This window comes from Corythoichthys intestinalis, chromosome 16, assembly GCF_030265065.1.
Source record: "Corythoichthys intestinalis isolate RoL2023-P3 chromosome 16, ASM3026506v1, whole genome shotgun sequence".
In the NCBI taxonomy this organism is placed as follows: Eukaryota; Metazoa; Chordata; class Actinopteri; order Syngnathiformes; family Syngnathidae; genus Corythoichthys; species Corythoichthys intestinalis.
This window is the reverse complement of record NC_080410.1, coordinates 19632541-19704629: the sequence shown is the minus strand read 5'-3', so window position 1 is coordinate 19704629 and position 72089 is coordinate 19632541. Positions and strand designations below refer to the sequence as shown.

Below are 72089 nucleotides of genomic sequence, written 5' to 3'. Positions count from 1 at the left end.
ACTTTATTTTTCATTCAAACCGTTTTCTTTGATTGAAGTAATCCTTTTTGTGTTCAAGCCATACTAGGGGTAGGACATTTGTGTCAAAATCATTCAATCGCAATAAAAGTTGCTTTAATCAAAAAACTATTTTTAATCAAAGAAAAAAATCATTTGCATTTTATATTTTTTGAAAATATATTTTTTTTATTAGAAATATATATTTTTTTATTGAAGTATCACTTTTTTTGAAAAGCAAAAAGTTTTAAACTTTTTTTTTTTTCAAAGTGGAAAAAGTTTTGAACACACTTTTTTTTTGAAGTGGGAAAAGTTTTGAAGGCACTTTTTTTCGATTTAATCATTTTGACACAAAGATTCAACTTCAACGCTAGTTCCGGTGTGTTTGAGTGGCAGCTGATTGCGCCAATGGCATAAAAGTATGAAGCAAGAATAATGGCCACCAGGTCTCCATCCAGCCATCGGAGTCTCCTGGAGTCCAAGCCGAATATAGGGCACTGGTACGGGGGTGTAACATCGGCATTTCACCGGAGTACCCGCAACGGCCTGTTGCCCTGTCGCGGCACACTGGTCGGACCCCGATATCACCCCCCAGGCGCGGAGGCCGGCTGTCGAGTGGATGGTCCGCGAATGACACGACACTCATTCAAAGTTGAAGTGACGGGGCTCCAAGCGTGGACGCCGGCGACTCGCCGGTAGTCCACTCTCTTACTGGGCAGGCTAGTGTCGGGCCACTCGCCGACCACTCTTGTACCGGCGCGTCGCATACACTCCGGTTGGAACCGATTGCCAACCGTCACGTCAGGGCAGCGGGTGAAGTTCGCCGTGTTGAATCACATTAAGCAGCAGGGCACCGTACTCCGGTATGCCGATGTTACACCCCCGTACCAGTGCCCTATATTCGGCTTGGACTCCAGGAGACTCCGATGGCTGGATGGAGACCTGGTGGCCATTATTCTTGCTTCATACTTTTATGCCATTGGCGCAATCAGCTGCCACTCAAACACACCGGAACTAGCGTTGAAGTTGAATCTTTGTGTCAAAATGATTCAATCGAAAAAAAGTGCCTTCAAAACTTTTCCCACTTCAAAAAAAAAGTGTGTTCAAAACTTTTTCCACTTTGAAAAAAAAAAAGTTTTAAACTTTTTGCTTTTCAAAAAAACTGATACTTCAATAAAAAATATATATATTTCAAATAAAAAAAAAATATTTTCAAAAAATATATATTTCTGCAAATTACTTTTTTCTTTGATTAAAAATAGTTTTTTGATTAAAGCTTTTATTGCGATTGAATGATTTTGACACAAATGTCCTACCCCTAGTATGGCTTGAACACAAAAAGGATTGCTTCAATCAAAGAAAACGGTTTGAGTGAAAAATAAAGTGTTCAAATGCGAATTTCTGAGTCTCAAATATTTTTTCACATTCAAACCTTTTTTTCTACGATTGAATTTTTAAAAATTTTGGATTGAAGTGATTTTTCTTTTGAAAATATTTTTTTTTGTTTGAAGCGACTTAATTTTTGATTGAATAATAAAGACACAAATGTCCTAGCCAAAATGTGGTCCAAACGCAAAATGACATGACTTCAATCAAAAATGGTGTTTCAATTAAAAAATACTTGACTTAAATCAAAAAAAAAAATTTCAATCAAAGAAAAATAGTTTTCAAATATATTTTTTTGAGTTTCAAATTTATTTTTGCATTCAAACACATTTTTTTTGATTGAAGAGACGTTTTCTTTGATTGAAAATATATATTTTGATTGAAGCAACTTTTTATTTGATTGAAGCAACTTTTTTTTTGATTGAATAATAAAGACACAAATCTAGCTCCATAGTTAGTCATTTCAAAAGGATGAAAAGAGCCACATGATTGGACGTCTATCATCGTCAATGGCACTGAACAAGTTCATCCTTACCATACCACCTTGGTTTGACTGCATGAGTCATGATTAACTCAACCCCCACAAGTATACTGTACACATGTGTACACAGTGGTCCCCCATTAATCATCAAATCAAATAGTTAGCTGCTGTTTTGTTAATGGCCTCCATGCTTTGTGGCGACATCCTTTAGAAAATGGGGAGCACCTACTCCGCCCGGCGTACCACACACGTTCACACACAAGGACCGTTATCACAACTTGTCATCGAAAACTCATATCCTGACATTGTCCCAAAGGAAAGCTAACCTCCCAGCTGCAGATATAAATGTGTTGAAGTTGTCCACTCCCTCACAAGACACAAGTAGCACCAAGCAGAACTGCACTTAAAGAGGCACTGAAGTCATTTTCCAATACTGTCACTGATTTGTGCAGAAGATCGAAATTGGAGTGTGCCCAGGTTATGTGAATATGTGGTTTTTTAAAAATCTGATTGCACTCACTTTTAGAAGGACATTTTCTCTGTGACCAATAGGTTTTAAAATTGGTCACAGTGTTTCTTATTATGGAAGTACCTGTCCACTTCATTCTTCCTCCATACCCACGGGAGCGCCGAGAAGCCTGGACAAGCTCACCTCGAGTTGGCCACTCCCTGGTTCTAAAGTAACGGAGCTGAACCAAGTGTACAGTATATAAATAAAACAGTATTTGAATCTATGCTGGCACATTTGCCTGCTTTTTAGAACAATACTTGTGTTGTGCGACCAGTTCCTCTCAGTCACTTTTTTTTCTGCGACTTTCAAGCCCTGCTTTTGTTTGCCCTCTTGCTGGCCGAAAAGCACTTCAGTCAACTTGCTCACCGGTGAAAATTGGCCTCATCTCCTGGTTCTCAATCGGCTTTTTTTTTTTTTCTTCCATCCACTCCGTTGACATCCATCGCCTTTGATGAAATACGCCTTAGTGTGCACATGGAACCCCGCTGGAACGGGACTGTCAAGTGAATGACTATTTCTTTTGTATACTTTTGAAATAGCAAAGCTTGGTGTCATCGAAGCACAATTGTAGACACCCATGTGTCAAAGGCTACGTCAACACCGGGACGGATAATGGCCTTAAGCGTGTAATTAGTTACCTCTAATCTGTGTAAATTCTTTTTTTTTTTTTTTTTTTTTTTTTTTTTTTTTTTTTAAACCTGTCCTGTTCAGCTGTTTGACACAGAGAATGGAAGTCTAAGTGCCCGGATTCTGAACAGTTTTAATGTTTCACATTGAGAGTCTGACATACTCCCATTGTGATCATTCAAAATACCTTTTTATTATGACAAAGCAGCGAACAGGAAGGGATTATGGGGGGACAGAAGAAAAGAAATACAAGAGAAGAAAGAAAAGAAACACATACACAAACAACAACAAGAAATACATTGAACATCTAAACTAGTTACTAATATGCTGGTGCTATCGTCAGCGAGATGTATTTCCGGTTGACACCATGTGGGGGCCTATTGGCCAGTGAAAGAGGAGAATGGGGGTGGGGGTGTCTATAAGACTATAAACTAAGTGATTGAAAGGGGTAGAGTGTACACAAATCAGTTCTGTGATCTAGAACCCAGTAATCGTGTGAATCTCTTATGAGTGAAAGCCCGTTGGCGACCAACCCTACGCCGCCACATCGCCAATCCCGGCACCGGAACCCCCAACCCGAGCATGCCCTACCACATCCAGCAGCACGCAAGCCCCACCGGGCGCGCGACAGCCACGCAGACGGGCGGAGAGACCGCGCGGGCACCAACCCAGGGCCACGGCCCACACCCAGCCAGCCCGGGGAGGGAGGGCGGGCGGGGGGGCGGGGGGATCCATGCGCAGCCCATCCCTCCTCCAACCGCCCAGCAAAGGAGCCACCGTCACCCCCCCCCGGGACCCAGGGTGGTCCCCCGGGCCACCCGCGCGCCCATCAACCGGCCTTCAGGGATGGCAGGAGGGGACGCATCACCAACCCCACGCCTACACCCACCCCCGCCCGCCCACCCGGACCACGAGCCACAGCCCCCCAACCGGCACGGCACGCCACGGGACCCCCAGCGGCCCACCAAGCCCCAGGCAAGGCAGGGCCCCCCGCCGGTGCAGGCGACACCCCGCTGATACTCCGGCGCCCAGCCAGCGACCCGCGACGGAGCGCAGGGCGGACGCCCAGCCAGAGAAGAGAGGGGAAGGCGGAGGCAGGAGAACGCCCAGGGACTGCCATGGGGCGACGCAAGATCGGAGACCCGACCCCCCACCCCACTCCCGCGGCCGGCAGCCGAGGCAGAGGGGAGGCCACACCCCGGGAGCCACGCCATATAGAAAAAGTGTGGGACCCACCTACCACCCTATTACTGTGGCTGCCAGGTTCCCGACTGGCAGCCATCACCCAGCACCGTGATGGGGGTGTGAGGGGAGGGTAGTGCAATGTATGCATTAAAATAGGAGAGCTTGGCTTGGGGCAGTGGGACCGCAGCATGGAGTTTCTGTCCAGCCGCCCGTCCCACCGCCCTTTGCCAGAGCTCTCCTGTGGAGTATGATGTGTGTGGTGCATTTAAAAAGGTGCAGGGATGGCGGGGCCTGTGGTGAGGAGGCAGCCGTGAGGCCCCCCCCCCCCCAGCAGGTCCCAACCATCCCACAACCTTGGTGTGTGGTGCATTAAAAACAGGGGGGAGTCGGGCTGGGACTGTAAAGCCCCGTCCTAACTCTCCCCGGAGAAATGTATGAGCATGTAAGTGCCAGGGTGAAAAATATTTACAGTGCCGAAGTGAGAAGTGCGTGAGTTAAGAGGCAGGCTCCCGCGGGCGTGGCCCCGTCCACCAGAACCACCGGCCCCAGGGCGGAAGAAGCGTCAGGGCCCCGATCAATCCCCGCCCCAGAACACCCACGGCGCCTCCGCGACCGCCCACCCCCCTCCCACCCACCGAGCACCCACCCCGCACCCCGAGCAGGCGCCACACCAAGCGCCGGCGACCAGGGGGCGTCCACCCCACCGGCAAGGGACAACAAGCCTCACCCTAGGCCCCGCGGGCCCCAAGAGGCCCCGCTAACGACCCCGCCGGCCGGGGGGCAGCCGCGGCCGCCGCGGCCCAGGGAGGCAGACAGGGCCGGAAACAGACCAAGGGGAGAGAAGCGCACCCCCCACAACCCACCCCCGGGCCAAGAGGGGCGCGCGGTATGGCACCAGAGGGCACCTCCCCGGCACCCGGTACAGGGAGACGCGGCTCCGGCCGGGCGGACCTGGGAGGGAACCATGGCTGCCGCATACACCCCCCGGCCCCCACCCCAACCCCAACCCCACCCCGGCCGGCCGGGGAAGGGCCGCGGCCCCGGACCGGCACCCGCACGGCCCCCCCACCCGCCCACGACACCAGCGCGCGCCCGACGGGACCCCCCGCACAGCCAGACGCAACCGGACAAGCCCCGGCCGAAAATCCCGGGGGCCAAGACCGGCGGCGGGACGGCCCAGGGCAGGACGCCAACAAACTCCACCTGTAAAGCTGATAGAAGAAGAGGTTTATCAAACACCATTAGATGTATGCCAAGGACCAGTGAAGTGTATTATTTACGCATAGTTCCTTAATTGTTCCAAGTCTGATAAGTAATATATAGGGTGTTCCAAAAAAAGTTACATATGATCCCCAGCAGCTGGAAACCAAATTGTCCATGAGTATCCTTGTAAAATAAGCCCATTGACCGACTAAACTGTGAAGGAAGAAAAATTATTTATTACATGCTGTTGGGAGTGTATAAAACAATTCGGATTTAAACATGTCCAGTTTCCAGCTGCAGAAGGATGCATACAACTTCCCTGGACACCCCGCATACATCCATTTATGTATACAATTTTATTATTTTTGTGGCATTCCTTCGCAGGTGAGAGAGAATCCTTAGTCTATGTTCATCATTCTTGCGACCGTTTCCCACTGTTGTTCGTATTTGTCCATTTTATTTGTCTGTTTGGCAGATATTTTCTCTAATGTTATATATTCAATGATTAGATTTAGCCATTGGTTAATGCTAATGTTTTGTTTGTTTTTCCAATTCAACAATATTGTTTTTTTGGCTATCGTTAGACTTGCTAGTAGTGGACGGGTTTGATGGATAGAGATATTCACTGTATTCAGATCGCCAAGCAGACAAAGAGTTGGAGACAATGGAATCCTGCAGTTCAATAGGAAAGAGAGTTTCTTCGTTATCTGTGCCCAGAAATCTTGTATTGGTTTACATTGCCAAAGAGCATGAAAGTATGTATCTGAAATATCTTCGTTGCAGCTTATACATTTATCGGATTGGGAGAACCCCATTTTGTGCATTTTAGATTGAGTAATATGCCATCTGTGCAGTATTTTGAACTGTATAAGCTGAAGGTTCTTATTCTTTGTCATTATAAATGCATTTTTACAGATGTTGGACCAATAGTTATTATCTAATGTTACCGAAAGTTCGTTATTCCATTTTTCGATTGGTAGGCAAGTAGAGTTGTTACATGAGAGGGCTTTATATACTTTTGAAAGTATTTTTTTTTGTTGAGGATGTATATTTATTATTTTATTTACGAAAGGTGGTGGGTCTAACGTACCCGTTAGTGATGGAAATTTGCTTCTGATGGCTGCCCTGATTTTATTGTATTGAAGGAAATTGACCCCTTTGATCTGGAAATCTTGTACTATTTTTTCATATGACATGAATGTATTATCTTTAAACAAATGCTGTAACTGGTTTATTCCCGTATCATCCCATGTGCTGAAATAAATAGGAATTTTATTAACTACAAAGTCTGGGTTGTGCCAGATTGGTGAGAATTTACACGGGGCTTGTTGTGATTGCGTAATTTCCATACCTCTCCACCAGGCTTTCAAGGTACATGCTATCATTGGGTTTTTGAAGCAGCTATGGTGCTTAATACTAGAGCTAATAAAGGGGAGGTTTGCCAATTGTATTTGGTTGCAGTCTGTTTGCTCTAATTCTAGCCATGACTGTTGTTCAGTGTTAAGATATAACCACCTAATAAGATATTGTATTTGATTTGCTATATAATAGTGTTGGAAATTAGGGGCCTCTAGACCCCCCTCTGGTTTATTTCTTTGCAATTTGGCAAGGCTAATTCGGTTTTTCTTGTTTTTAAAGTAGAATTTTGTGACGGCTGAGTCTAGGTCTTGAAACCATTTTTGAGTGGGTTTAAAGGGGATCATTGAGAACAAATAGTTTATTTGTGGTAATACTTTCATTTTGACTGTTGCTATCCGGCCCAAAAGTGAGATGGGTAGATTATTCCAGTGTGTCAAATCTTCACATATTTTTGCTAGGAGGGATGTATGGTTTAGTTTAATTAATTCTGTAAGTTTTGGTGAAATGTTGATTCCAAGATACTTTATATTCCCTATTGGAATATTGTGATTTTGATTTGCAGGATTCCATGAGTTTGTTGATAAGGGCATTATAATTGATTTTGACCAATTTATAGCATAATCTGATATTTGTGAAAATGTCTTTATTAGTTCAAAAGTCTCATGTAGGGAGGATTCTGGTTTTTCTAGATATAGAAGTATATCGTCTGCGTATAAGTTAATTTTGTGTTCCGATGTGTGCGAGCAGATCCCTTTGATATTAGCGTTTTGTCTTATTGCAATTGCTAATGGTTCAATAAATAGAGCAAATAATAGGGGTGAGAGTGGACAGCCTTGTCGAGTTCCTCTTTGAAGACAGAAACTTTGTGAGATGACCCCGTTTGTGTTTACAGTGGCTTTTGGGGCGTTGTAGAATATTTTTATCCAGCGGATAAATGGCTCACCGAAGCCAAATTTTTCCAAAACTTTGAAGAGAAAAATCCAGTTGACTTTGTCAAATGCTTTTTCTGCGTCCAAAGAGAGGATAATTGCTTTCTGTTTATAATTCTGTGCAATATTAATAAGATTTAACACGCGTCTTATATTGTTTGTAGAGTTACGTCCTTTAATAAAGCCGGTCTGGTCTTTATGAATTATAGTGGGAAGAGTTTGTTCTAATCTAGTAGCTAAAGCCTTTGCAATAATTTTAATATCTGTATTCATTAAGGATATTGGTCTATAGTTTGCTGGTTGGGTTAGGTCTTTCCCTTCTTTTGGCAGTAGTTTGATTACTGCAGTGTTCATATTGTCTCTAATTTGACCCTTTGCACTGATTTCTTGGACCATTCTATAGAAAAGTGGTGCCAGCATATTCCAAAAGTGTTTAAAATATGATGTCGAGAACCCGTCGGGCCCCGGTGCGCGACCTGTTGGCATGTCCTTTACGGCATTCCATAATTCAGCGAGGGTAAGTGGGGTATCTAGCAATTGTTGGCTTTCCAAAGTTATTTGGGGGATGTCAAGATTGTTAACGAATAGGTCAATGTCTTCATTATGATCAATTGTCACCGAGTATAAGTTTTTGTAGTAGCTATAGAAAGTTTCGTTAATTTTTTCTGGTGATTGTGTTATTACGCCGGCTGAATCTTGTATTGTTGTAATTAATGTTTTTTCTTTGTTACGTTCGAGTTGGTTTGCTAAATATTTCCCGGATTTGTTATTATGCTCAAAGTTGGTATATCGTAGTTGTTGTAACAGAAACTGAGTTTTTTTAGACAGAATACTATTGAGCCGTTCTTTGGCGCTGAAAAGTTCTTTTGTGGTATTGTCTGTGGGATTATTGGCGAATTCCTCCGTTAGTTGTTTGATTTTTATTTCTAATTCGTTTTCCAACTTCTGTTCTTGTTTTTTTTAATATGATGAATATGAGATAATCTTGCCTCGAATTACGCATTTTCCTGTTTCCCAAAGCAATGATGGTGAGATGTTTGGGGAATCGTTAAGTTCCATAAAGTCTTTCCATTCTTTCTTAACGAATGTATCAAATGCTGGGTCATCTAATAAGGAATCATTACAGCGCCAGGTTGCGTGGGGTGTCGTGCGGGAGTCAATTTTAAGGGCTAAAGAAATTGGTGCATGATCACTGATGATTATTGGATGTATTCTTGGCGAAATATTATTAATAGCGGAATTATTCGCTAGAAAAAAATCTATTCTTGAACATGAACCATGGGCTAGGGATTGAAAGGTATATTCCCTTTTTGTTAAATGTTTTGCTCTCCAGACGTCACTTAAGCCGAAATCGTCCATATATTTCCTAATGGTTCTTGCGGTTTGTGACTGTTTAGTGAGTTTAAAATTGGAGCTATCTATACTTGGATCAAGAGTTGTGTTAAAGTCCCCTCCTATAATAATTGTTGAGCTCTCTGACATGTCACTCAGTTTACCAAAGATATTGTGGAAGAACTGTGTGTCCTCGTTGTTTGGGGCATATATGTTCACTAATGTGAACAGTTTATTACTTATGGTGGCTTGTACTATTATGAATCTACCTTCCGGGTCTGCAATTGCACTATTTAATGTGAACGAGATTCTTTTATTTATTAATATTGATACTCCTCTTTGTCTGCTGTTATAGCTGGCTGAATACATCAAGTTAAAATTTGAGTGTTTAAAATATTTCTCTTCGGATTTGGCTAGATGTGACTCTTGCATAAAGAAGAGGTCTGCCTTTAATTTGGTGATGTATTCCATAATTTTAGTTCTCTTTGCCTGCGATCGGAAGCCATTCACATTAAATGAAACAAAATTTATATACGTCATATGCGGATATTTATAAGTATCTTAAGGAAAGTAATGATCTCAGGATGTGTGTTATAATATTCGGTCCTGAATGTCAACAACCATTCACATTCATTAGAAGCCATACGAGTATGTAATAAATCAAATTCTAATAAAACTGAGTGCAATTTTTTGTAAACCTCTTGGCATAATTCGCACAACATTAAGACGTTGTTAGAAGGATTAAATACATGAGTAGCATCAACACAAAACATTACAATTTTAAAGTGTGTACTTAGTGTGTGTTTGAAAACAGCGGTGTGGAAAAGGTGAGACAAATAACCCAGAAAAAGAAGAAAAGATATGAGCGCCAGTATAGAAATGTGTAGTGTGAGACATGAGTGACTCTTCTAGACTAAGTGATTATCATGCAACCCTGATCTGTACGTGTGCATTGTTGAAATCAAATCTACTTAATACGGCATTGTGTACATATTGGAAGTGTTTAGGAAGTACAGACAAAGTGATTATCATGCAATCCTAATCTACACATGTGCCTTGCTCAAGCAAAAGACAACTTAATTCGGCATTATATACGAACTGGAAGTGTTTCGAAGGTACAGACAAAATAGTTATCATGCAGCCCTATTCTACATATGTGCCTTAATCAACCCAAAACAATTTAATTCAGCATTATATGCATACTGGAAGTGTTTAGGAATAGCAGACTAAGTATTAAGCCTCCCTAATCTATACATATGTCTTGCTTAAATCAAGACAGCTACATTCAGCATTGTATGCATAAAAGAAATATTTAGGCATTACTTATCGGTCAGAATAGCCATGGGGTGAGCACTTTGTCTCGGTATAGTTGACCATCAATGAAAAGTTTGTCAAACGTGATAATTGCACGTTTGCCCTCTGCTCTGGACCGCTTCAGAATTGGATAGAGGATTTTCCGTCTTTCGATGATCTCGCGCGGGAAATGATCATTCATGCCGAATCTTGTTCCTTGTAATTCTCTTCCTTTGGATTTCACCAGTACTTTCTGCTGGTAGAACTCGAACTTGGCGATTATTGGACGCGGACCGCTTCCTCTTGGCTTCCCAAGACGGTGTACCCTCGCAAACTTGATCGAATCCACCATTTCCTTGGGCAGCTTGAGAGATGTTGCCATAAATGACTTAACGAGGGCTTCTGGTTTCTCTACTGTTTTTTCTTCGATGCCAGAGAAAATTAAATTGTCCCTCATGCTCCTTGATTGAAGGTCCAAAATAGATTCTTTCATTATCTTATTCTCTTTTTTCAGGGATTCTAATAGACCTGTCGTCGACTCGAAGGCGCCTTTAAGGATATCGTTTTGCGACTTGAGATATACTACCTCCTGCTGAGTAAACACGAGGCTTTCTTTTAACTCTTTAATCTCGGCTTGAAGGATTTCTAATGCTATCGATATTTTCTTATCGATTGATCCAATTCCCTCGCTAAGTGACTTTGTGTATTCGGGTGGGCTTGCTAACAACAGATCTTCGGTCGATGTAGCCGAATCAATAGAATCTGCCTTTTTACGCTTCGCCGGGAGATCACTGCGTTGACTGGATGTTGCCATGGCGTTTCCTTGATGTGTGGCGGAGTCGGAGAAAAAAGGTAAATCACGATCGTGTATAATTTTTGGGAAAAATTAGTTGAAGTCTTCTTGAGCAAAGTTACTTGCTAGCCTAGCCAGTTGATTGCGTCATGCGTCTACGGAGTCTCGCGAGAGTAACGACGTCACAGCATACTGCTCCCCCAACGGGAACGGGACTGTCAAGTGAATGACTATTTCTTTTGTATACTTTTGAAATAGCAAAGCTTGGTGTCATCGAAGCACAATTGTAGACACCCATGTGTCAAAGGCTACGTCAACACCGGGACGGATAATGGCCTTAAGCGTGTAATTAGTTACCTCTAATCTGTGTAAATTCTTGCACGGAGTAGATAGCCGGCTAATATTACCCGCCACTTAATATAGACTAGTGTCTCCGTATAACAATCGGATACAAAGGAAGTGACGTCATGAGTGTGCCATCGCTGCTTTTAGTGCTGCATGATGGTTTTGCAAACAAGGGAGGCGGACAATCAAGACGTGGCAATTCTGCTCCTCTTTTCTTTTCCACAGCCATTGTTTAGTTATCCTATAGAGCAGGGGTGGGCAAGCTATTCCACAAAGGGACGCAGTGGGTGCGGGTTTTTGTTCAAACCCATTATGAGGACAGCCTTTCACAAATCTGGTTTCATACAATCAGTTGATTGCAGTCAGGTGCTTCTTGTTTCCGTTGAAACATCATTGGTCAAACTGTCTGTGCTGAATCAGTTGGTACAAAGACCAGGACCCACTGCGGCCCTCGAGGACCGGTTTGCCCACCGCTGGTATAGAACATGTGTTAGGAACCTATATATCGCAGTCATTTTTGGCTCTCATGATGAGCGCATCTGCCTCTCCGCCATTCCGTAATTTTTTTAATGGGGTACCGGCCGGCTCGTTCGACATGAACGATGAGCTGATAATGCATTCACACATTTTTCTTGAACCTTCAAACGTACGTCGCAATAATATGCTTCAATTCAGTGCCCATTGGTGGTCCTCCCATCACGGATTACACGGAGATGAGCTTTACAGAGCTCGTCTCACGCGTTAAATCTCTCAGCAGTGCGCAACTCGGCGACTGCTCGTAAAAGCTGAGTGTTCCCTCCCTTCCTTCACTCTCGCTCCCGCATGATACGTTAAAAAACAGTGATCACAAAACGGAGTTCCCGACCCCTGGTCTAGAAGGTGTAGTAATTTTGAAATTTCCAGCCGGCGAGTAATGAGTTTCCGGTTCAGAGGTAAACCGCGCCGATGATGACGTGACACATGAGGCTGCTCTTTTCTACGCATGCGTTGTTTGCGCAAATGCAGCCGTACCTTGCATAAGCGGGGGGCCTTAAACGCACAATAAATGTAGTGGGGACAGGTATAAAAAAAGTGGCTAAATACCTTAGAGAAAATTGTCTTAGTGTATACGTAGCCAAAGTCACCAAACGCGTTGCCAAAGCCCAAGGTCTCCTACCGACACGTCCACTCCACTGACTGACAAGGATGCACCAAGGACCCAAATGCTCGATAGTTGTGCTCAAACAGAGTGTTTATTCTCCAATTAGTAGAGTTCAAAAAAGGTTAACAAAAATTCACAGCAACAGCTGGACATCAATCAACCAAAATTCACAGCAACAGCTGGACATCAATAAACTGAGTTACTTCTTCAAGAAACAAAAAGGCATGGGTTCAAAAACATGAATCGTGATCAAAAAAGGGCTTACACAAGGATGTGGCATAGGACGTGGCAGGATAGCAGACAAACCGACACAGAGCAAGGTTGAAGCAGGCTATTTATACAGAGGGTCACAGGTGGACATGATCAGCCTGATTGGCAAGAGCAGGAAGTAAAGTTAGCCCAAGGAGGCACGCAACTACCAAAATAAAAGAATCTGACATGAACTGACAAAAAACATTAACAAGATGTCCGGGACGTGACACTGACGGCCAATCAAAGCAGAGTTGAAATATATACAATTAGGTTCAGTCAGCTGCATATTAACTAACTGGCTGCCAATAACGGTGCAAGACATCCAATCCATTTTGACTGGGTGGAGCGAATGAACATTCACTTAGCACCGTCAATGGCACTGAAACATGGGCATTTACAACCAGGAAAATAAACTTAGGCTCTTAGGCCAATACAATGTTGAACATGCACTACCTCATACACACAGTGGGGCAAATAAGTATTTAGTCAACCACCAATTGTGCAAGTTCTCCTACTTGAAAAGATTAGAGAGGCCTGTAAATGTCAACATGGGTAAACCTCAACCATGAGAGACAGAATGTGGAAAAAAAAACAGAAAATCACATTGTTTGATTTTTTAAAAGAATTTATATCCAAATTAGAGTGGAAAATAAGTATTTGGTCACCTACAAACAAGATTTGTGGCTGTCAAAGAGGTCTAACTTCTTCTCACGAGGTCTAACGAGGCTCCACTCGTTTCCTGTATTAATGGCACCTGTTTTAACTCATTATCGGTATAAAAGACACCTGTCCACAATCTCAGTCAGTCACACTCCAAACACCACTATGGCCAAGACCAAAGAGCTGTCGAAGGACACCAGAGACAAAATTGTAGACCTGGCTGGGAAGACTGAATCTGCAGGTAAAACGCTTGGTGTACAAAAATCAATTGTGGGAGCAATTATTAGAAAATGGAAGACATACAAGACCACTGATAATCTCCCTCGATCTGGGGCTCCATGCAAGATCTCACCCCGTGGCATCAGAATGATAACAAGAACGGTGAGCAAAAATCCCAGAAGCACACGGGGGGACGTAGTGAATGACCTACAGAGAGCTGGGACCACAGTAACAAGGGCTACTATCAGTAACACGATGCGCCACCAGGGACTCAAATCCTGCACTGCCAGACGTGTCCCCCTGATGAAGAAATTACACGTCCAGGCCCGTCTGCTGTTCGCTATTGAGCATTTGGATGATCCAGAAGAGGACTCGGAGAATGTGTTATGGTCAGATGAAACCAAAATGGAACTTTTTGGTAGAAACACAGGTTCTCGTGTTTGGAGGAGAAAGAATACTGAATTGCATCCGAAAAACACCATACCCACTGTGAAGCATGGGGGTGGAAGCATCATGCTTAGGGGCTGTTTTTCTGCAAAGGGACCAGGACGACTCATCTGTGTAAAGGAAACAATGAATGGGGCCATGTATCGAGAGATTTTGAGTGAAAATCTCCTTCCATTAGCAAGGGCATTGAAGATGTGACGTGGCTGGGTCTTTCAACATGACAATGATCCCAAACACACAGCCAGGGCAACAAAGGAGTGGCTTCGTAAGAAGCATTTCAAGGTCCTGAAGTGGCCGAGCCAGTCTCCAGATCTTAACCCCATAGAAAATCTTTGGAGGGAGTTGAAAGTCCGTGTTGCCCAACAACAGCCCCAAAACATCACTGTTTTAGAGGAGATCTGCATGGAGGAATGGGCCAAAATACCAGCAACAGTGTGTGAAAAGCTTGTGAAGAGTTACAGAAAACGTTTGGCCTCCGTTATTGCCAACAAAGGGTACATAACAAAGTATTGAGATGAACTTTTGGTATTGACCAAATACTTATTTTATTTGCAAATAAATTCTTTAAAAATCAAACAATGTGATTTTCTGGGGGGTTTTTTCACATTCTGTCTCTCATGGTTGAGGTTTACCCATGTTGACAATTACAGGCCTCTCTAATATTTTGAAGTGGGAGAACTTGCACAATTAATGGTTGACTAAATACTTATTTGCCCCACTGTGTATATGATAGAACATTATGTCCTCCTTAGCACTTTTCCCAACCTGTTTAACCTTTAAGCGCTTACTACTTAATTTCAACTTTTTAGGATACAGCTGTTGCCTTCTGTAGGAAGGTGGTTGGGTAGAGGGAGGGGGACAGAGGGTTTATTTGAATAGGCATAATGCCATTTCTAAGGAAACTTTCCTCATCACCAGTGGCAACAAAAACTGTGTGTTCTCATGCTATGTGTGTTTGCACCTTCTATTTTACCTCTGCTGGCATACCACATACACTGCAGATTGTGACAGGAATGTCAGAAACATGAAATTACATCAGAAATCCTCAGTGGGGCTGGGGGAGAAGAACACAGAAGACATCTGGTCATCTAACGTATATTTTATTTTAGGACACACAACAGAGCAGTGCACTTCCTGATAAGATAAGTGAAGTGAAAGGCTATCAGCTTTTCTGTGCTTTGTCTTAACATGGCAGGATTGACTATATCCTCACTCTCAGAGTGAATTTGTTGATCATCTAAAAAACAAATTGTCTCTGATTGACAGTAGTAGGGCAGCAACTAACGATAATTTTTTATAATCGATTAATCGGCTGATTAATTAAGCAATTAATCGGTTAAATGTCACTTTTTTCAATTAGATTCTCAAATTAACTTGAAGTTGTTTCAGGCATGTTATAAGTAACAATGAAGACAAAATGGATGACCATTTCCTTCAGAAATAATATTTTATTACAGCTTCCTGACTTAACTGTAGTCTATAACTGTACCGTTTTAAGAACATAAAACTTGTTAGAGTTTTAAATAAAGGTTCTGAGTATGAAACATATAAAGAATTTCTCAGTACACAAATCAGGCAAAAGTCCTGTTCATAACAGAAGTGCTGCTGATTGACATTTTTTTGTGTGGGCAAAACGCTGATATAAATTGTGTTAATGACTCATTTATTTTCTTTAACCTCACTAAACAACAAAATCCAATAAGAAGGAGGCAGACTGCAATAAATCAGTTTTCTTTATCGAACAGTCGTACATAAATAAAATCTAAATTCAATTTCAAAGCACACTTTCTTGTAAAAAGCATGTTTATTTCATAATACACGCGGTATTTTATGCTCCTGAATGAAATGGACCGCTTGGATGTGTGTGGAAGTGATCGCTATATTTATTTACCAGTAGTTTCTTGAATCCCGCGCCATGAAAATGAGTGACTTCCGGCAACAGTCTCGAGTTAACAAAGAGGGCGCTGTGACGTGTACTGAGGAAGGAGTCCTCTTCACTATACAGCCGTACTGTTGTATGAGAAGGACTAAGGATTCAGCTGATTTTGCGGATTAATACGTTTATTATTCGCATCACGCCAGCCAAACGGCTGCAGAAAAATCTTGCTGTATGAGGGAGAGGCATGTGCGCCTTTTTTGAGTTTCAAAAGGTTCCCATTCACCGGTGGATATTGGCCAAAACAAGCCCTACTACTGTAGCTCCTACTACTACTGGGACTTTTGAGGAAGTGAGTAAACATCTTATTTTGTATTATGTCAAATACTGGGATCATTTTAATACGGAGGTGGTTTGCATTTTGTGGCTGACATGCTCCTTGTCCCCTCGGCCGACAACCTGCGGCTTGTCGCACATCCCCCTGCCGGGTGAGCACTATACTCGGCTTTTGCACTCTTGGTGTGCCCGGTGTTCTGTCAAATTTTCCACCCGATCAAATAAAATTTTAACTTTGTGTTAAAAATAGCCGCGAATACAGTGATTACAAAGTACACACTATAAACTTTCTTTAAATGAAGGACTACTTACGTTTGATCATTGATAGGCATGTAAAAAGCTCTCCTCATGCACATTAGCTGCACGTTAGCTGCACAACAACTGCTTGGATAAAAAGAATATCCTGTAAAAATATTGGAGTAGAGAGACTGAAACAATGACATTTTGCAGCTCTCTCCGTCGTGTTTTCGTCGCTGTGAATAATTCCCACTCAATGGGCTGCATACTAAATCAGATGAAATCGTGACTTCGCTGACGTCATCCACCTGTTGGGGACGCTAGAGCCCTATAATGGTAGGCGTGGCTAACCAGCAGATTAAAAGACTAATTTCTCGTCATCTGCGCTTTGCTAAATTGTTGCATATAGTCGAATCGTCTCAAAATATGATTCTAATTCACTTAATAATCCTACTTAAGACTTTTTTTCTCATGTCGTATGCACTTTAAAGTTTGAATGGGAGTTTGTGTTGAAAGGAGACTCTAAGCTGTTGTGTGGATGTGTGGTTTCTTTATAAGAAGAAATGAGACTACTATCTAACAATAACTCAAGTGCTAATATGCTTCTCCTAAACACAATACAAACAGACACTTAAGACACTGATTAGCATAATCGCTAACCAGCTTAGCGCTCCGTGCTAAGTTATGTCTCATCAACAACGAATACAAACAATACAATTGGCTTCATTTACCCACCTCTAACCGAAGCACACCGGCTCTAACAACACATATGCCGCAAGACAATCTAACTCTCGTGTAAATATTATTGATTCAGCAACTAAACCTGAGTGTAGCAGTGAACTCTCTCTCTCTCTCTCTCTCTCTCTCTCTCTCTCTCTCTCTCTCTCTCTCTCTCTCTCTCTCTCTCTCTCTCTCTCTCTCTCTCTCTCTCTCTCTCTCTCTCCCTCCCTGATTTGGGCTAATCGCTGGCTTGCACGCGCAGCCTCACATTAGACACAAACAAGGACCCAAACGGGACTATGAGTAGTCCCGTTTGGGTTAATGTATTATCAAATTTGTTGGCAACTAATTTATAATATGTTTTAATCGATTAGTTGTTGCAGCTTTAGACAGTACAATTCAAAGTGTTTGAAGCTACATGGTTTTGTCAGTAGGCATAGAACAATGAAATGAAAATTTAAAATCCATTCATCTGCATTCTTGTAAGGGTAGTTTTATTTCTTTAAATTAAATGAATTAGGGATGGCAGTTTTATCTAGTCTTGCCCGGGGACCTACATTTTCCCGTGATCAGTTAGTCACAACCCATTTTTATAGAAGTAAAAATAAGTAAATGTGTACCTGCTGAAAATGCAAATTAACCGTTTATAGGGCATTCATTCAAATACTATAAAAAACAAAACAGAATTTAATTTTTATTTATTTTAATTTAATTGAATTGATATAGTTAAATGTTTAAATTATATTAATATTCAAATGTCTTTTTTTAAATTTAAAATTGTATAAAAATACTATAATTATGAATTTTAATTAATAAATAAATAGTAATAAATTCAACACATTACAAAATGGCAGGAAATGATGTCTCCAGCCTTAACCCTTTATAGGACAAGTTACTATTTTTGGTAACAAAAAAAACAAACAAACAAAAAAAAAAAAATATATATATATATATATATATATATATACATTAGGGCTGTCAAAATTATCGCATTAATCGGCGTTAATTAATTTTTTAAATTAATCACGTTAAAATATTTGACGCAATTTATGCAGATGGCCCGCTCAGACAGATTGACAGAAATGACAGTACAGTGAAACGCTCACTTGTTGTGTCTATGGAGTTTTTCCGCCCTCTGCTGGCGCTTGGGTGCGACTGATTTTATAGGCTTCAGCAACCATGAGCATTGTGTCAGTAATTATTGACATCAACAATGGCGGGCTACTAGTTTATTTTTTGATTGAAAATTTTACAAATTTTATCAAAACGAAAACATTAAGAGGGGTTTTAATATAAAATTTCTATAACTTGTACTAACATTTTTCTTCGAAGAACTACGAGTCTTTCTATCCATGGATCGCTTTAACAGATTATTAATAATGTTAATGCCATCTTGTTGATTTCTTGTTATAATAAACAAATAGTCCTTATGTACCGTATGTTGAATGTATATACCCATCTTGTGCCTTATCTTTCCATTCCAACAATAATTTACAGAAAAATATGGCATATTTTATAGATGGCTTGAGAATTGCGATTAAGTGCGATTAATTACGATTAATTAATTTTTAAGCTGTAATTAACTCGATTAAAATTTTGACAGCCCTAATATATATATATACATATACATACACAGTATATAAAATTAACAAACTAATGCAGATTTCTCATCAACATACATGGAGGGAAATTAAATTTTGGGCCATGTAGGCTACAATATTAGCATTTGGTATTCAAATTTGGTCTACATGACCCAAAATGTGATGTATGTAGATGCCAGATCTCGATTAGGATTGTATATTTTAAAAATATAACTAATATATGACTTTTTTACGACTAAATAGAATTATAAATGAATAACTACAAAATTAATTCAATTAAAATTGATAACCACGCCCAAAGCACCTTACATTAGCACACACTTACCCTTTAACACACACCAATGGTGCTGTTGCCATGCAAGGTGCTGCCAACTCATTGTGGGCAAACTAGGGTTCAGTGCCTTGCCCAAGGGCACTTTGACAGTGGGCAATCGTAGCTGGGAATCAAACCGCTGACTCTTCAGTCCCCGGCCAACTGGAGCTACCAACTGCGCCACGGCCGCTTTGATAAAAACAGAAACAGTCTTGTTAGGGCCCTCAACAACACTTAGTTATTTTTAGAGGTTAAATTTCATAGTATTTAACAAATTGCCTGCCATTGACAATGATAGACGTTCAATTCATTTAAACTGTGAGGGCTGGGAGACACAACCACTTTTTTCTCTCTACTCAACTTCGTAAAACTTGTTTTTTAACAATAAAAGCTTGCAGCAAGTTCAGATGCCCTAGAGATGAGAACATGTGGCATTGTGGAGAAAGGATGCAGCTTTTTGGGAAGTTGACCTTGGAGGTTGAGTGAATCCAGCGTCTTCTCTGGAGAAGCTTATGGGGACGTTGAAAAACGACGCCTCCCTCTCCCATGGTTGTGCGTGGGAGGGAGGTCACGGACCCACCCTCCCCACTGAGAGCACGAGCTGTGGGGGAAAATAACAGGGTGTGCTGGCCTGAGGGTAACACTTCAGTGCCACCCTTTAATCACGCCTCACTTGCCAGCAGACCAAATAAAAGACTGTACTGTACATGTGCATACAATAAAACGCACATACAGTACACAATACTCTCATGCACGATTGTCTGGATTCATTTTAGTCCCGTCATTTTCAAATGCGAAACATCACCACTGTCTTGTTTGTTCATAAAATAATCTCAGGGGTTTTATGACGCTATTTTATGAATGTTTTTCCGTTTGGTTAGTTTTGTTATGCACTTTTACAATCTCCATGAAGCTCAAAGGCAGGTCATGTTTTCGTCTAAATTTGTTTGGCTATAACTAGGTATGGGACTCAAACGCAATGGCTTCCACTGACAGTGCTAGACGTCCAATCCATTTTGACTGGGACAAATTGGATTGGACGTCTACTGCCGCCAATGACAGACAATTAGTTAAGTAATGAAAATGGGCTGGCAGCAATCGATAGATTTTTGTTATTACTAAACTGAAAAAATATCAGATTTCTAGGGGCATTTGTGCATCATCAAAAGGAAGCAACCAAAAAAATGTTGGTGCAGACTTTTGTTGATGTAAATGCCCATCATCTAGGTCCGCAAACGGCTCGGGAACTCATTAGATCCTCTTAGAACATTTTCCAACCTGTATAAAGAGTTCCACAACATATTGTGTCCAAGACGTGCTACTGTCATGAAAACTATAACCAGCAAAATGCTTGAAAATACATTAAAAAAAAAAAAAAAAAAAAAAAAAAGGGCCCTTATTGCCCTTGTGTTCCTTTTGCCAAGGAAACAATCAGAACAGATCCAGAAAAAGTCTGGCTTATGACAAACTCAAAGCATTTCATGATATGTTAGAATGATATTTTTAAACTTGTGAACGACGACAATTTATTATTACTCCTCATATGAACTTGCAGAAATTGTACCAGTGATGTGACACTATGACCGATTTAGTACCGGTAGTATGAACCAGTATTGCATCACAAGCATGCCCTCACAGGCACACACACATGTGTTTGCTGCCCTACAACTTTGCATGGTAAAATTTGAACCACTTGAAGGACGCAGAGAAGGACTTATAATAGACCAGTGAGAGTGAAATATCACATACATGCCACTAAAGTGTGGTCTGAGGAAATGGATTGGCTTGACATAAGTGATTTATAGCCACTCGCCTTCAAATACAGTTGGTTTTTTTGAACTTGTAGTTTTACTTTCCTCTCACATGACTTTTCTTATTACATCCAAAGCTCAAAAGGAGGAAAAAAAGAACTTCTGGCTTTTTCAAAACTCTCAGTTTTCATAAAAGAAAGACTTTAGTGGCAAAGCAGCCTATCCCATGTGGATGACGGAGTATGTGAGGGATTTTGGTATCCTGCGATTGTTATTGCTACCAAGCAGAGAAAGGATCCCTCAGACCAATAAACAGGTGTGACAATTTCACTTGGTGAAAAAAAAGGTATAATAAATGCACAGTCAGTTCTGGGATTACAACCAAATATAATAAAACATACAACCCCTTACCGTAATATTCGGACTATAAACCGCTACTTTTATCCCTCATTTTGAATCCTGCTGCTTATAGTCTAGAGCGGCTTATTTGTTGATTTATTTGGGTTAATAGGTAACACTTTATTTTACAGCAGCATCATAAGACTGCCATAAGACCGTCAAAATTATGATATTACATTATCATGGGCATTAATGAATGCTTATGACAGATGTCATTAAGTGTCATCTGGCAAATTATGTGATTAAATTATTATAGTTTGAAAATTACTGTACTCCATCCAAAAATGAATTAATATATATATAAAGGTTTCCAACTAACTGTATGGGAAAAAAAAAGTTGTCCGAGAGTTTAAGAGAAAGTTCCTCGTTAGCATTAGGTTAACGTGAATGTGAGTGCTATGCTAACGTTACGAGTTGCATTTAGTGCTTGATGACCACTCAGCACAGACCTTTAAAGGTTGCGAGAGCAACTTAAAAAATTAAAACTAAAACCACAATTAAATTTAAAAAAAATCTAAAGCCTGTTTCTGTTAACTTATCGGCTGCCATTGACATGATAGACGAATTCATTCGCTGCCACCCTCCCACATCAAATAGATTGGACATCAACTAGCTCATTTAAACTCATTTAAATACACAGCAAAAGTTTGAAAAGAGCCACATGACTGGACGTCATTGGCACTGAAACACCTCTCAAATATAAAACCACACACAACCAAAACAATAAATACAAAGTCTTTATTGTCCTGTGATCACGTGTGCTGGATAATAGTCCAAATCCCCTTTCACGAAGGGATTAAATGTCACACCGGGCACACAAACGCATTGTGCACTCATAAAATGGGGCTGTGTGATAAATAGCTACACATTAGAGGTGAGTAGTCGAGCAAGGTAGGCAAAATGGATTGGACGTCTAGCGCCGTCAATGTCACTGAAAAATGAGCATTCACTGGTCGCATTCTGTACTGTACACAATGTTGAGGTTGTTGAATGCCAGTATTAGTTATGAAATGTAATTGTCATTGTGTTCACTTAAAAAAAAAAAAAAAAAACTTTATACTTAAAATTCCTGTCCCACCAACCCAGCAATGTCAAAGTTGTGGCTCTGGGGGCCTGATCAGGCCCATTGCATCATATTGTGTGGCCCCGAAAGTAAATCATGTGCATTGACATAATTTTTTCATTAAAATAAAATTAATGTAAAATATCAGCAGTCCAAAACTTATAGAATATTTACAGTTTATTTCCCTTCCTTTTAAATAAAAATAAAAAATGTATTTTTTTGTTTGTTTACTAAAAATTGTAATATAAATAAATAAATAGGCGGCCCGGTGGAAAACTGGTTGGCATGCCTGCTTCAACGTTCTAAGATTGTTCGTTCAATCCCGGCTCGAGCCGCCCTGTGTGGATTTTGCATGTTCTCCTTGTGCCTGCGTGGGTTTTCTCTGGGTTCTCCGGTTTCCTCCCACGTCTCAAAAACATGAAGGGTAGGCTGCTTGAACAGGCCAAATTGTCATTAGGTGTGTGTGTGTGTGTGTGTGTGTGTGTGTGTGCATGAATAGTTGTTTGACTCCATGTGCCCTGCGCCTGGCTGGCAACCAGTTCAACCCTGCCTCCTGCCCATTGTTACCTGGGGTAGGCTCCAGCACCCCTGTGACCCTTGTGAGGATAAGTGGTTCAGAAGATGAATAAAAAAATAAAATAAAATTACATTTTCCCCTTTTTTTTTAATTAAAAATGACATTTTTAAAAATAGATTTAAAAAGAGGTGTTTGTCAAAATTTGTAACTAGGCTGATTAATTAATGGCGGACTGTTTTTAAAAGGTAAATAAAAATGGGGGGTGGGGTGGTGTGTATTTGAGATTAGGCTAAAAAAAACGGGTTTGGACGATTTTGAAAATATGTTATTAGGAACACATCAAATATTGCCATTGATTTAAAAATCTAATCTTAAAAATCTCTAATATTTAGTACGTTTTGACCTACGGAGGGCGCCATTTCTAAGCGTGCAATGGACACTCGGGGTGATGACATAGATTGTCACTGTCACTCGACGAATACTACCGGGTTACTGAAATTCCTTCTACGCGGCGAGATGTCCAACACATACCCTCATCGGTTAAAAGCGGCGAGTACTTACTAATTGTGTAATTATTGAGTCTTTTTTTACCTTTTCATTGCTTCAAAATACTTTTTGCATGTGTTTCCCTCTCATACTTTTAAAGCATTTTGTTTTCTTGTGGTAGCTTTAATGCCGATTGTTGTACTTTTGACCACATTAGCCACGTAGGATATTTAAACCACCCTTATTTGATATTACTACGTTTAAGTATTTTCTTAAGGCATCTTTAGTATATTCTGTCTCTATGCATCTAAACAAAACAAGCTCAAAGCGAACAGTAGTACTTTGGGTTTCAAATTCGCCATTCGCAGAACACCATTTTTTTCCAACTCTTGTCTCATCCCATCGTTGCTGTTCATTTTGCTTTTGCTGCTCGTTTGTAAAATATCAACAGTGCTGTCATGCTTATTAATGTTCCTCTCGGGTTCAAATTGAAGGGGTTGAACAGATGACATGTTTATGTCGACAGAGTCATACTCTGGAAGCCCGGCAGCGTAACCATGTGACATCACCGCTTTGCGACGTCAACAACAATGGCAAACTACTGATAAAACAAATTTTACAAATTGTATGAAAATGAAAACATCAAGAGGGGTTTCAACGTCAAATTATTCTAACTCAGAATAACGTTTATCTTTTAAGAACTACAAATCTTTCTATCTATCCGTGGATCTCTTTAAAAATCATAAAAACAAAAAAGGGAAAATCAGCAGATCCCATTGATCAGTTTCATGTGAACGATGTTTTGACAGACCAGCATAAGAACATATTAAAACTAGGGCTGTCAAATGATTAAAATTTGTAATCGAGTTTATCACAGCTTAAAAATTAATTAATCGTAATTAATCGCAATTCAAACCATCTAGAAAATATGCCATATTTTTCCTGTAAATTATTGTTAGAATGGAAAGATAGGACACAAGTCGGATATATACATTCAACATTCTGTACATAAGTACTGTATTTGTTTATTATAACATTAAATAAACAAGATGGCATTAACATTAACATTCTGTTAAAGCGATCCATGGCTAGAAAGACTTGTAGTTCTTAAAAGATAAATGTTAGTACAAGTTATAGAAATTTTATATTAAAACCCCTCTTAATGTTTTTGTTTTAATAAAATTTGTAAAATTTTCAATCAAAAAATAAACTAGTAGCTCGCCATTGTTAATGTCAATAATTACACAATGCTCATGGTGCTGAAACCAATAAAATCAGTCGCACACAAGCGCTGGCAGAGGACGCCAAAACACCAAAAAACAAGTAACAAGTGGACATGACACTGTGCTGTCATTTAATTCTTTTTGAGCGGGGCATGTACATTAATTGCGTCAAATATTTTAACGTGATTAATTTTAAAAATGAATTACTGCCCGTTAACGCAATAATTTTGACAGCCCTAATTAAAACTAATTATTTGAAAAAAAAAAAAAAAAAAGCTGTCACCACACCACAGTGTGCTGCTCCAGAATCACATGATGTAAATTCTTCAAATACAGAAGCCCTCAATCCAAATTACAGCTCTCTGTATTTTTGACTTTCAAGGTTAACTTGATTTTAATTGAAGAAAAATAAAATACTGTTTGTGCAGTAGATGCTTTCACAGCTGGAGAAGAGACCAAAGATAAGAGTTCTTTCCTTTCATTGATGTTTTCCTTGGCTCCTCACTCAGTTAAAACGATAACAATAAACACTGACACTGTGGCCTTATGTCCATTCTACTCATAACTGGAATGTCATTGGTCACTTTCATGACTGAGTTCATCGTTTTCCCACACGTGAGGATAGCAAAGTATTATATCGCTAAATCCTTCTTTCAATAAACTGTCCTGACTGGCCGCAATTATTCAGTGCACAAGTGACAGTTAAAAATGTCCCAGAGATATTAATGCTGAGCAAATATGCCATCATGTTACAACCTGTTTTTTCCTTTACTGCAGTTTCCGAGTGAAATTACGTTAGCACAAATGACTTGCGGCTTCTGGCAGCGCAGTCACAAAAGAGTGTTATACTAGTAATTCCTGGCTGCTTTTAAAGCTCGGAGCATTTTGATGACTTCAGTATTCAGAGCTGCCAACGCCAACTGTTAGAGCAAAGGCACATGCTTATTTGTAGGCTGACCTGTGGGGTCCCGAGTTAGCAGGTATAGGATGACATACACTTCTCACCTGCTAAAATGTTCCCTTCCTATAGGAACAAAAGAAAGGCAAAATACCATCAATATTACATTTTGAACATGCTTATCAATGCTCCATTATTGTTTAAAAAGCCATTAATGGCTTTTTTAACAATTCAAAACCATTGTTGTACACAGGTAGTAACAAAATACTAAGCATGATATAGAAAAACTGGGAGCTGTTTTGGATTTCACACCCAAATTATAGTTCTATACGGCTGTCAGGCATAAAAACGAGACTTAATTTTCAAATTGTTGGCAGGTAAATTATATGAAGTTTATTGTTGTAACCTTTTTAGTCACTCCTAAAAATGACCATTCTGTGAAATTCTCCCTTTTAATGTTAAAATCAAATGGCAAATCCGTCGCCATGATGAACAGGAAAATTCTTTCCAGGCTGCAGAACACATGGCAAGTGTGGCAGGAAATGTTTGGCAAATATCAATTTGCCTTTCATATATATATTAATTTGTGGTCATGGTTCCATGCATTTTACCACATTCAAACCAAATATATGCTCCTATATATTTGAGTTGCATTAAATCATGCATGTAATGTGCACGTTGTTCTGTAAAAGAGACTTTGGCAGAGTACATTAGTGCTGTCATGAATTTACCACAGAGTAGAATTAAAACCAAGTGCAAATGTCATGCTGTGGTGCCAACAGTGACAAACTGTCACATTCCATGAAAAAAGGGGTTTTAGACATCACTGACAAAAAACAGTGTAGTAGCTTTTCGGACACAAACTAATTAAAGCTATCACTATTTTCTTTGGATAAACCCCCCGAATCATCTTTGAGAATGGCAACTGCCTCACAGGCAACAGGTTCTACACAAAGTTTTTAAAAAAAATAATTTCAAAAAAGGCGAGGTGGGTTTGTGACGGCACGTTTGTGTGTGAAGGAATGTAGTTGTTAGCTTTGCCCTTCTCCAAAGGGAGTCACTTGCGGAATGTGATTAACGTCACAGCTGAAGGTGTTACAACGGATCAGTTGGCCTGGTGCCACCAAGTGTGTGTGTAGGTGTTACAGCGAGCCCCTTCAAAACCACGTGGAAGGAGTTTCTGTGGCACATACTGAAGGAAAGCAGAATCAAACCCAGGATGTCTCGCTTGTGAAACACCTGTACCACTAACAAACAGTGGTGCCAACATTACAAACCTCGGGAATTGTGATGTGAGAAAAACTGATTTTGAGTGAAGCAGTCTGACCTCTAAATATACAAGAGAGGTCATGACCCTGGTGAATTTGGAGAGCAGTTGGTCCGCTGCTGATTTCTACTCACAAGGAAACTGGGTGGGGGTCAAAACATATGACCTCAACACTTGCTTTTGGGAATGATGTGTGTTCCTTATATGTTGCACCAGCAGCTTGACAAAAATAGTTTGTATGCCTGTTACATAAGTTGTTGTTTAAATAAAGAATACTTATTAACATCAAAATCCTATGAGAAATGGCTAAGTCAGGCAGAAAAATTAATTGCAATGTTCTTTAATAAATTTTTTTTTTTTTTTTTTAAATAAATTTTTGGGTGATTTAGGTCCATTTTTCACAAATACAACAAAATACGCAGCTTTTGCATAAGCATCACGCTATTACCATGTCAATACACACTGAAGCTGAATTTTATGATTCTACTTTGATAATTAAATGATTTAGAGTGGAAAAAACTTATGTCCCATCCGTAACTTTTTTCTCTCTTTCTCATATGATTACTGTGAATTAAATCATACATTGTCATCTATACGGATCTTAGATAAAGATGTCACACTTTTTTTGATAAAGATTCAAAGATGAAAAAAAAAAAAAAAAAAAAAAAAAAAAAACTATTCAACACCTATGTCGCCAATACCATGGCTTGCTCCATGAAGTGTGAAATATGATTGGATACTGACTTATGACTTTAAAAATTCAAAAGTGTATACATAGTACAAAAATATGTTTTACAAACTGTTTGGTAAAATAAACGAACGTGTCATTTACTAAATGTTGTTAGGGCTCCCTCTACTGAACTTTCAGTGAATTGTCAGTTTTCAACAGCCACCTAAAATACAACAGTACAGTACAGTACAGTATAGTATAGCATAGTATAGTATAGTATAGTATTGTAGCCTATAGTACATTCAAAATATATTTTCATTGTTTCCCATTCATTACTGACAATATTTTTTTTTCCAAAACGCAAATTTATCAAATAATTTTTCATTTATGGCTGATTTTCTCAATGATTCAATCCACAAAGTTCATTCAAACATCATAATTATCACTTGTATTATCAGTGAAGTGAAACTATATTCACTGTGTTCTTTTGTATCAGAAATAAAACTTCACCTGACTTATCTTACTGATACTTTCGGAATTTTATGTCAATTCATTTATTGCCACCCACCCGGTTCCAATGGATTGGACGTCTGCTAGTGACAAACCTATTTATATTCACGGCAGAAGGATGAAAAGAGCCTTATGATTGGACGTCTACACTCACCGGCCACTTTATTAGGTACACCTGTCCAACTGCTCGTTAGCACTTAATTTCTAATCAGCCAAACATGGCGGCAACTCACTGCATTTAGGCATGTTGACATGGTTTAAGACAATCTCCTGCAGTTCAAACCGAGCATCAGTATGGGGAAGAAAGGTGATTTGAGTGACTTTGAACGTGGCATGGTTGTTGGTGCCAGAAGGGCTGGTCTGAGTATTTCAGAAACTGCTGAATTACTGGGATTTTCCCACACAACCATCTCTAGGGTTTACAGAGAATGGTCCGGAAAAGAAAAAATATCCAGTGAGCGACAGTTCTGTGGGCGGACATGTCTTGTTGATGTCAGAGGTCAGAGGAGAATGGCCAGACTGGTTCGAGCTGAAAGGCAACAGTGACTCAAATAACCACCCGTTACAACCAAGGTAGGCAGAAGAGCATCTCTGAACGCACAGTACGTCGAACTTTGAGGCAGATGGGCTACAGCGGCAGAAGACCACGCCGGGTGCCACTCCTTTCAGCTAAGAACAGGAAACTGAGGCTACAATTTGCCCAAGCTCATCGAAATTGGACAATAAAAGATTTGAAAAACGTTGCCTGGTCTGATGAGTCTCGATTTCTGCTGCAACATTCGGATGGTAGGGTCAGAATTTGGCGTCAACAACATGAAAGCATGGATCCATCCTGCCTTGTATCAATGTTTCAGGCTGGTGGTGGTGGTGGTGTGATGGTGTGGGGAATATTTTCTTGGCACTCTTTGGGCCCCTTAGTACCAATTGAGCATCGTTGGAACGTCACAGCCTACCTGAGTATTGTTGCTGACCATGTCCATCCCTTTATGACCACAATGTACCCAACTTCTGATGGCTACTTTCAGCAGGATAATGCGCCATGTCATAAATCTGGAATCATCTCAGACTGGTTTCTTGAACATGACAATGACTTCACTGTACTCAAATGGCCTCCACAGTCACCAGATCTCAATCCAATAGAGCATCTTTGGGATGTGGCGGAACAGGAGATCCGCATCATGGATGTGCAGCCGACAAATCTGCACCAACTGTGTGGTGCCATCATGTCAATATGGACCAAACTCTCTGAGGAATGCTTCCAGCACCTTGTTGAATCTATGCCACGAAGAATTGAGACAGTTCTGGAGGCAAAAGGGGGTCCAACCCGTTACTAGCATGGTGTACCTAATAAAGTGGCCGGTGAGTGTATATGGCACTGAAACTAGTTGGCCTTAAATGATGTCGTTTCCAAAAGATTCAGCTCCCCTTTTCGCCACAAGATGTCACTATATTTGCTCAGTAGAATGCACAGAAGTCTGCTGGTCCGACATAACTTGACATATAGTAATGGCTTTAAGTGTTTTTAAACACAATATAGAGAAATAATTAGTATAAAACTATACATATAAAAAAAATAGAAATAAAAATAAAAACAATTAAAAAAAAAAAATCTACTAAAACCTGAAATGGAAAATAAATAATTTCATAAACACTTTTTTTAAATAGATGTTTCCGTCCCACTTTTTAAATAGCAGCATATCATCAAGTATTATTCAGTGTTAGCCAATAAACTGCAAAGTTTCTAAGTTCTTGTGTGAGAACAACCTTGAGCACGTATTGTCTCTTTGAAGCCAGTTTGACGTCTGCGCATGATAAACGCGCTCTTTTTATTTATCACTGTCCAAAAGCTCTGGACGGCGTCGAGTTTTCACTGAGCTAAGAAAACATTTCAACTGCAGTGGCCCATAAACCATCCATCTTATTATTGCTTCACCATCCCCACGGTACGATTTGCGTTTTGATCCAGTGGGATCTCACTGGCCAAACACGCTCATGCTCACGGCACAAAAAAATAAGATGAAAGTATAGTTTTAAAACAGTAATGTAAGTGAGACGTTGATGAAAAAAATAGCAGAAATAATTTGTGTCAAATTATGGGAGTCGTGCATCCTCTTTTATTTTATTTGGGAATAGGTTTTGCGACTTTCTCCCTATAATTTGCGTGCCTGTTTCCAATCTGCAGACATGCGTGCTGAAATTTGGAAATCATCTAGTCTCGAATAGCCCACCCAGCCCGAACTTGGTCCCCCTTCTGCCCCGAGGTATCAATACGATTAGAAGCAGGAAATGTGAGAATCCCCAACAAAGGCTTCCATCGTTAAACTCAAACAACCAGAGGCCTCTTGACAATACCAAAATTGCGCCCGCCTCTCCCGGGTGCTCTTTTATGTCGGAGATGGTGAAAATCTACCACTTATTCTCTACTCACTCGACTCTCAGTCGCCTTTTATTAACTCCGATTGACAACTTGCAAACTTTACACGCCTTATAAACCCAGGTTCTGCAAAGAAAGGATAAGCTATTATTTTTATTTACTTTGATAATATAATATAGTATAATATAATTATATTTATTCATTATAATTTATTCTTTTAATTTTTTAAATCAATTTTATTTGGTTAAATGATGTTTTCATTAAACGTCTATTCAAATTAAGTGTTTAGATTTGCTTCATTTTGTACTTGGTCCTGCAACGATTTATTATGGCATGTCTTAAAAATGCATTTAAATTCTGTCAGTCAGTCTGTCTGTCTGTCTGTCTGTTTGTATTGGGGGGGGGGGTGACAAAATATCGAAATGGTGATATATTGTGATACTTTGTATCCCAAAAGGTTATCGATATGCTCCTGTGAAGAATCGAGATATCGTTTTGAAAAGGTGTGAATATTTAAAAAAAAAAAAAAAAAAAAAGAGGAACCATCAAGTTGCTACCAAAATCTTCCACCATATTAGTGTCTCAGTTAACTCTAAGGCTGCCAAGGGCCTGGACGCCCAATCCATTTAGACTGGGAACGTTGGTTCAATCAAAACAGAGCATTCACAGTCACTCGGTCCGATTTTCCGGCATTTACAGGTCAGTTGCTGCTCGTTTTAGGGCATTTATAGGTCATCTCCTGTTGAGTTTGAGTCACGCCTATTCATTTGGGTGATTCCCAGGTCACTTCGTGTTCTGTAACTCAAAATAAACAGGTGGTGACTCATAAAATACCCCAAAATCAACAGGAAGTGACTGAATATCAACAGGTAAATGACCATAATTGGCCCAAAATTACCTCCTTGCCTGCAGGCATTGGCTGCCACTGACGGCCATAGACGTTCAATCCGTTTACAGTTCAAATGGATTGGACGTCTACTAGTGATAAACTCATTCCAATTCACTTGTTTTTCTGTTTATTAGTTGTTTGTAGAATATCCTAGAATGATTTCCTGACCAATATATCGATAATCGTTGTATCACCATATCATCAGATCATCGTTATCGCGAGCTTTGAATCGCAAATCCTAACGTATCGTGAGGTTCCCACTCCTAGTAAGTATGGATGGATGGATGGATGGATGGATGGATGGATGGATGGATGGATGGATGGATGGATGGATGGATGGATGGATGGATGGATGGATGGATGGATGGATGGATGGATGGATGGATGGATATACCGTAATTTTCGGACTATAAGCTGCACCTGACTATAACCCGCCACCAACTAAATTTAACATGGAAACAGCATTTGTTCATAGATAAACCGCACTGGACTATAAGCCACAGATGTCCTCACTGCATTATGGGATATTCATACGCAGAGTTTAAGGGGGAACCAGGGGGCATGGCTCCCTGGTGGCCGAAAAGTGTCATTGCATGTAACTCACTTTCCTACATATGATTTTAAAATTAAGAGTTTTCCGCTAAAATATTGTTAATAAGTTGTAAAGCAATAAAACAAACAACAAAAATGAATCAAGTGAACATAAATAAATATTTTCAAAATGAGTCAAAATTATTTTTCGAACATATCATGTGACTAGCACCTTAGACGGTCAATTGCTTTGGCAATGGTTAGCCAAAACCACCTGGGGACCGAAGAACCTAAGCTTTCGAAAGCGACAATAAGTACGGAGCAAGAACCATGGATTGAAAATGTGGACCATGAAATGCCAAAGAGCACCGCCAAAATGGTGAGCGGAGTTTAAATTTGCCCCACTAATGACGCAAACTGTTCAACAGAGCCACCACGAGCAGGGGTACCATATTCAGTGGATGACGATCTTGGCGAAAATTATAGCTGTCATAAGCAGTCTGATTTAGAATTCCCCTAAAAAATGGTGGGAAACAAAAAAACACTAATTTTCCATGTATTATTATAAATATTCTTGTAAGTTAATTTTACTGCTGACACTGCTTTTCAGGGTCATCAACATGTTTTGCCCCCCCTGCCCCAAAAGTCAAATTCCCCCGATGGGGATATTTATACCAAAAGATATAATGACCAGTAACATTTTATTTGACAGCGGCAGCATAAGACTGTCATAAGACAAAATGAACCAACATGAAGCTATGAACCAATCGGCTGCAAAGCTTGCTTTGCTTCAAGAACCTTCATTTGGCCATCACTGCTCCCTTGGGGGAGACAGTCAACCTCTGCTGCCACCTGCTGTCAACACTGTTGTCGTTCAACATGCCTCCTAGCATGCATTGCAGTGCTGCAGATGTCAATAACAATCAAAATTCATGTCATGTGCTAATTATTCTTTAGTTACTGTTCCAGGTGTTTCATTAATTGCTAGTTATGGTATTTGGTAACACTTTATTTGACAGTGGTGCCATAGGCCTGTCATAAGACCATCATAATCATGACATGAGCATTAGTGAATGATTATGACAGATGTCATTTTGTGTCATTTGGCAAATTTTTTCACTTTTGAATGGATGTAAAAGATCCGAGCTGGACAGAAATAAGGTTAGCGACATAATTTGCCGGATGACACTTAACGACATCTGTCATAAGCATTCATTAATGCCCATGATAGTGTCATGCAATAATTATGATGCTCCTCAGGCACTCTTATGAGGCCGCTGTCAAATAAAGTGCTACCCATTAACCCAAATAAATAAACAAATAAGCCGCACTGGTCTATAAACTGCAGGATTTCAAATGAAGGAAAAAAGTATAGCGGCTTATAGTCCAAAAATTACGGCGTGCATGTGATTAGACACAATCAAATGACATGTCTCATTTGTGACCATTAAATTTTGTTGATTTAATGTTTTGTTTTATCTTTTATTCCTCCATTGAATTCAAATCGGCTTTTTTTTTCTTGCACGTTGGTCTATTTTTTCTGAATGGACCAGTGACGTAGACATCACTTGGCATGGATATACAAATGATGAGAGTGCTTCTTTTTGACTGGTCCAGACATCTTTGTTTTACCTTTCCGGCCTTTTCATTGGTCAAAAGCCTCTTCCTCGGACCGAAGCGTGACATCATCTTCACCACCCGACCTATCGACAGAGCGTCGATGGACTACAGATGATGCCGGACACCTTCAGAGGGCGCACGCACTTTTATGCACTTTTATTCTTCCGTTTCATGCAAAACGTTTGGTTAGAGTTTTTGGATCTCGTGAAGGTGGCGGTGATGGGTGTGCTCTGCTTTGAGAGCTTTCCTTTTTGTGAATGGAGATGAGTCGTGCGTAAAAACTGGAGGTCTCTCTCTTGCTCGCGCTCTCATTTTTTCCTCACTTTGTTCCCACCTGATTGCATGCAGGTGGACATCTACTATGACATTGGGCTTGGAGGTTATGGAGGATATTGTTATCGACGTGGTGGGCGAAGGGCTCCGAGATAACGGAGCAGGGGAGCAAATCGAGCTGGAGCGCACCGCGGATGTTGTGGCATCTCACGGGGAGGAGCGCGACTCGCGCTCGTGCAGCCCTCCGCAAGCGAGCCCCGCAAAAACGAAAGGTCCCGCGTCGGTCAAGCCTCCTTACTCGTACATCGCCCTCATCACCATGGCCATTTTGCAGAGTCCAAAAAAACGCCTGACTCTTAGCGAGATCTGCGATTTTATCAGTCACCGCTTCGCCTATTACCGTGAAAAGTTCCCTGCTTGGCAGAACTCTATCAGGCACAACTTATCTCTCAACGACTGCTTCATAAAGATGCCCAGAGAGCCCGGGAACCCCGGGAAGGGCAACTACTGGACCCTCGATCCGAACTCCTCGGATATGTTCGAGAACGGCAGCTTTTTGCGCAGGAGGAAGCGCTTCAAGCGGCAACATTTCCGCTACAAGGAGCACCATCACGTGGAGCCCGGCCTGCACGCATTCCCCCACGGACACTACGGGCTGGGGGCACCGGCGCTCCAGCTACCCGCTCTGGATATTTACCCCTACATGCATCAACATCACCACCGCCATCACCATCACGCACCCATCCCACCTGTCAGCAGCATCTTGCCTGCTCTTTCCAGCTTCTTCTCCCGGAGCGCCCTGACAGCCAAGGCCTTCCTGCAGTCCCAACCCGCTATCGAAACCTTCTCGGCGGCTCACTGCACCGCCTATTCCGCCCCAATGACTCCCGTGACTGCTTTCACGTCCCCGGCGCTTTTCCACCACCCAGCAGCGTCCTCACCTCACCTGGTCACCTTACAGCAGGACTATCACAAGTTAGGCTCTCAGTGTGGAACTCTCGAGCTGACAGCTAAACACGTCGGTGATGGCAATGAATAAACTCAAGTTGGGTGTGCGCAGGCCTTTGAATTTTCTCAGGTAACAAAGTCGTTTTTGCCAATTTTGCGGAATTAAATGTTGTCTTATATTTTTTTACATTTGTAAATATATCTAAACCTTCTTCTTTTCTTTAATTTGACCATTTCGATGTTTAATTGACAAGTTTCCCTGGAAATAAATAAAAACGAATATCTCAACAGTGAATTCAGTTGTTTTTTGTTACAGATTTTAAAATGCATTCATTTTGTGAAATTATAATTATATATTAATAAACTGACAGGACATAGAAGTCCTCACATTGAAATGTGATTTTAATAATGCCTGTTTGTTGTATGCATTTAATTTTAACACAAAAGCTAAAATGTTGTAATTGATATTTCAATGCATGCGCATAGTAAAGGCCTTACATTAACAATCTCCCACTCACATGGAATGATCATTTGATAAAACAGTACATAAATTAAGATGTACTTAAAGAATAAAATATAATTTATAGTGTATATATAAGAGTTTGAACTCAGAGTACTACAAAAAACGATTATTTTTATTTAATTTAAAGCATTGATTCTTCAGTTTACATATTTTTTTCTTCTAAAAATAAGAGCACAGAAAATTATCAACAAGAACATGAGTTCTATTGTAACATTAACATTAACCAACATTACAAATATTGAATTGTGAAAATGCAAAAATAGTTATATGCATCGTTAAGTTTTACTTTTACTAATTGTTGCATTTACCTGAAAGTGAATTCTAATCCTATAATTAAATAGACAAAACGAGACAGAACAATCTGAAATAGCGAGCAATAAACAATATCACGATATTACAAAAAAAAAAAAAAAATCACCATAATGGTGTCCTGCTCCATAATTTATGATTTAAATATTTATATATATGGCGGAAAACACTCAGGTGATTTGAAGTTCTGCTCTGAGATGCCCAATTTGGCCAAATTTCAAAACTGTCCGATATACACATGTGATACATCATTGGAAAGAAAGCTTAAAATATAAATTTTCTGGGTGAAGAAGAATTTTGAACAGGAGTGCATTTAAAAAAAAAAAAAAAAAAAATTTAAACAGCGAAACCCTAACTGGCTGTGAGAGCATGAGAGAGCATAATTAAAGACGCCATGATTTTAACGAGATATTATCGCGTACTTACCTTGTTTCGATCCAAAAACTCCATGTAGCATGTATCACCGAGTGTCAAGACACAGATGTGAATGGCCACAGCCAGATTTTTGAGGAATTTTATGGGTGAAACATGGTAATATAACAAGGGTCGCGATGCAGAAATCATAGGCATCAAGGAGTGGTCGAGATGTTCTTTTTCATATATTAACCCTTTTAAACGTGTTTTGTTCCAATTTTTCTTTGTTTGGATCTATTATTGATCATTTAACATATCAGGGAAAATGAGACAATAACAATAAATTACAATTAAGCGATATTTATGAGGTAGATATCCGTGACTTATTTACAGACCATTTATTTCATTTTGACGTAATTTGTTAAAAAGTTTAACATATGCCAGTGAATAATTGTTTTAAGTCTTTTTTTTTTTTTTAACGAAATATTAGACATAATTTAATAATTCTAAGCTAAAAATGACAGACATTTTGAATAATAAATATAATTACGTACATCCTTTTTATGGCTGGGTTGAAATAAAAGCGGTTGCGCGACATCTGTAAACGGGGGTTTCCAGGGTAAAAAAGACAAATTAAAAATAGTTGGGGAGCTTAATGCGCCACGAATCTGCAATGGCAGCATATAGACATATTGTTCTATCAAACACAACAGTTCTTTTGGCTTTAAATACAGCAGTTTATTTTAAAGAGGGGTGCAAGAGCAGACCTGCTTTTTTGGTCTTGTCTATGTTTTCCGCCATATGCATTTCTTGAAAACCCATATTAAACCTAGCACATAAGTCTGTTCTATGTAAATAAATGCAAAACAACCTCTCGTATGTGTATATGCGAGTACTGTATACATTCTGATTAACTCATTTATTATTTAGGTTTATTTAAGTCATGCGTAGAAGTAAAGATACGTCAACCAAGACAGTAAAATAAACAGATTTTGGAGCACTAAGTATTTACTTAATGCTGGGGCTGAGTCTGTTTTGACAGATGACTACATAGAGCTACTTGGACAAGACTAATGGGTCACACTATATGTCTAATGAGAGTTGTTGAGATTAATTTGGAACCCTCTGAGGAGTTGAAACAAGATTGTTTCTTGAGGGCGAATAATGAACCTGACTCTGAAATCATTTTTAATTGCCACTCTTCGCAAAGGCTTTCCGTAAAGGCTGGGAAAGTGAGAAGGATTCAACAGGCAACAATAATTAGTATTAAACATTACAATTTAAAAGTAGGGGGGACAAAATTATCACCGGTTCCCATAACCTCTCCAAGCGCAAGTCTAATCCAATCTGTTTTTAATTCCAGTATTTTTTTCCCCTCTTTGTGTCGAATCCAAATATCGTATTAATTCTTAACAGTCCAGGAAGAACTGTGGTTAATGTGCATCAATTATAAGATTAACATCAGCCACTTCTGCAACCAAAATGTGGCTGATTGGAAATCTAAGGGCTAATAAATTCACAACGTCTCAATTAGAATGGGCGTATTTCTAGTCGTAGATCAAATTTGTCACAAGCAAATGTTATGTCAAACATGGTGACTAATGAAGAGTAGGAGTAAATGTCAGTGTTAATAGTAGTCGTAGCCATTGATAGATGTCCAATCGTGTGTCTCTTTTCATCCTTTTGCTGTGAATTTAAATTAGTTTATCACTTGTAGACGTCCAATCTATTTGAAATGGGAAGGTGGCAGCGAATGAACATTCGTTCATTCACTGCCACCCTCCCACTTCAAATGGATTGGACGTCTTTCGCTGTCAACGGTAGCAAATGGATTAAATATCAATTAATAAAAGATCTTTTTTTTCTCGCCCATAAAGCATGAGCTTGTGGTTGTGGTGGAGATGAAAAGAGAAACAGGCAGAATAACACTGTTGAATGACTGATTGGCAGCTGGGGAGGGGAGTGGGAGTCATGTTGTTTGGAGGGGGAGAAACCGGTGCACCTGATAAAATAAGCAAGTTAAGCGCACTAAGCTTGTGTGCAAGTGTGTTGTGGATGAGTTCATTTTTTTCTTTTTAACACAATTGCAGTTAACATCTCATTTCATCTTACATTGCGTTTAACTTGAGCTGGTTTTAATCATATAGCTGCAATATGAGCGATACTAACTCATTCCAGAAGAGAATATCATCTACTTCTAAAGAAGCAGATGATATTGTTTTTGTTGTTGTTTCTCTTTTTTGTTTCTGGGATAGACAAAATAAACTAGGCATTACTCAACAACATGTATTTCTAAAGTAGTTTCAGTGATGTTGAAGAACTTAAGGATTTTTATGTGGTTGTTGAAAGAAAGCTATCTTTTGGTTTATTGTTGGGACAATGTATTCGTAGTTGTACTATAACAGTTGTGTAGGTCCATCGAGAGCTGGTTCTATTATATCAGTTAGCTGAATGAACTTTGTAATATAAAAGTTAGAACCATCTCTGTAAGTAAGTACTGTAAGGGTTGGCCCCAGTTTTAATCTGATGGCTAATTGTCAATAAAATCCTCTAATGTTATATGTCCTACATAATGAAATAGCATAACCTGCATAACAATAATTGCAATGGTTCTAGAAACAATATGCTATTTGGCAAGTGCTTGTTTACACCATATGACATTAGTGTACACAGGGCCGTTCCTGACCAATTTGGTACCCTAGGTATATTTGTTGCCCCCCCCCCCCCCAACCACCATTTTCACCACACATATTTAAACACTCACACTGAAAAAACACATTATCTCTTTGTAATTTATTATATAAAAAAAAGACAACAACGAACAAGTGCAGAAATTAAAAGAAAAATGCTCTAATAACTATTCAAAAGCACCAATAAAAAACACTTAAAAAACCAAAGAATAAAATAAATTACAATTGTTATTACAATATGATTAACGCCGACCCACACAAACCTATATAAAGGCACACAGAACACTTTAAAATGTAACTTTTTTTTTTCACTTTGACCTATAACCGTACTCACCTTGTTTTCACTGATTCAAAAGCATCTATTGCACTTTCATATGACAGTTGTTTTGGAAGGTGTACTTCTTTCCTGGACTTGGTGGGCTTGGACATGGTGCTGATGTGGATAAGTTCGCTGTGAAAGACGGCCCAGGATGTACAGAGGTAGAAAAGGAAAATATTTCAGAAGAGCATCTACAAAGAGAAGAAAGTGGAATGTTACATTATATTAGTCAAATAGCTGTTGATTGTGAAACCAGCATGACATAACCATAATAGCGCCTAAATTCTTGCAGCGTACTGTACCTGTCTATTGGATCCGGCCACTATCTTTGATGGGCGTAGTTAAAAGAAAATACATTCTTGAAGCACTGCGACTACACAGGACTATCCAATAATAATTAATTAAATAACATATGATAGCAAAGAATTTTTTAAAAAATTGAATATTTTTTACATGAACGTGATCGCCATTTTAATGAATTAATGACACATTTAATAACAAATGTTTGCATTTAAATCTGTGGCACTATTAGTCCCCCGTACCACAGAACTTTGAAATTATTAATTGCATATTTAATTGTATATTTATTTAATTAACCTTGGCACTTTTAGGCAAGGCAAATTTATTTGAAAAGCACAATTTAACACAAGGTAAAAGTGGTTAACATCACATGAAAATAAGCAAGACAATTATAGTCCCCAATACACTTTGTCCAAATTTCTCTAAAATGGGAGGGGGAGTAAATTTAACTGAAACTAATCCACAGCTGGCTGAATACTGAAAATATTTCTAAAACAACAGCCTGGCTAATGATACAGTATAATTTTGCTTTAGCACTAAGTCATATGAACTTAGGGTGGGTGGTTAGACTAGGGTCTGTGCTGAAATTATCGCATCACAGGAAAAAGTGAAACGGGCAGAAGGCACACTAGAAAAATTATTTCATTATTATTTGAAGACTTACTACGAACGGTTTTGTTGTTCTTTTGTTTTATTGTTTTGTATAATTTTTTGAATACTGCTATCATCAAATATTATTTGAATATTTTTCTTGACGCCCTTTTGGACGCTGCTGCGCCATTGACAATGGTAAACGTCCAATTCATTTTAACTAGGGGTTCTGACTGTGAATGTTCATATTTTTAGTGCCTTTGATGGCGCTAGACATTCGATCCATTTTGACTGGTAGGGACAAATTTATTCTTTCCTATTGGATTGGACCTCTAACGCCATCAAAGCCATTCAACGAGTGCCCTATAAAGGGTTAATGTCATCCATGGTAACTAATTTATCAAGAACAATAAATAAAAATGATGATAACCAAATGCATTCCTTTGCAACATGATGGGAAGATTATTATGGTACACTCAAAATATTAAACATGGTATTTATGCAAGAACCTTATGTCAAGTGGTTTCACACAACTGCTTTAATTAATTATTAAGTTATGTAATTAAATGAAAAATGCCTAAATGATTTAAGTAAGACTTAATAATCTACTTGAACAAGTTAAGCAATTCCCATTCAAACTTTTTACATGCAAAACGTGTAACCACACTAAAAAAAAAAAGAAAAAAAAAAGAAACGTACTGTTGATGTAAGAACCTTATTTCAAGTGGTTACACACAATTGCTTTAAGTAACTATTAATTATGTCATTAAATGAAAAACGCCAAAATGATTTAGGACTTAATAAACTACTTGAACAAGTAGCTTATTAATCCAATTCCTATTCAAACCTTTTACTTGCAAAACCTTTTGCTTTCTTTCAATAGGCGTGTTAATTTTAAATATTCATTGTGATGTTGTTAATATTCTGGATGAGTGGGGGACATCAGTGCAGAACATGGGCCTAACTGGCAATTGTACCCTTCTGTTGCACTCGCAATAGGTAACGGAGGGACTCTGCATCCCTTAAGTAAGTATAGAAGTCAGGCTCACTATTATGTGCTTTTTCAACTGAACACACTCCAGCTATTTACAGACAACACTACTTACAGTTGTGGTGTCACTTCACCCACAAGTCTTTGGGCCTGCTTTGTTTTTCTGACATGTGCACTTAAACTGGGTGTGGCTGATTAATTCTGCTAGGAAATTTAACTCTGCCAGGGGTGTCTGTGTTCGACTCATTTAATTGACACTGCGCCAAGAGCGATTTTAACACAGCTAGTGTTAAAAAGAGACCCAAATCAACACCAATGAACTCAAATATAATTTAAACCCAAAAAATCAACTCAGCAAATTTTGCTGTGTATGGCAACCTCAGAGGGACAAAAATCATACAATTTGTGCAATCACGTTACATATATATTAAGCAATGCTTTTTCATTAGTGTTTCAATTGACTCTCTTACATGATAAATACAACAATGGATTCAGTAATGTGTAAAAACATAAAACAAATGTGTAAATGGCAGAAAACACTCAGGTGACTTGAAGTTCTGCTCTGAGACCACTAATTTAGCCAACTTTCAAAATTGTCTGATATGCATGTGTAATACCTCATTAGAAAGCTTAAAATCTCAATTTTCTGGGGGAAGAAAATTTTGAACAGGAGGGCATTTAAAAAAAAAAAAAAAAAAAAGGTTTTTAAACGGCAAAACTCTATCTGGAGGTGAGAGTACGCGAAAGCGGAATTACAGACACCATGACTTTAACGAGATATTATCGCGTACTTACCTTGTATCGATCCAAAACTCCATGTAGCATGTATCATTGAGTGTCAAGACACAGCTGTGAGTGGCCACAGCTGGATTTTTGGGGGGATTTTATGGGTGAAACATAGTAATATAACAAGGGTTGCGATGCAGAAATCGCAGACATTAAGGTGTGGTCGAGATTTTCTTTTTCATATATTTACTCTTTTAAACGTTTTTTTTTTTTTTTTTTTTTTCCAATTTTTCTTTGTTTGGATCGATTATTTATCATCTTGCATATCGGAGAAAATATGACACTAACAAACAAAAAATACAATTAAGCGATAGTTATGAGGTAGGTATCCGTGACTTTTTTACAGACGCCATTTTTTTCATTGTGGCATAATTTTTTTAAAAGTTTAAAATATGTGAGTGAATAATTTTTTTAAAGTCTTTTTTTTTAAACGAAATATGAGACATCAATTAATGGTTCTAAGCTAAAAACGACAGACATTTTGAATTATAAATATAACTAATTAACTTTGTTTTATGGCTGGGTTGAAACAAAAGTGGTTGCGCGACGTCTGTAAACGGGGGTTTTCAGGGTAAAACGGACAAATTAAAAATAGTTTGGGGGCTTAATGTGCCATGATTCTACTATGGCAGCATATAGACATACTGTTCTATCAAACACAACAGTTGTTTTGGCTTAAAATACAGTAGTTTCTTTTAAAGAGGAGTGCAAGAGCAGAAACTGCTTTTTCAGTCTTGTCTGTGTTTTCCGCCATGTACAATGAAAAATACCTATTTAAAAGTTGAAATAGTGCATATGTATTTTTTAGAGTATAATGTAGAGACAAGAAGTGAAACCCCTCCAGTCACTTGAACCATTAACAGATCCATTTGAACTGGGATCGCTGGCACTGAATGATCAGTTTTCAGCGTTGTTGACCGGGAAGGGCTAAGTAAATTAGACGCGTATTCCTTTGGGAGCCAATCAGTTAATTTGTTAAATAAAATTAAAACAGTTATAACTAGGGTTGTTCCAATCATGTTTTTTTGCTCCTGATCCGATCCCGATCATTTTAGTTTGAGTATCTGCCGATCCCGATATTTCCCGATCCGATTGCTTTTTTTTTTTTGCTCCCGATTCAATTCCAATAATTCCCGATAATGTTTCCCGATCATATACATTTTGGCAATGCATTAAGAAAAAAATGAATAAAACTCGGACGAATATATACATTCAACATACAGTACATAATAATAATAGTATTTGTTTATTATGACAATAAATCCTCAAGATGGCATTTACATTATTAACATTCTTTCCGTGAGAGGGATCCACGGATAGAAAGACTTGTAATTCTTAAAGGATAAATGTGACTTTGTATATTGTGACTAAATATTGCCATCTAGTGTATTTGTTGAGCTTTCAGTAAATGATACTGCAGCCATTTAACTTCTGCCCAAATACATGATGGGAAGTGCAACAATGACTGTGTGTGGGGGCACCAATTGATATATCTTCTCTGCGTTGGGAAAGAACATAGGGTGTTAAGAAAATGATCAACTATTACCTTTCTTCCCCACATTGCCTCTCACGTTATTTTTAATTGCTGAGAGAGGTATTGTAAGGCTTTATCCACATAAAAAATGGCTCCAAAGGCTGTCAAAATTCTCTCTACTCATTATACGCTGCCTTTTAGCGCTATCTATAGGTAAAACGGCATATTTATAGATTGAACGCGACAATGCTTGAGTGGGTCGTGCAGCGCATGCGTTAATTATTTAACGTAAATAATTTTTTTTAAATTACTGCCGTTAACGCAATAAATTTGATAGCCCTACTTTAAGCCAAAACTACTCTGGATGAGTGTAAGACATTTTGTCTGTAACGTTAAATACAATTAGAAAACGATTTAAAAATAATATATACTGTATATTTATGAAAAAAAGGCATGTCCGATATTTTTTTGCCGATTCCGATACCTTGAAAATGACGTGATCGGACTCGATTGGCATCTTTAGTTATAACAGTAGGCCCTGAAGCAAGTGTTGTAAATGGTAATATGCCAAAGTTACTGCATGGTCAATTTGAAACCAATTCATTTTTAGAGCAAATATGCTTGGCCTAACACCGTTAGGGTCATTGGCAGCTAATGAATTAATTATTTTTATTATCAAAGTGTTACCCGTGTAGTTCCTTAACAATTATTCTTCGATTTATTTCTTTTGCCACCAGCACACTTCCACGTGGACAGTAACATTTCTGACTTATCCCGAGTGTGATCCTCCCTCTGACGTGGAGGTCATCCATGAGGGAAAAGTGAGTCGACGCGGTCCCATTCATAGCAAGCGCTGCGGCCGTACCAGCCTGCCACCCGCCGCCAACCCAAACAGGCAAAATAAACTCATCGGTGGAGTACTCTCCGCCGCCTTCCCCGCTCTATGCTTCCACATTTGGGAGCCACAAGGGAGAGTGATGCATTGTGGGACATCCCCTGCAGGTTCAGGCAGCAGGAAAAACATTGCGTCTGTATTGTTTCAAAGGTTGAAATGTGTAGTTTGGAATAAATTATCCTCAAATATTTATCCTGTGAGGAGCCGGCTGCTGCTGATGCATTTACATTTGGTTTAGTGTTTCATGCAGTTAATTTGTTGAATCAGAGTTTGGTGAATGCAAAGAAGTGTTGTGGTTTTGCACTTATCATCAATAAATCCCTCACATTTCCACTGAGGCAGATGCAAGCTGAACTTCCAAAAGCCTCTCAATTGCCAGAGAAAACTCAGTGGAGTTATTCAATTATAACTTTCCCCCCACCATTATTGCCGCAACCCCCCTGTGCTTTCACTCTTTCACCAGTCTGCGTTAACCTGCCAAGCCCATTAAAACACATAATTCCACTAGTGCACCCACTGCAGTCTCGTGCCTAGGCATCGATTGTTCTTGGTCGGTAGTGACGTGGCATGCGGTGTGTTTTTGGAAAAGGGGACCCCCCTCAAGCGTCAGTGCCAACATATGACAGTGACATATAACAGGAAAGCCACCCAGAAGGAGAATGATCTCACACCTTAGCCACGCGCTCAGAGGGAGTGGGAGCAACTAGAGAGAGGGGAGATCTGAAGCATGAGGTTAGAGGGGACAATAAAACCAAATCAAGGAGGCAAGTATGCCGGAGAAAAAGACAAGCAAAGAGTTAAACAAAAAAGCAAGTCAATGGTCTGGAGAAACCAAGAGAAGCATTTCATTGGAAAGGAATCATTTGTCCATGACATCTTGAAATACTTGGTATTCAGTATAATTCAATAATTTCCAAATAAACCTCTTAGACATTATATTCCTAACCCTCAAGCTGCGGTTTGTCTGCTTGAGCCAATCCCCAAAGGAAATGCATCGCTCCAGTAAACACAATTGCATTCAAGGTTATACTGCGGAGAGATCTTCTTCTTTAAAAATGTTCATGTGGAAATTGTTGACTGCTGCTGTAGCAACCAAACGATTTCAAACGGACTTGAAGAGTTCATTTGCAAAAACATACATCTCCAATTTTAGACATGTTCAATAAATGAGTAACATTAGTAATAACCAGAAGTGAAAGTGGCTAGAATGTCTTGCCTGAACTCCCCGACGTGAAGGTTGCCACGGAGCAATAAATTTTATTTATTTATTTATTTATTTATTCCATTTTTGGGGGGTTGGGGGGGGGGGGTGGGGGGTGTCAAACCTCTTAAACTACTGAAATGCAAAGAAAACTGTTTTAGCAGTTATTTCTATAACACATACAAAATTGATTTTCATTCAAAATTGTATTTTTTCAATGATTTGCAAAATAAAAGTTAACAAAAACAGAAACTACCCCAACCTCCATCTCCTAATTTTTATTTTCCCTCATTTCCTCACATACTAAATGCCAAATCTTAATTTTAACTACTTAAGAACATAGGAATTTATATTAAAATTAAATTTAATGTAAACATTTACTTTTTTTAATAACAAAGATATAAGTAACATACATTCAGAAAACCTTTACTCTTTGTTTTTTTATATAATAAAGATATAAGTAATATACTGTACATTCACAAAAATAAGTACAAATGACTTACTGTATATGATGCAGAGGGAAATGGAATATATTTTGAAGATCACACAAACATTGACTTTTTTTTTAAATCATAAGGAAATGAATAAGTAGCCTAACATAAATGAACTAATATAAGTTCAAAGTGCACATAAGAGCAAATAAAACTAAATATGATAATCAGCTTCCTCAATTCTTTCGTTGCTCTTAAAGATTTGGTCCATTTTATGTTGCATTGCCCTTTTTTGTGACTTTATTATGCTTGTTCTCAACACTTGTGTATGTAAATCTGATATTGGTAGATTGCTTTCTTCTTGGAGATGAAATGCATGTGTGGCAGCTTAGCTTTTTTTTTTTTTTTGGTAAACATAGTGTTTTGACAGTTGCCGTCATATTTCCTGAATCAAAGCACTGTGTACCGGGACAGCATTCTGGCCCTGAATCTTATACCGGAACAGCATTCCAGCCAACAATCTTATACCGGAACTGCGTTCTGGCCCTGAATCTTATACCAGAACTGCGTTCCTGACCGTTCTGGCCCACTTTCACCCCTGGTAATAACTTCAGGTTCTACCTGTGAGAGTAAGGTTTAGTGGTTTGACTATCTAAGAATAACTGAACAAAATAGAGCGTAGAGATATTTCTTCCCATATATTTATCCATTGTACTTGGTACATTCCTTTTTATATCACTTTGTACAGGATAAGATTCACATCTTTCAGCGTCTTCGACTTTTTTCTTCTTCAGGAGATACAGCATTAAAAAATATATAATTTTCGGACTATAAGGCGCATATGACTGTAAGTCGTCACCCACCAAATTTGACACGAAAACGGCATTTCTTCAATGATAAACCGCACTAGACTAAAAACCGCGGCTGTCCTCACTGTATTATGGGATATTTACATCAAAAGATATTAACAGCTAACACTTTGTTTGACAGCGGTGTCATAAAACACTGTCATAAGACCTTCATAATTATGACATGACACTGTAATGAGCATTAATGAATGCCTATGACAGATGCCATTTAGTGTCATCTGGCAAATTTTCTTTTTTGAATGGATGTAAAAGATCTGAGCTGGACATAAATGGAGTTAGTGACAACATTTGACAGATGACACTTATTGACATCTGTCATAAGCATTCATTAATGCTCATAACAGTCTCATGTCATAATTATTATTAATATCATAAACATAAATATCATTAATTGCTAGTTATGGTATTTAGTAACACTTTATTTGACAGTGGCACCATAAGACTGTCATAAGACCATTATCATTATGACATAAGCATTAAAGTGCCTGTGACACGAAAAAGCATGTTTATTTCATAATACATGCGGTATTTTCTGCTCCTGAATGAAATGGACTGCTTGGATGTGTGTGGAAGCGATCGCTATATTTATTTAGTTTTGGTAGTCCCGCGCCATGAAAATGAGTGACTTCCGGCAACAGTCTCGAGTTGAGAAAGAGGGCGCTGTGACGTGTACGGAGGAAGGAGTCCTCTTCACTATACAGCCGTACTGTTGTATGAGAAGGACTAAGGATTCCGCTGATTTTGCGGATTAACACGTTTATTTTTCGCATGACGCCAGAAAAATCTTGCTGTAAGAGGGAAAGGTGTGTGCGCCTTTCTGGGATTTCAAAAGGTACCCATTCACCGGTGGATATTGGCCAAAACAAGCCCTACTACTGTGGGACCATTGGACTTATCAGGAAGTGAGTAAACATTGTGTTTTATATTATGTCAAATACTGGGATCATTTTCATATGTAGGTGGCTTGCATTTTTTGGCTGACACGGTCCTTGCCCCCTCGGCGGCTTGTTGCACATACCCCCGTCGGGAGGCAACTATACTCGGCTTATTCCCCTCTTCATGCGCCCGGTGTTCTGTCAAATTTTCCAACCGATCAGAAATTGCAACTTTGAGTTAAAAATAGCCGCGAATACAGCGATTACAAAGTAAACAGTACAAATTTTCTTTAAATAAAGGACTACTTACGTTTGATCATGGATTGGCATGTCATTGTCATTGATTGGCAGCATTCATTGTCCAGCTGCTTCCCCTGCGAGCTCCCCTGTCCGTAGTAGCTAGGAACAGGCTGTAAATTGCTCTCTGCCGGGCGGTTTGCCGATCAGCGAAGACAATCGACAAACCAGTCGTCATGTGAAATTATCCGGGCTAGTTATGTGTAATTTTCAGCTTCGAAGACTTTGAAACATCACTCGGTTAGGGTTAGCATGTCGGCTAGCTTTCACGCCTCTTGGTTTCTTTACATTCTCCGAAGCCGGGGAAGGGAAATGACATAAGCCCGATTTAGGTGGCATAAAATATCGTTCGGGAGGTGCGACAGTAAAGGTGTAGTCGACAGTTTTGACCATTATGGAGTAATTTTGCCATGTCGTCTTGAATAAATTGATTTTTATTATTTCATATTCCATCTAGCACAAGACTGTTATTTGTCATGACCATGCCATTTATTTAGCTATTGGTAGGGGGGGATGATAAATGTCAACTTCAACCGATGCAAATTGCCACTCAATCACGTGTTCCGCACCTAAAATAATGATGATTGGTACCTTTGGAATGATCATGCGATTAAAAAAAACTTCTGCACCCTGACATTGTATATTTTTGCAACATGGGCATGCATATGCACACATAGGTAGGTATAGGCAATGAATTATTACAGCATGGCAACCGATGTATTTCAAGTCAGGCACAACAACAGACTGCGCATGTCTCACAGAACGGCTTTAGGAGCCTGTCACGAGCTTGCTGAGACATTCTTTAAAGTTGTTGTAGTCCATCACCTTCCTATCCCCCTTCCTCCCCAAGAAGACCTTGAGAGCCTCCCCAAACTCCTGAGCTGTCTTGTCTCTCTGTTTCCCATTTATATCTGTCTTTCTGATCTTGAAGAGTGGATCTGTCTTGGGAAGGAGCGTGCTTGTGTCTCTCGCGTACTGCATCTCTGTCTTCATCCTCTCCTGCTTCTCCTTCATGTTGTTAGCGGTCATGCCGGCCAGGAAGGTGTCCACCTCCTCTGCCGAAGTGAAGGGCCCACCGCTCTCCTTCAGCTTCTCCAGGGACTCCAGTTTCTTCCTTTCGTGTTGCAGTGAAGCCTCCCTCCTCTCATCAGACCCCTTCTGCATCCTCTCCTTCATGGAGCTCGTCCAGGTGAGCTCCAGCTCCCTCTTTGCCATGGCCGCTTCCCTATAGCCCCTAAAGCTGGGGGTTTGGTCTTCCCTCAGCTCCTTGCACCTTTGCAGAATCATCTGCCTGCTGACAGCCTGGAGGCTGCGGGTTTTGTGAAGCCTGTAGTCGACTTTACCACAAGCCCTCTCTGCCGCAAGGTTTGTCACAGGGGTTTCGTCGACGTTCGCAGCTTGCTCCTCCACTGGGTACTGAGCGGGGAACCGCTCATCATCGATGCTGTAGTCCCGCCGCTGCCTGGCCAGCACAGTTCTCATGTGCGGCAGCATCACACTGGCCAGCTTCGTCACTTCCTCCACATGCTCCCTGGCCACCTTCGTGACGGCCTCCAGAACCTCCTCTTTGTAGCTTAGCTTCACGCCCTCCAACAGATCATCCTCCACCCCATCAAACACCGGCTTGTTGAAGGTGTAGAAGTCTTCAGGCACCTCCTTGACGTCCATACTTCTGTACAGGCTGGTGTAGAAGAGCTTGAGTTTGCTGTGGGTGGCCCTGGGGCTGATGGTGTGGGCGAAGAACGGTTCCACCAGGTGTACACCGAGGCAGGCGAACACTGCTAGCACCGGCTTCAGGTAGGTGAGTCCCATCACCTCTCTCACCAGACAGGCAAGGCGGTTGTTGATGCTGGGGTTTAGGGCGAGAAACTCGCACAGGTGGGGCCAGTGGTAAAGCAGCACTGCAGCAGCCCTGGAGAGGCAGCCGAACCTGCTGTCTTTGTAGCTGAATAGGACAGCCTTGGCGCCCCTCTCCTCCAAGAACATCATGAACTCCTTGTTCTTGTTCCAGGGCTTGGCACTGTACTCTGGGGCCAGCACCACCATCATAACTCCGAAACCCTGGTTGACATCATTGTATTGAGTGTGGACATAAGCATTATTGTGGTATATGCAGCATAAACTTCAGTTGCAGGGTGCAGAAGTTATTTTTAATAGTAGAACCCATTCTTTGGTGTGATTCTGTCCCATTTTTGATGTAGTTTTGCTGTGTAAGTGGTGGTTTGCATATTCTAAAATTTCTGTTTTTGCGCCAATTACCATCCCCCCCTACTATTGGGGAAAAATACTTATAGATAATATCCTGTAAAAATATTGGAGTAGAGATACTGAAACAATGACATCTGCGGCTCTCTTCGTCACGTTTTCCTCGTTGTGAATAATTCCCCCTCAATGGGCTGCATACTAAATCAGATGAAATTGTGACTCCGCTGACATCATCCACCCGTTGGGGACGCTAGAGCCCCATAATGGTAGGCGTGGCTAAGCAGCAGATTAAAAGACTAATTTCTCGTCATCTGCGCTTTGCTAAATTGTTATATATAGTCGAATCGTCTCAAAATATGATTCTAATTCACAAAATAATCCTATTTAAGTCTTTTTTCCTCGTGCCGTACGCACTTTAATGAATCATTATGACAGATGTCATTTTGTGTCATCCTGCAAATTTTCTCACTTTTAAATTGATGTAAAAGATCCGAGATAGACATAAAAAAGGTTAGTGACATAATTTGCCGGTTAACGCTTAATGAAATCAGTCATAAGCATTCATTAATGCGCATGATATTGTCATGCCATAATTATGATGCTCTTATGACAGCCTTATGACACCACTGTCAAATAAAGTGTTACCTATTAGCCAAAATAAATCAACAAATAAGCCGCATTGGACTATAAGCCACAGGATTCAAAATGGGGGGAAAAAAGTAGCGGCTTATAGTCCAAAAATTACGGTATATATTTTGTCAAAAGCGAATAAATCTAACCCTGTTCTTTTAAACTGTTTACTCAATTTAATGTCTTAAATATCATTCAGAATTTGTAAATAACTCGAAGTGCATTGGAAGTTTGCATTAGAGAAAAAAGTTGTAGATTGCAGTTGGTAGACATTTTCAAATAACTTCTATTTTAGCCAATCAAATGCGAGTATCACAGAATGTTCTGCCTGCTCTTCACATACTGGCTATTCCATCTACTTCCGGGGAGTTGGCGTTATATATTTTTTGCGTTTCTCTGCACTATATTCATACCTCTCAAGTTGTATGGTTTCGGTGTAATTTGTAAAAGTGAACACTGGTTTTTAAATATGTACGCCGTACGTTCAAAATCTGTACGTTTTTCGTGGATTACGTTTTTTTTCTCCGGATTTTGTCACCGTTTCAGCAACAAGACAATGTGCGTTACTATGTGTTACTACGTTGGTTGAATGACGCGAGAAAAGTCAGAAACACGGAGAGAGAAGAGTGTTTGATTTGACGCTGTAGCAAACGCGATGCTAGGCTAGGTGGCTCCAATATTTCCTGACTGTAGCTGACAGCCTTCAATCACATGCATATAGAACTACATGCGAAATGACAGACTCGGCGGCGTTAGGAAAACAGCCGCTATTTTAAAGCAGCAGACTTCTCAGAAAGGCTCTGTTGTAGTGAACCTTCCCAGTGAACCTAGGTATCTTTTTATCTAAAATACTCATATATCGGCAAAATCTTGACTTGAATCTATCTTTAAATGATGAAACAGTTTTAAAACTTTCACATGTCGAAAGTAGACGGAAGGGAACTAATGCAAAAACGGGAGCAATTTTAACAACTTTAACAGTTGATTCACAACATGATATGACTTCTAAACATAGCAAAGGTTACTATGTTTTTTGTGGGTTGAAAAGTGACGAAAGCGGAAATTTTATTCTGCCAATTTGTTGCTGAACACAATTTGCCTGCAACTATTGCTGATCACTTCTCGGAATTAGCAAAAGAAATGTTCCCTGACTCAAAGATTGCATCGATAAGTTAATTTTATCAATTGACCTTCTTAATTTATAATTGGACACACTAACGAACTACCTTCAAGTCAAACTGAATTGCGAGCTGAAGTGCAGCCATCAAGACATGATAGAAATCGCCAAAAGTGCTACATACAATTACAACAAAAGTCACTGTTAAATTTTAGTAATCATGATGTACAGTAGCTGAAGATATTGATTGTTCTTTGATTGCACCATGTTACATGTTACAATATTACCAATAAATTCATATTATTTTAAAAATTGAGTTTTAATTTTGTTTCATATTGCACTCTATATACAACATTGTAAGATTAGTCACCAATTTGTAAGGACATACGTCACTATCTGTATGATTGCCAACGACCTCGGGTTGACAGGTATGTATATTATACATCAGAAAATTTTAATTCTGAGATTATTCACTTTATCCACTCGTTGGCTACGATTAATGGCGCTTGACGTCCAATCCATTTGAAGTGGGAGGGTTGCCAGTGATTGAATGAATGGTTAATCGCTGCCACCATCCTAGGCGAAAATGAAAGGTTGTCTCAACTCATTTCAATTCACAGCAGAGGGTCTAGAACAGGGTTCACTAAATCCGGACCTCGGTGCCACTTTTCATGTCGTGTTTTCCACGTCTCTCTCCCCTAACACACCTGAATCAAATGATTATGTCATCAGCAACCTCTCCAGAAGCCTGATAATCATCCTGATTATTTTGATTCAGGTGTATTGGAGGAGGGAGACATGGAAAACACGACAGGAAAAGTGGCACCGAGGTCCGGATTTAGTGAACCCTGGTCTAGAAGATCCAAATGATTGGACATCTATTATCGTCTAATAAACAGTGTTGTCAGTAACACTAAGTTGCCGCTACGTTTTGTTGCCAAACTGACCACGGTTGTGTTCGGCATACTTCCAGGTTGTGCGCGCACATTCGCATCCGCCCCCACCTTTGTGTTTATTGCAGTGTGCAATTTATTTGTGTGTTGTTGATTGTGTAGCAGTCAATTTGCATTGTTTGACATTGGCACTGATATGCTGTTAAACCCTAACCCGAAGTTCCGAATTTTTGACATTGGGCTTAATCTTCGAGTTAGAGGGGTTTAATCAGTCGGTGGAGTTGATTTCAACAAATTCCATGCAGTTTCTCGATTATTTGTTAGTTTCAGGGCTCCAGAGTGGCTAAGCTAGTGTGAGTCAATGGTGGTTAAAATCAACTCCATCGAGTAATGCAAACACCCCCCCCCCCCGCCCCCCCGCCAACTCGATGATTAAATTACTTTTAAAATAAATGAGTTACTTTGATAATAAAGTAATCAATAAAGTAACTAGATTACATTTTTGAGGTGTAATTAGTAGTGGTTTCAACAATAATCGATGCGGCGATGCATCCCGATGCGGGGCATGGACGATTCGATTCGATGCGTGCAACAAGCCGAATCGATTCAGCGCATTTTAAAATATATAAGTGCGTTCAAAAATGTTCCCTGCGCAATTGATGTGATGCAACGGATTTTGTTTCCTCATTTTTATTATTATTCTCATGTTTCATTTTTTTACACGCTGCATTACTCTGGTCAAGATTCTCACCAACCTCGTAGAAGCCAAAATGTCTCCAGATGTCTGCTTTCAATTTCTTAGGTGCATCAATAATCTTTCTCGCTCCCTCTTTCTCCGCTTCAGCCATTGTTATGTTATGTCCTATCTCTTAGAGATTAGATGTTGTGCCCGAACCCGATTTACATTTTGGGCCCAACCCTACCTGAATTTCGGGTCGGGTCGGGTCGGGTCGTGCCCAAAATGCTAAGCATTCACGTTTGGGTCGGGTCGGGCCGCCGCGCCGGACTAATAAATTATTTTAAAAAAAAAAAGGGATAAAACCGAGAGCAGGCTCTCTGTATTGTGCATTTGCTTGTGCACGCACATGAACGCCGTGGCCCGCATGTTTTTTAAAATTTTTTATATTAAACCTTCCCAGCGTTATTTCGTTGTGTAAATGCTTTTATAATGATCATAAAAATATGTAGACTATTTAAACATTAAGGAAACTTGCGTTTTTTTCTGCCAACTGAGAATTCGTTACGAAGGACACTTTTATTTATGCACACAAAGGCAACACAAATGTGATCCTTTTGAATCTTCTCCTCTGTGTGTCTGCAAAACCCAAGTTTTTTTGTTTTTTTTTTATATATTAAACTTTCCCAGCGTTATTACGTTGTGTAAATGCTTTTATAATGATCATAAAAGTATGTAGACTATTTAAACATTAAGAAAACTTGCGTTTTTTTCTGCCAACTCGAAGAAATGAAAATAAATTGCTGCTGCTGCGGTTTTTTTTTCCGCGTCACTCCAAAAAAAAAAAAAAAAAAAATGGGGTTTTTGGGGCTGGGCCTGCAAATCTAGTTAATTGATCGGGCTCGGGCCCTTCAATACCAGCGGGCCATGCCGTGTCGGGTCGGGCTGGATTGTTTAGGCCCGATCTAACCTCTATAGCACATATATAGTGAGCTAGGCCTACATTTTACTTTTGTTCTACATTGCAATTTAGTTGATGTTTTGTTTGCAAGTGAACTGATCCCTGGATTGATATTGCGATAAAGATGCTGCTGCACTACAATATTTTCTTTGTCGTTTTCTTTAATATTTACTTGAATATTTTTATTGATGCCCTGCGATTGGCTGGCAACCAGTTCAGGGTGTCCCCTGCCTACTGCCCGTAGTTAGCTGGGATAGGCTCCGGCACCTCCGCGACCCTCTTGAGGAATAAGCGGCATGGAAGATGAATGAATGAATGAATGAATTTTTATTGATGGGTCGTTGTGACTAAAATACAGTGACTGTTATTACTGATTTTGCACAGGAGTTCAGATGTTGCACTGTGTGAAAGGCTGCTACTGTGTGTAAAGAAAAGAGAAAGCCCTGGTCTCATTCAAAGCACTAATTAAATGCTGTGATCTGGGTTTTTTTTAAATATATATATCTGAAGGTATTTTCATTTGACTTCAACCAGGAGTGACACAAGAGCCAATAAAAAGTTGTTTAATGTCTGACAGCTTGTGTTGCCTCATGATTCACGAAAAATATGCTTTGCTTTAGAATTTTAATGCATCCCAGGCTTTAATGCATCGCGATGCATTGCTGAATCGAACCGAATCAAATTGTGACCCTCGGAATCGAATCGAATCGGATCGTGGCCCTCCGAATCGTAATTGAATCGAATTGTGAGGGCAGTGCCGATGCACACCTTTAGTAATTAGTAATCAGTAATTAAATTACTTTTTCTAGTAATCTGTGACAACACTGCTAGTAAATAATAATAATAATAATGAAAACAAAATGATTCCACATGCTAGTACTGGTGCGCAGATATTTCAGAGCCGAAAACCACTATTTACAGCAACAGCCAGCAAGAAACATTCGCTTGACGACCTTCACCTGATCAAAGGCAGCGAGAGTGTGATGTCACCCACCCGCACTGCAGCCCCTAAACCACTTATTTCACTAAATTAGAGCCATTAGCCCCACAAACAAAAAGTTAAAACTCCGTCATTTAATCAAAAGTGGAGCAGGAAGTACAATCAACATGCATCAGAGAGAGGTCAGAGGATAAAGACGCTTGCTGTTGTTGCACTTGTACAGTGTGATGGCAGCCGGTGTATGGCCTAATGGGTGTCGCTAACCTTCTGACGGATCTCAAAGAAAGACAAAGTGGTCGACCTCGTCCATTAGACATGGTCATGGAAATCTGGAGACATTCGAATACTGCATAGTCAAGTGCAAACCTTCCCTCTCTCTCTTCCTCTAGTCTGCACATTATCTCTCCATTATGACATTTGGCTTTCTCCTCCCAGTAAAGTATTGCATCTCAAAATGGTTTTTAAAGTGGTGTAGCAGAAGTAGTGCCAGAATGAGAAAAACATGGATTTGCTCAATGGAAGTACTGCAGATTAGGTGGTCTTGCCAAACCTCACGCTTTGTAAGGAACAAGAAAAAGAGCCTTTTAACATTAATGTTCAGATTTAAGGACCAACCACGTAGTGGAGGAAAATTGAAAATGCCACCCTGTTTGAAAGAGAGAATGAAAATCCAGATTGTCACCTCATGTTGGTTGTGGATATGATGCTTAGGGTTCCAAGGGCCAGAGCTTGGCCTGCTGCAAGAACATAAGGAACTGTAAAGTTAACAGGCGTGCAAGCACCCTGTAACAGCAATATTACTGCAATAATTCAAACCTATGCGTTTGATAGTGGTTGTGCTACTCGATGTATAGATGTGATATGATATGATTGATTGAAGGCTCTTTTCTAGCACCGCCCAGCCACCCAAACAGTTGGGCTCTTCATCCCATGTTGCCTCTGTTGGTGGTCCCTGTTGGAAGCTATATTTTCCCCTCACTTCTCTTTCCCTCACTCCTTTTTTTATAGCTAACACAAAATTGTTCCTAATTCTCTACTGCTAGAGGGGGGTAATTTGTGGCTTTTGGCCCAGCGACGCAAGCCTCAAATTTGAAAAAGCTGCTGTGTTGAAGGCGTGCTGTGCAACCCAGCCGGCGTAACAGTGGGGAGAGGAGTGAGAGAGGCAGTGGGCCCAAATTAAATTATTGAAATGCACTATAAGGCATAAACAAAACCTGATCAGCTTCAGAATGAAGGATTATGAGCTCTCACCGTTTTTGGTCTGCAAGAGTTTATAGTGAGATCTAATCAGAAAATACTTCGTAGTTGATCTTTGCTTGGGTTGTCACCTCATAATCCTAAATTGGTGAGTTAATGAGAAAAGTAGACAATGGACCGCTCTCATTAACTCAAGTCATGACTTGTCTACATTGTGAGCGATATATGTTGTACAATGAAACTGTGGAGCATCTCGCTTTACAGTGCAAGACAACTAAAAATCTCGAAAAGTGGCTTACAAGAACAAAAGTATAAAATCGAAATAAATATGAAATATGTATGAAGTAGTCCTATGTTCAGGCAGTGCAAATATTAAAGTGAAGTAGCAGCAGTTGACAGTGAAGGCATTAAATATTGCACAAGTAAAAATCTCGAAAGTGGCTTGCAAGAATAAAAGTATAAAATCTAAATAAATATAAAATATGTATGTGGTAGTCCTATGTGCAGGCAGTGCAAATAATTGAAGTGAAGTAGCGGCAGTTGACAGTGAAGGTATTGAATATTGCACATTAATATTGCAAGTAAATAAGGATTGCACATAGTATATGTGTGAATAGAAGTTAAGTAGCAGAAGTTGACAGTGAGGCATTGAATATTGCACTGAGTAAGTATTGCACATAGTATATTGCATGTAAATGAATATTGGACTTTGGGTGATGTGGTTTTACATATGGTTGTTCATAGTGAGATTTAATTAGAAAATACTCCGTAGTTGATCTTTGCTTGGGTTGACACATCATAATCCTAAATTGGTGAGTTAATGAGAAAAGGTATGTGAGCTCAAGTGTCAGATGCAAATAACAATAGAACTTAAAGTACAAGTTCTGGTAAAAGTAGACAATGGACCTCTCTCATCAACTCAAGTCATGACTTGTTTACATTGTGGGCTATATTGTACAATGAAACTGGAGCATCTCCCTTTACAGTGCAAGACAACTAAAAATCTCGAAAAGTGGCTTACAAGAACAAAAGTATAAAATCGAAATAAATATGAAATATGTATGAAGTAGTCCTATGTTCAGGCAGTGCAAATATTGAAGTGAAGTAGCAGCAGTTGACAGTGAAGGCACTGAATATTGCACAAGTAAAAATCTCGAAAGTGGCTTGCAAGAATAAAAGTATAAAATCTAAATAAATATAAAATATCTATGAGGTAGTCCTATGCTCAGGCAGTGCAAATAATTGAAGTGAAGTAGCAGCAGTTGACAGTGAAAGCATTGAATATTGCACATTAATATTGCATGTAAATAAGTATTGCACATAAATATGTGTGAATAGAAGTTAAGTAGAAGTTGACAGTGAGGCATTGAATATTGCACTGAGTAAGTATTGCACATAGTATATTACTTGTAAATGAATATTGGACTGGGTGATGTGGTGTTACATATGGCTGTTCAGGGTGGAGATACCTTAGTTCATACTGAAAAATCTTATTCTCTTCCTCTTTTAATTGAATTATCTTCCTCAACTGCATTCAAGGTTTGATACATGCTGATGACGTCCAGTAATCCCTCATTCCCTTTGCAGGAGACCAGCATTGCAAGCATCTCTGATTTAACTATAGTGTGAATGTGAAATGTGGGAGTGTGAAATCTGGCACGACTAATTCCAAGTATGGTGGAATAGGCAGACACCCTAATGAGGAGCAATGAGATGCTTATCTCATAAAATGTATGTACTTTCAGTTAAGAAATACCTGCTTGTCCTTGTCAGGGTAGTAAGCAAGAGTAGCGCCCTGGACCTCTCTCCAATCAAATCACATTCAAATTGACTGACAATTTTGAGACTTTGGTTAATGTTTATTTATTTATTTATTTTAAATGAGGGAAGCGAGAGTAATCGGCGAAATTCCACACAATCCTAGGAAGAACATGCAAATGCTACACAGGGAACTCAAGAATATCAGAATTGCGTGTGCTACCTGCAAAATGACTTCCTCTATTTTTTTTTTCCAACTACTGTACACCAACTTAAGGACATACCATTGTCTCTTCCCTAACTTTGATCTCATTCATTAGCACGGGGAGCATAAAAAAAACACAAGAACTAAAGAATAACAAAACACTCTATTATTGTTCTATTAACCCTTTCAGGAACAGTGGTCTCTACAGTAATTCACTGAGGTACTAAAGTGGACAGCTATGTAAAAGTTGACACTGAAGACCTTTAACCCTTTAGAGCAAGTGGCCTTTTTTGACACAGACCATTTTTGGTCATTAAAAAAATGAAATAGTAGTATTTATCTTTTTAATAATGATTCATTATTGTATACATTTTTTTTCTATATACTTCTCATACAATGTAATGAAAACTTAATTAATTTACGTAATTAGAATGGATGAAAACAGAAATGCACGGTGGTTACAGCCCTAAGTAACACTCTAAAGTTCTTGGGGTTTTTTTTTTTTTTTTTTTTGTTTCATAGAATATAACTCATCACCATAGACGGAGTGGCCGAATATGTCATTGCATGTATTTGATTTTCTGAGAAAATAATTTAAAATCAAGACTTTGCCGGTAAAATGTTGTCTATGAAAGTTGTAAAGCTATAAAACAAATAACAAAAATGAATAAAATGACAAAATATATACATAATGGGTCAAAATTATTTTTCGAACAGATCATGTCACTAGCACCTTAGGTCATTTGCTTTGCGTAGCCAAAACCACCTGAGGACAGAATAGGCAAGATGGATATACATAATTTCTTTCAAACCTAAGCTTTCAAAAGCGACAACAACTACTGAGCAAGAACCAAGGATTGAAGATGTGGCCCATGAAACACAGGAGAGCACCACTGAAATGGTGAGTGGAGTTTCAGTTTGCACCAATAAAGACGTTGATTGTACAACAGAGCCACCACCGGGCGTACCATATTCAATGGATGACGATCTCGGCCAAAAGCATAGCTGTCCTAAGCTGCCTGATTTAGAATTCCCTTCAAAAATGATGGAAAACAAGCAAACAAACAAACAAAAAAAACCTGGTCATTTTCAACGTATTATTATAAGCATTCCAGCCAGGAATATCCATTAAAAATGGATGCGACATCTACTTCTCCACAAGGTAAAACAGAAAAATGCTCGCGTGCTCACACATGCACATGCAAACCCCCCCTCCCCACACACACACACACACAAAGCTGGGATGCCTGTATGTACGAGCATGGGCAAAGCTACTATTCTAGCATATAGCTTGTAAATTTTATTGCTTACACTGCATTTCAAGGTCATCAACATGTTTTGCCCCCCCCCTGCCACAGAAGTCCAACTATGCTCATTACATGGCATTGATGGTAATAGACATCCAATTCATTTAAACTGAGAAGACTGGCTGTGAATGCTCATGTTTCAGTGCCATTGACAACGTCCAGTCCATTTTGAGTCAAAACGGATTGGACATCGAGCGCAGTCAATGGCAGCCAAAGAATTAAATGAGTGCCCTGTAAGGGTCAGAAAAAAAAAATCATAATTCGTGTATGAAAGCGTGAAAAACACTGTTGATTTTTGGGGTGATTTTTTTTTCTGTTTTCTGTTGACTACAACAGATGCAACTAAATGAAATAACAAAATGTGCTGCAGAGCATCTGGAAGTTTGTTCTTTGCTGGGGAACCACAGCTTGACATAAAGACCTTAAGAGGTGCTCATTCATTTTGATTAACACAGTCTTACATATTCTCATAACATGCTAGATTCTCTTTCTACTCAGGGGAGGAGAAATAGAACCAGTAGAAAGTTGTTGTTTTTTCGTTCCATATGTTTTCTTCACTTCCACTACAACACATGATTACCTGAATATTTTTTGTTCTGTGTTTTTTGAGTGAAAGAACATCCACAAGCAATGAACAGTTCATTAACTGTTTTCGCTCGAGGGATTCTAAAAGGCCCTCATAAGCCAAATGAAGTCAGTAAATAAACATGTTTGTTGTCAGATCTCTGGAACAGCTTGAGAGGCTTTCAGCCCACCATGTGCGTGAGGAAGGCCGATAAGGGCGGCGCGGCGCAACAATGAGCGGCAAATTGGCTTCTACAAGTTGCGTAAATTGACTAATGAGTGTGCCTTTGCTACATCAAGACTGCATGAAACCACAAAGTTTTGACAAAGACATCACGGCCAACCCAGGTGGCAGGATTAACATCATAATACAAGTTTGAGGTGGTTTATTATTTTATGCAAATACCTCAAGAGTCACCTCCGATAACCACGCGACTCCCCCGTAGCCCGGCAGTCAATCAAGGCGCAAATGACAGCAAATAGCAGGAAAAGACCAAAGCTGTCAACACACGATGCGCCTGTTTCATTTCACAACTTTGCTGGATTAAAATGCTTTGCTGAAAAAGCCCTTCCTCGACCTGTTGGCCATAAAGCAACACTACAGGAGAATGGAAAACATGAGTAGTAGCAACGGGATTGGTACTACTCCAAGCTAAAGCAATCGATCAGTCAAATTCAAAATAGAAAAAAGGGGTTAGGTATCTGATTTTTTTTAACCAAAAATTCAATTTGTCGTTTTTCCCAATGGTTTTCCCCCGCACTTTAAATTTTTAAGGAAACAATAAGGACAAAAGACACAGTAAACTCAAAACAAGTTTAACCAATTGTAGGCCACTCATGGACTCCCGCTGACGACCGAATGCCATTGAAACATGAGCATTCATTGACAGTTTTCACACTTTAAATGAATTAGATGTTGTTTGTAGTCAATGGCAGGCAGGCAACGAATTAAATATTATTAGATTTTTAACAAAAACTGTTTATAAGGGGGTCATAACGAGAGTATATTTCTGTTTTTATTCATTTTAATCATATCAATCAGATATTTAATAACATTTCGTTCTTTTATAATTGCGTTTATTCATTAAATATATATAATTTCTTTATTTTTTTAAATTTGACAATGATGAATAACAACTGAAACCCGGACCGAGTCCTCCCAGTTTAAATGAATTGGACATCCATCCTTGTCAATGACAGTCAATGAGTTAAATACTTTGAAAATAAAATTCAACTTTAGTGTTGTTATCACTATTTTTATTATTATCTGTTATTCCTCTCCGCACCCCCTTTTTTTAAACTAACATTTTTAGCCCTTTAAAGGTTCGGGCCTATTTTGTCCAATTTTGCATGCCTTTGATGTTGCCTTGACATTTTAAAGAAAAAATTGTTCAGAATGGCCTGGTTTGGTTACTTTTTCATGACACCATAACCTTCATCTCCAAACTGTTGTTTTCTTCGTTGACATTATGATCAACAGTTGGGGCCCAAAAAGACAACAACAACAAAAAGATTTGCAAAATTTGTAATATTGATGTCCCAATGACAGCCAACATGCTCAACGGACCGTTTTGATGCTTGCTACTCATTCAACTTGTTAAGATAAACATTCAACAGAAAAACATGAGACTGAATAGCTTCATAATTAAGTATAAAGAGAAACAGCAGGTATGGTCATATATAGTACGTTTTGTCCTTTCTACATACTGTGGTCAAAACAGGTTATATGCAGTAGACCAACAGTGCAAAATTGCGAATATATACTGTATATATATATATATATATATATATATAGACAGTAAGTAGGGCAAATAAGTATTTAGTCAACCACCAATTGTGCAAGTTCTCCTACTTGAAAAGATTAGAGAGGCCTGTAATTGTCAACATGGGTAGACCTCAACCATAAGAGACAGAATGTGGAAAAAAAACAGATTATCACATTGTTTGATTTTTAAAGAATTTATTTCCAAATTAGAGTGGAAAATAAGTATTTGGTCACCTACAAACAAGCAAGATTTCTGGGTGTCAAAGAGGTCTAACGTCTTCAAACAAGGTCTAACGAGGCTTCACTCATTACCTGTATTAATGATATAATACAGGTAAAAGACACCTGTCCGCAACCTCAGTCAGTCACACTCCAAACTCCACGATGGCCAAGACCAAAGAGCTGTCGAAGGACACCAGAGACAAAATTGTAGACCTGCACCAGGCTGGGAAGACTGAATCTGCAGTAGGTAAAATGCTTGGTGTAAAGAAATCAACTGTGGGAGCAATTACTAAAAAATGGTAGACATACAAGACCACTGATAAGCTCCCTTGATCTGGGGCTCCATGCAAGATCTCACCCCGTGGCGTGAAAATGATAACAAGAACAGTGAGCAAAAATCCCAGAATTACACGGGGGGACCTAGTGAATGACCTACAGAGAGCTGGGACCACAGTAACATAGGCTACTATCAGTAACACAATGTGCCGCCAGGGACTAAAATCCTGCACTGCCAGACGTGTCCCCCTGCTGAAGAAAGTACACGTCCAGGCCCGTCTGCGGTTCGCTAGACAGCATTTGGATGATCCAGAAGAGGACTGGGAGAATGTGTTATGGTCAGATGAAACCAAAATAGAACTTTTTGGTAGAAACACAGGTTCTCGTGTTTGGAGGGGAAAGAATACTGAATTGCATCTGAAGAAAACCATACCCACTGTGAAGCATGGGGGTGGAAACATCATGCTTTGGGGCTGTTTTTCTGCAAAAGGACCAGGACGACTGATCTGTGTAAAGGAAAAAATAAATAGGGTCATGTATCGAGAGATTTTGAGTGAAAATCTCCTTCCATCAGCAAGGGCATTGAAGATGTGACGTGGCTGGCAGCATGACAATAATCCCAAACACACAGCCAGGGCAACAAAGGAGTGGCTTCATAAGAAGCATTTCAAGGTCCTGGAGTTGCCTCGCCAGTCTCTAGATCTCAACCCCATAGAAAATCTGTGGAGGGAGTTGAACGTCCGTGTTGCCCAATGACAGCCCCTAGCCATCACTGCTCTAGAGGAGATCTGCATGGAGGAATGGGCCAAAATACCAGCAACTGTGTGTGAAAAGCTTGTGAAGAGTTACAGAAAACATTTGGCCTCCGTTATTGCCAACAAAAGGTACATAAAGTATTGAGAAGAACTTTTGGTATGGTACTTTTTTTCCGCCATGATTTGCAAATAAATTCTTTAAAAATTAAACATTGTGATTTTCTTTTTTTTTTTTCCCCCCACATTATGTCCCTCATGGTTGAGGTTTACCCATGTTGCCAATTACAGGCCTCTCTAATATTTTCAAGTGGGAGAACTTGCACAGTTAGTGCTTGACTAAATACTTATTTGCCCCACTGTATATATAAATATAAATTATATATATATATATATATATATATATATATATATATATATATATATATATATATAGAGTGTGTCACAAAAGTGAGTACACCCCTCGCATTTCTGCAGATATTTAAGTATAACTTTTCATGGGACAACACTGACAAAATGACACTTTGACACAATGAAAAGTAGCCTGTGTGCAGCTAGGATAAAATAGAGTTAATTTATTTTCCCCACAAAATAACTCAAAATATAGCCATTAATATCTAAACCCCTGGCAACAAAAGTGAATACACCGCATGGGAACTACATACATCCCTAAATTGAGGAGTGCTGTCAGCATTGCTGCAGAAATTGAAGAGGTGGGGGGGGTCATTCCCACCACCATGCTTGACTGTAGGCAAGCATGGTTCGTCGCCGCCATACATGCTTGAGACCATCGGAACCAAACAAATTAATCTTCGTCTCATCAGACCATAGATATGGTTCCAGTAATCCATGTGCTTTATTGACATGTCTTCAGCAAACTGTTTACGGGCTTTCTTGTGTACCGTCTTCAAAAGAGGCTTCCTCCTGGGGTGACAGCCATGCACACCAATTTCATGTAAAGAAGGGTGTATGGTCTGAGCACAAACAGGCTGACCCACCACCTCTTCAATCTCTGCAGGAATGCTGACTGCACTCCTGTAATGAGTCACATGGCATTTTGGAGGGAAAATGACGAGCAGTACTTAATTTGGACATTTAGGGATGTGTGTCGTTCCCAGGCGGTGTACTCACTTTTGTTGCCAGGGGTTTAGATATCAATGGCTATATTTTGAGTTATTTTGAGGGGAAAATAAATTAACTCTATTATATAAGCTGCACACAGACTAATTTTCATTGTGTCAAAGTGTCATTTTGTCAGTTTTGTCCCACGAAAAGATTTACTTAAATATCTGCAGAAATGTGAGGGGTGTACTCTTTTGTGATACACTGTATGCATGCATGGATGCATGCCATGCCATGTCGCGCCGTGCCGTACCGTACCGTACCACATAACACACAAAGGTTTGGAGCATATCTCTTTGTGACGTTAGGTATTGCACCCATCACCTTTTCAAAGCATTATACTGTACGTACACGATCAAGTTTCTCGAAAAAACACATTTATAAACAAATTGAAAAGATTGATTGTGAAAAAAGTATAACATTGAAAGAAAGTATTTTAAAAAGCAATAAACTAGTTCAGTTCAATTTCTTCAGGCATGCCACTCAGTTTCGTCCTGGAACAGGACACAGGGCTACGTCACACAGCCCACACTACCAGGGGGTGTCCCCCTCCTTCCGCCCCTTGCACAACGCTGTCACTCTTCTCACTTGCTGCCTCATCCGAAGAAAACGACGACAAATCTGGTCCATCCTTTTCCTCGAGTTGATGAAATAACGCAATTGCTTGCGCTAAATTTAGTTTGCGATTCATTCCATATGTTTCACAAAGTCGCTCGCTCAATCCAACCGGCCATCGCTCGCTACCTTGCCTCCCTCTTGTTAGATGGCGCCTCGCTTGGCAATATTAGGAAAGTTTTCGGATGACGTCCTTCCTTAGTGACCTCACAATGGCTCCTGGGATATGTAGTTTTTGGTTGTGCTTTCCGTTTTGAAAAAGGACAAGAAATGATGGAAATATGGACATAAACAGATGCTCCATGCAACGTTTTAAGGTTTATTTATGAGGGCAATAAAACTATAAAAATTAAAAAATCTCCCGTTTTACTTGGTCGATTGACTTCAAGTAAAAACGGGCGTGGACTGCAATTTCTGCACTTTCAAAGGACACCAACCAGCAGCACGTGGGTGACGTAATCACAGTGTGATGAGGCTTCAAAGATGGAATGCGCGCAGGACATGTCGACGCATGCGTAAATGTGTCGCTGCAGACACGTTAGATTTTAAAGGGTTAATAGGTATGTAGCATCGACTTGTAGGCCACATTTGTATTCCAAATGTCAATTTATTGAATAACTGGTTGCTAGATTTCCTTTTTGCCTAAAACAACAACCCGAAAATTAAAAAAAATAAAAAATAAAAATAATTTGCAATAGAATAAATAACACAAAAAAAAAAACCACACAATTTTTTTCATAAAATTGACTTATCGCCCATCCCTAGGTTAGAGTGGTGCCGGTAAAGGATGGGAGTAAAGTTCAGAGGAAGCTACAGGTGTGGGGAAGAAAAAACAAAATCACATGGCAAGTCAAACAAACGCATCTCCGCTGATGGAGATTGATAGAGGGTCTGCATTCCAATCCATGCTGGAGATTCCTACTGCATCACCCCAGGTCCTCCGCGTCCGCTCGCTGCTGCTGTCGTGGCCAAACATCTGGATGGGGAGAGGAAGCCACAGAGAGGAGAGTGGAGGGTGAAATGAGGGGTGAATCAAGGGAAGAAGTGAAAGTCACTGTTAAAACGTACACCGTGTTTATCTTCGGGACTCCTGCAGAGGAGGGGTTTCACATAGGGTGGAAAAGTTCACCGCCTCAATCCTCATCTTCATCTGTTTCACCTCTTTTCAGTACTGCTCTAACATGTTCCAGGCAACTGGAGGTCAGAGGCTGCAGCAACATTGTGTCTAATGTTGCAGACAACATCTAACGCTCCGCTATCCCATGTCCTTGTTCACAGAGTTTAAGCCTACTAAAAATGTTGAATTTTTATCATTTGTCCTCTCCCAACTGGGAGTCATAAACCGCTGATCCGAGGGCACTCTGGGGTGGAGAAGTCTGTAAAAGGCTGAGGCGGCAGCTCTGATGGTACTCCCAACAGATGAGCTTGAGTAATAGAGATACATTTACACACATGGCACCTTGGGAGTATTTGATCCCTGAAAAACAGTGCAAGGCCTGTGGAGGACACGCTGTGTAAATTTCTCTCCCGTGTGCCGTATCCTTTGCAACAGCAGCCACAGCTTGTAAAAAAGTGGGGGGGACATGACAGGTGCCAAAGTTAGGAATGTGGGGAAAAGTGCAAGGTGAAATATTGTCTTGTTGCTGTTCACTTTATTTTTGTTTTTTTAAATTGTGCGTGTGTGTGTACAGTACTTTTTTTTTTTTTTTAAAAAAGAACAAATATAATTATTTGAAGCATTGTTACTATTTTTACGTATTTTTCGGACCATAAGTCGCACAAGTCAAAAAATGCAATCAGGGCCGGCCCAGGCCATTTGGGGGCCCTAAGCAAAATAATGCCAAGGGGCCCATATTTTTGGCCAACCATTTCGTCACAGTTTACTGTGAAACCCATACATGCAATCCAATCCATACGTCCATATTTTGTATATTAATCATATTTTGTTGCACTGCATACTTCAAACTTCTCACCCCAAATGACATGTAATGACAAGAAAATGGACGTTTGCACGGATAAACGGCAATGCGCGCCACATTATTCATGATGCTCAATTAACAACGTATAAAATGAGGTTACCAGATTGGGGGCCCCCTAGTGGTCAGGGGCCCTAAGCAGCTGCATCGTCTGTGTATAGGCTGGGCCGGCCTTGTGTGCAATGAAGAGGAACATATGTTGGCGTATAGGTTGCATTTGGGTTATTTTATTAGAGCCCAAGAACAAACATTACACATTATATTTATAACAATTAAAATGGAGAAAAAGGTTAATTACTAGGCTTCTATAAATGTAACATATTAACCCTTAATAGCACTGATGTCAAACTGACAAAGGGCCAAGTGAGCGCAGGTTTTCTTCCCAACCAATGAAGAGGACACCTTTTAACCAATATGATCTCTTACATGGGTAATCAGTTAAACTTTGTCAGGTGCTGCTTGTTTCAACAGAAAATTCATTGGTTAAACTGTTTGCGCTGTATTGGTTGGAACAAAATCCAGCACCCACTTGTCCCTTTGTGGAACTGGTTTGACACCTATGCTTCATAGGGTTAATGTCTATTTTAGATCATTTAAAAAACAAAACAAAAAAAAGGCCAGGCATCCGCGTTTGTCAACATCACATTTTGTCAGGTAATGCATATGGCGGAAAACACAGACAAGACTGAAAAAGCAGTTTCTGTTCTTGCACCCTTCTTTGAAATAAACTGCTGTACTTTAAGCCAAAAGAACTGTTGTGTTTGATAGAACAATATGTCTATATGCTGCCATAGTAGATTCATGGCGCATTAAGCCCCCGAACTATGTCCGTTTTACCCTGGAAACCCCCATTTACAGATGTCGCGAAACCGCTTTTGTTTCAACCCAGCCAGAAAAAAAAGGTAATTAATTATAATTATTATTCAAAATGTCTGTCATTTTTAGCTTTGAATCATTGATGTGTAATATTTCGTTTAAAAAAAATAAATAAATAAAAAAAACGACTTTAAAAAATTATTCACTCACAGATTTTAAAGTTTTAAACAAATTACGTCTCAATGAAAAAAATAGCGTCTGTAAAAAAGTCACCAAACATAGAAAAATTGAGAGAAAAAAAAACGCTAAAAAGGGTACATATATGAAAACGAACATCTCATTACTCCTTGATGTCTGCAATTTCTGCATCGCTACCCGTTATATTACCATGTTTCACCCATAAAATCCCCCAAAAATCCGTCTGTGGCCATTTACGTCTGTGTCTTGACACTCGATGATACATGCTATATGGAGTTTTTGGATTGAAACGAGGTAAGTATGCAATAATATCTCGTTAAAATCATGGCGTCTTTAATTCTGCTCTCGCGTGCTCTCACTTCCAGTTAGGGTTTTGCTGTTTAAAAAAAAAAATGTTTCTTTAAAATGCCCTCCTGTTCAAAATGTTTCTTACCCCAGAAAATTGACATTTTAAGCTTTCCAATGATGTATCACATGTGCATATCGGACAGTTTTGAAATCTGGACAAAGTGGGGGTCTCAGAGCGGAACTTCAAGTCACCAAGTGTTTTCCGCCATATGCTAGGGCTGTCAAACGATTAAAATTTTTAATCGAGTTAATTACAGCTTAAAAATTAATTAATCGTAATTAATCGCAATTCAAACCATCTATAAAATATGCCATATTTTTCTGTAAATTATCGTTGGAATGGAAAGATAAGACACAAGACGGATATATACATTAAACATATGGTACATAGGTACTGTATTTGTTTAGTATAACAATAAATCAACAAGATGGCATTAACATTATTAACATTCTGTTAAAGCGATCCATGGATAGAAAGTTCTTAAAAGATAAATGTTAGTACAAGTTATAGAAATTTTATATTAAAACACCTCTTAATGTTTTTGTTTTAATAAAATTTTCAATCAAAAAATAAACTAGTAGCTCGCCATTGTTGATGTCAATAATTACACAATGCTCATGTGGTGCTGAAACCCATAAAATCAGTCGCACCCAAGTGCCAGAAGAGGGCGACAAAACAACAAAAAAACACAACAAGTGGACATTACTGTACTGTCATTTTAATCTGTTTAAGCGGGGCATGTGCGTTAAATGGGTCAAATATTTTAACGTGATTAATTTAAAAAATTGAAATACCGCCCGTTAACGCGATAATTTTGACAGCCCTAATACATACATATATATTTTAAATTTTTCATCATAATTGCATATTTTTACATTTACACATGATTTTTATGAATAAATGTATACATTAAAAGGATGTGAATAAAAACTTAATAAAATGGAAATGACTCTAGTTATGGCTCCATGAAACTCTTCAAAGTGTTTTTTTTTTTTTTTAACTTTCATTTTTAATTTCATAGTGTTGAACCCATTGCCTGCCATTGACAAGGATAGCCATCCAATTCGTTTAAACTGGGAGGAATGGCTTTGAATGCTCCTGATTCAGTGCCGTTGACGGCGCTAAACGCCCAATTAATTTTCCTTTGGAGAATGCATGACTGAAGTCATACATTAATAGTTTTCCTCTATTTTAAAAATGTGAGCTTTTTTGATTAACACAAATACAGCATTGTCCGAATTACTTTAATGACCCAATATTGCAGTCAAGCTGGTATTTTCCGCCATTTTTTTACATGGTTGTGTGGGTGGACAGTGCTTGTGCGAGAGTGTTTTTACTGCTTTGGCAGAGAGGAGGATTTATTTGAACAGATGTGAACTCCCAGTGCCAGGATGACCTCAGGTCCTACTTGGCTACATTGCAGCTGATCTCTCCACCCTGGAAAAATAACACACGCGTTAGCAGACTGACCTGGGGAAGAAAACACTCACAAACAACAGGAAAAACTCGGCTACTCCGCATTCTCGTTATTCAATCTCACCAAGACATTTTCAGTAGTGCTGAGCGGTAAGGCCAAGAAAATTAAATCTCAGATTTTTTTCACCGGAAATTTGATTAGCGAATTCCCCAAGTTTCGTTTTTTATAAGTAGACAATACAAACAAAAGAGAGAGAAAGCGCAAAACAAGTTTGACCCTTGACAAAGCACTCGTTAAACTCATTGGCTGCCATTGACGGCGCTTGACGTCGCCCTTCCCCAGGGGCAGACTGGGACTAAAAAGCAGCCCTGGACTTTGACTCAGCCCAGCCCACAAGAATCGCTATACGAAGAGAAACACAGACCCCCTAAGGGGATCCGGGGGCATGCCCCCCCGGGGAGAATTTTTTTTTTTTTTTTACATTTTATTGTAAAATGCATAATTTTCGTGCACTTTGAGAGAAAATGAAGAAAATGTGTCTAGACTGTGACTGACTTGGGGCGCTCAAAGTACTGCAAGGCTGAACTGGAGTTGGATTCATTTGATCAACCTGAATAAACAAACGAAATAATTTATTTTTCAAAGCAAGTTTTATGTATCCAATTGATTATAATATATCTCTTTATATCTCTGTCTATAAAATGACTTCATTGTTTATGCCATAATTCAGTGGTCTCCAAACTATTCCACATAGGGCCGCAGCGGGCGAAGGATTTCATTCCAACAAAACAAGACAACACCTGTCCACCAATCTGGTGTCTTACAAGTGTAATCTTTTGATTGAAGTCAGGTGCTGCTTGTTTTAGCAGAAACTTCATTGGTTAAACTGTCGGTACTCGATCGGTTAAAACAAAAACCAGGCCCCACAGGACCGGTTTAGAGACCCCTGCCATAATTAATCTTGCCATACAAATAATAAATTTCAATGAAAATACAATAAACATTTCAAGACAAATCCTGTATACATAACCTTCATTGGAAAGTATTAACCAGAAAACAAAACGATATATAAATGATTAATAATATATATAACACCAATTTAACTACCTAAACTTTAAGGTAAAACCATTTATTTTATTGATATTTTGTTACATTTCTTCTGAATTAATATTGCTGCTGCGTGTGCATACGTTGTTTTACAGCAAAAATATTTTTCTTAGGAGAGTGATAGTAGGACTAGCATACTGTAACTTGACACGATTGCAAATGGGTACATGGGCTAGCTGGCGCTAACCCTTTAATGGTCATTTATTTCATTTAAAATGTAGCTACCTGGTGGATAACAATTGCCAGTATACCGAGCAAGTAACCCTCTTCATCCCTACTTACTTTCCCAGCGCTTGTCTGGGGAACTTCCATATCATTACCCCCCTCCCTCTTCTTTTCTCTCTCCCTGCACCGGCTGCACATCAGAGCGGCTGCCGTTCCCACACTCACCATCGCCGGGGGCTGGGCTGTTGACTTGTTACCCGACGTGGCCGTTGCAGCCAGACTGCTGCTTGCGAAAATATTTGTCAACTTATGACATTTTAATGCTTCGCTCTCCAGTTTCTTTAATTTTTTTTCTCCCTAACCTTCTCCGCGCCTTCTCTTTTCTTTTTTTGCCACCACCATCCATATTGACGCTCGTCGCTATTTTGCTTCCACAAGGAACCAATGAAGGCTACTCTGTGCTTTCTTCGTTCTTAGATTGGCGGTGAACAGCCAGGCGCATTGCTGCCACCTGTCGGATTGAATGCGAACTGTAGATAATCAGAGGATAGGGGGGATAAAAACAGTGATGTATAATGAATGGCGGCCGCCGGCCGTCCAGGGCACCGGCCGTTCTGTGATCCTCCAGAACCCACATATTACCAGTCCGCCCCTGCCCTTCCCAGTCAAAATAGTTGGTTGCTAGATTTCCTTAACTAAAAACAAAACGAATTAATTATTTTTTGAGTCATTTGCAATAAAAACTCATATTAATTCATAAAATCGATTTATCGCACAGGCCTACCTTCACAGTGTGCGCCTTGCTGCATTAACTCTCCTGTCTTGAAGTAACCAAACCTACTGTAAAACCAGAAGTATCCTCCTCTCAGCAATAAATGACAGTAGATTTATACACTCACCTAATAGAAAAATGAGTCTTTTATACTAAACTGACATTCACAGAACTGAGCGGAGCATTTGGAGACTGCAAAAGCTGTAAAGCCAAAAATGTATATGCCACAAAGATATAAACGGGAGGTCAAAGCCGGAGTGAAGCGTGGCAGGTCGACAAGGATGAAGAGACAGCAATGTTTAGAGAGAAGACAGGGGAGAGCTACGCTAATTTATACCCTGATAATTGGAAACAGCAGAGTCCCGCACCTGAACCGCATTCTCGGCCCCTGTGGCCAGCGCTTCAGCTCGGACAACGTGGGAGGGTGATGAAGTCCAAGAGGGGGGGTCAGAGAGTTTGGAAGGGATGGAAGTCAGTGTCAATGGCAGCCTTGTAGATTCTGGGATAGAGTCGTGTG

The 72089-nt window shown here is 39.6% G+C and overlaps 1 protein-coding gene and 1 long non-coding RNA gene across 2 annotated transcripts; one reads left to right on the top strand and one right to left on the bottom strand.

The window, feature by feature from the left end:
* The first annotated feature begins 33553 nt into the window (after window positions 1–33553).
* foxd7 (forkhead box D7) lies at window positions 33554–34764 on the top strand. Its single transcript, XM_057817386.1, has one exon. It carries the CDS (start codon window positions 33803–33805, stop codon window positions 34751–34753), a length of 951 nt encoding a protein of 316 aa, XP_057673369.1. The 5' UTR covers window positions 33554–33802; the 3' UTR covers window positions 34754–34764.
* A 31082-nt stretch (window positions 34765–65846) lies between these two features.
* LOC130904811 (uncharacterized) lies at window positions 65847–71811 on the bottom strand. Its single transcript, XR_009060909.1, has 3 exons — window positions 71585–71811; window positions 69449–69548; window positions 65847–66333 (listed from the first exon to the last, which is right to left on the bottom strand). It is a non-coding gene; the product is annotated as an uncharacterized LOC130904811 (long non-coding RNA).
* Between the last annotated feature and the right edge of the window lie 278 nt (window positions 71812–72089).

Excerpts from the sequence above, each read along its gene's own strand:
- foxd7 (XM_057817386.1), top strand. The coding sequence starts at position 33,803 with ATGACATTGGGCTTGGAGGTTATGGAGGATATTGTTATCGACGTGGTG.